This window comes from Perna viridis, chromosome 3 (assembly GCF_037379345.1).
Source record: "Perna viridis isolate PV_CMFRI_1.1 ecotype Kerala chromosome 3, ASM3737934v1, whole genome shotgun sequence".
In the NCBI taxonomy this organism is placed as follows: domain Eukaryota; kingdom Metazoa; phylum Mollusca; class Bivalvia; order Mytilida; family Mytilidae; genus Perna; species Perna viridis.
In genome coordinates this window covers 32,631,027-32,695,148 of record NC_142447.1, presented here as the reverse complement: position 1 = coordinate 32,695,148, position 64,122 = coordinate 32,631,027, and the positions used below count along the sequence as shown (strand labels likewise).

General features: G+C 33.1%; 5 protein-coding genes across 7 annotated transcripts; 1 reads left to right on the top strand and 4 right to left on the bottom strand.

Annotated features, from left to right (window-relative positions):
- Window positions 1-3,274: 3,274 nt before the first annotated feature.
- On the bottom strand, window positions 3,275-18,154 carry LOC148621917 (uncharacterized). Its single transcript, XM_088576772.1, has 5 exons — window positions 17,076-18,154; window positions 16,425-16,504; window positions 13,303-13,383; window positions 5,126-5,238; window positions 3,275-3,884 (listed from the first exon to the last, which is right to left on the bottom strand). Exons 2-5 carry the CDS (start codon window positions 16,489-16,491, stop codon window positions 3,642-3,644), a joined length of 504 nt encoding a protein of 167 aa, XP_088432898.1. The 5' UTR covers window positions 16,492-16,504; window positions 17,076-18,154; the 3' UTR covers window positions 3,275-3,641.
- A 153-nt stretch (window positions 18,155-18,307) lies between these two features.
- On the bottom strand, window positions 18,308-29,529 carry LOC148621916 (uncharacterized). 3 transcript variants are annotated; one of them, XM_088576774.1, is made up of 4 exons: window positions 29,395-29,529; window positions 21,917-21,997; window positions 21,138-21,244; window positions 18,308-19,679 (listed from the first exon to the last, which is right to left on the bottom strand). In XM_088576774.1, the coding sequence occupies exons 1-4, from the start codon at window positions 29,465-29,467 to the stop codon at window positions 19,482-19,484; spliced, it is 459 nt and encodes a 152-aa protein (XP_088432900.1). In that variant the 5' UTR covers window positions 29,468-29,529; the 3' UTR covers window positions 18,308-19,481. The 3 variants fall into 3 exon arrangements, with proteins under 3 accessions (XP_088432900.1, XP_088432899.1, XP_088432901.1); XM_088576773.1 differs by lacking the exon at window positions 29,395-29,529 and adding an exon at window positions 23,561-23,991; XM_088576775.1 differs by lacking the exon at window positions 29,395-29,529 and adding an exon at window positions 23,561-23,934 and having other exon boundaries at window positions 21,917-22,117.
- A 1,734-nt stretch (window positions 29,530-31,263) lies between these two features.
- Window positions 31,264-40,164, top strand: LOC148621915 (peptidylglycine alpha-hydroxylating monooxygenase-like). Its single transcript, XM_088576769.1, has 12 exons — window positions 31,264-31,401; window positions 32,352-32,406; window positions 33,040-33,127; window positions 33,645-33,760; window positions 34,825-34,902; window positions 35,194-35,242; window positions 35,442-35,506; window positions 35,744-35,827; window positions 36,122-36,198; window positions 38,052-38,105; window positions 39,195-39,244; window positions 39,904-40,164. Exons 1-12 carry the CDS (start codon window positions 31,294-31,296, stop codon window positions 40,103-40,105), a joined length of 1,026 nt encoding a protein of 341 aa, XP_088432895.1. The 5' UTR covers window positions 31,264-31,293; the 3' UTR covers window positions 40,106-40,164.
- A 336-nt stretch (window positions 40,165-40,500) lies between these two features.
- Window positions 40,501-52,673, bottom strand: LOC148621914 (dynein axonemal assembly factor 4-like). The gene is made up of 11 exons (XM_088576768.1): window positions 52,422-52,673; window positions 47,770-47,920; window positions 47,311-47,444; window positions 46,034-46,144; window positions 45,517-45,598; window positions 45,163-45,290; window positions 44,893-44,993; window positions 44,280-44,360; window positions 43,916-43,988; window positions 41,822-41,927; window positions 40,501-40,971 (listed from the first exon to the last, which is right to left on the bottom strand). Exons 1-11 carry the CDS (start codon window positions 52,542-52,544, stop codon window positions 40,865-40,867), a joined length of 1,197 nt encoding a protein of 398 aa, XP_088432894.1. The 5' UTR covers window positions 52,545-52,673; the 3' UTR covers window positions 40,501-40,864.
- Window positions 52,674-53,848: 1,175 nt separating this feature from the next.
- LOC148621913 (uncharacterized protein C3orf38-like) lies at window positions 53,849-62,164 on the bottom strand. The gene is made up of 3 exons (XM_088576770.1): window positions 61,958-62,164; window positions 57,697-57,890; window positions 53,849-56,914 (listed from the first exon to the last, which is right to left on the bottom strand). Exons 1-3 carry the CDS (start codon window positions 62,073-62,075, stop codon window positions 56,309-56,311), a joined length of 918 nt encoding a protein of 305 aa, XP_088432896.1. The 5' UTR covers window positions 62,076-62,164; the 3' UTR covers window positions 53,849-56,308.
- Window positions 62,165-64,122: the final 1,958 nt, after the last annotated feature.

The following is a 64,122-nucleotide window of genomic DNA, read 5'->3' as shown; positions in this document are numbered from 1 at the left end:
AATCGGGGCCAAAAAGCACTAACAAAACAATGAGTTTTACTAATTTCTAAACAAAAACATGCGTAGAAGTGTTTGGATCTTTATGATTCCTTACCGCCAACAAAGGAATTTGATTGATTATTAAAGTTTTTAACTCTTATACTGGTTAGAAATAAGGAAAAGAAATAGTCGGAACTAAGTATTTTACTTAACTACACAACTTATATATGGAACACCATGAAATTGTATCACAGAGTTCTACACCACTAAAGTTAGGGTTTGGAGATGCTGATCGTACCCATTATGGAGTTGAGGGTCAAGAACCAACACTTATGGTTTCTAGCAATATCTTGATTAAAAGTGAATGGATCTCTATAAAATTGTACATACTTGCATGTTCCTTTTAAGTTTGACGTTATAGTTTGTTTTCCACAGGACTAAGTTGGTTTAAAAGCGTTGATCAGTCATAATTCTTGGAAGGTAATGTAATTATATCTTCTAAGCATCTTTGTTGTCGAGGGGAAAATGAACTAACCAATGTTAAATGTTTTAAAATATTTTTCTTCAGATTTTGATAATTCCTGTTTCATTGTGTTATTTAATTCTTTAAACAAATGTATAGAGCAGATTTTATACGATTTGGACCGTTTTCGAGTTATAAGGGGTCAAAAAGGCCACACCTTAAAAAATCGACTTTTTAGCTCACCTTGCCCAAAGGGTCATGTGAGCTATTACCATCACATGGCGTCTGCCGTAGTCAGTCGGCGTCGTCCGTCTTTGTCGTTAACAATTTTTCAAAACTTTTCATCTGAAACTACTAGACCAATCAAAACCTAACTTGGTGTGAGTGTTCCTTAGGGTATTCTGCATAGAACCGATGTGGGTATTTTCGATCCGAAAAAAATATGGCCGTCGTTCTTAAAAAAAACAAAGGAGTCAGTCAAAAGTTTTTATCATATAACTCGAAACCGTTAGGTTAAGCCAGATTCTTTCAAATGACCTACAAAAATATGCATTGGATCAGAGTTGTCAGACGACTCCTTGTTAGAGTTATTGCCCTTGAAAGGCGAAAATGATGCTGCTTTTAACAGTTATTTAGCCAATATCTTGAAAACCATAAATGATAGAAAGAAACTTTCTTTGTTGAAATGATCGTGGTGATTAGTCCAAACAAAATCGTTCTGAGTGAAAATTGTCTGACATCTCCTTGTTAGAGTTATTGCCCTTGAAAGGCAAATTTTAACCGGGTGAGCTATTCAGGCTTCAGAGAGATTCTTGTTTACTATTGGTCCGATTTCAAAATAAAGTATTGGATTCCTTATGAAAATCCATGCCTGCATTTTTCAATCAGATCTCAGATATCTCTTATGGATTTCGAGTTAAAATGGGTCAAAGAGGCACACCCAAAAAATATCGACTTCTTTATTTTTGGTCTGATTTTCATTTGAATTTCAAATTTTATGCGATATATAATATCCGAACCAGTTGTTGTGTCCATAACGAACTTTTAAGTCCCTGTGCTTAATATAAGTGTGTCAAAAATTAATATTGTGTCCACACTTGTCCTAACTGTTCAGGGTTCGATCACTTCAGTTGTATCATGCTGCACTCTGCGAAGCTTTTTATTTAAATTGACTGATACTTAGTACTGGGTTTTAAAACCGGATTAAAAGGTCGGGAAGATTACGTTGAAGTATTTTTCTTATGTTAGTGTTAGTTTCTAATGCTTAATTCTCTTTGATTTAATGTACAAGCAGATTAAATTTGTATTCAAAACACTGAAGATATCCAACATATAAGGCAATAGGAGCGAATACGCAAAATAATGTGTGTTGGTCTTTTTAAATCGAAGGCCATGTGAGCTTTTGCCATCGCTTGGCGTCCGTCGTCGTCTGTTAACAATTTTCAAAAAATCTTCTCCGAAACTACCGGGCAGAATTATACGATACTAAATACAGATGTTCCTTAGGATATCTTGCACAAGACTTGTGTGTGTTTAGATTTTTTATCCGATTTTTTTAACATGGCCGCCGTTGCTATTTTTAGATCACAGATTTCTACATATATCTCGAAATAGAGATATTTGAAAGTAAATGTGACCTTCCTTCTCCTGCTTGAAAAGTCTTAAAGAAGTCTCCATTGGATCAAAGTTTTCGGACAACTCTTTGTTAGAGTTATTGCCATTGAAAGGTAAAAAAAAAAAGACGGTCTTTACAGTTTTCAGACAATATGTTTAGAGTTTATATACCTGGTTTCGGCCTTGTTTTGATATAGACTGATTTTGAATACTCAATCAGTCACTACACATGTCAATGGATAATTAAATTTTCCGGTTTATTTTTGACTTCGTCCATTTATGTATTGATATTTAATTTTTCCCTAAAATTTATTATTATGAGTTCGGTATTTTTTTTTATTATATTTAATATGACATCGGGAAGCTTTTCTTGAGATACATTAAAATGATTCATTTTATGAATAGCAAATCACTAGATATTCTTGAAGGCATATATTATTTATACCGCCAAACCAGCGTAATTCGAATTAAACTTCTGTGAAAATTAAATGTATGCTTAACCATGCCCATGCATATGCAATAAAACGATTGGTTGAAAAAAAAGAATAGAATTTTTAAATCACGTAGAATAGAAATCAATTTGTTGTAAACGATGAAACAAATTGAAAGCAAATAAAACTCTAGCAAAAAAACGGAGCGACATATTAAATAACAATGAACAAGCAAATGGACAAGGGACTCTGACCTTTTTTCACTAATTTTTAGGTGTGTTTAATTGTACAATAATCTTTTCCACAGTGGTCAGATTTAAAGGGGAGGAGTGTTAATTTCCGCTGCAAGTTTGCGCCTGTCCCAAGTGAGGAATTTCTGGCCTCTGTTTGTACTGTTTCGTTTTCACTTTCAGTTCACGTCTATGTTGCTTGAGTATATGGAGGCAATTATTTCGCTGAACCTGTGTATAATGTTTTGGGGCCAGCTGCAGCCTTCATTGTGGTGTGAGGGTTTCCTCGATCGTCATTCATTGAAGACCCATAGGTGGTATTGAGCTGACATTTTTCATCCCGATAGGGTTATTGTTTCTTTGACATATTCACCATACCCATTCTCGTTCTAAATTCAAGAATAAACCGGAAAAATGAAGATTGCCGCCATGTTCTTGACTTGAAACATGAACTTCAAAGTGAAATGGTGGGTTCAGACAACGCCTTCCCAAAATAGACCTTTTTTATATAATGTAAAAAGTACATGATCTTACATGGCCTGGATGAACGAAAGATGTATAGTCTTGCTTGTGATAAAATAAGTAACAAAACAGATTATTACAAAGTGACAAACGTGCGAAAGGTTATATCAATAATATATAATGCTTTATACAGTTAGTATTTTCCAATATTGAAAACACTGTTTCAATCAACGTTCCTTAAAAAATGACAATGAAACTGTTGTTGGTGTATTTTTCCTCAGAATTCCACCAGCTTTCACAAAATTTGTGCAACATAATGACCGCAGATAAAAATTATATAAAAAAAAAGTCATAACATTACATCAAGGTCAACAAAATTAAAACGTCAAAACATAAACCATGTAACAATATGTCACTACTTCGGCAGAGTTAGAAAAGAAGTGTTGGGTTCACATATATGCTTCACAATGTTCCTCGGCGGGCCTGCAAGTCATATTCTCCATGATCAGGATGATCCAACTTGCAGACTACAACTGGAATATGAGCATGGTGCACCAGGTAGTCACTGACACTACCCATGAATGTTCTCCTGATCGTTCCCAGACCACGTGATCCAGAAACAATATACTTGGCTTTAAGTTCTTTGGCCTTTTCCAAGACTGCGTGACCAGCCTCACCATTTACTCGAACTACCTCGCCAGGAAGCTGATAAAAACAATTAATTGAAAACATTACTAAACTTCAAAAAGGGTACAAAACTAAGCATAAATATATGTTACAGTAAAAGTGAATAATTGAAAACTGTAGTTATTATATAAATGTACATAATTACTGAAATTTCAGTAAATTTATATATATATAGATGTATATAAACGTCTCAGAATGTGACGACTCTATTCGCTACAATGCTCCATCGGATTAAATTGATACAGGGAAGATAACGTAAGCTTATAGAAGGGTCTGAAAAATTCCCAACGATGTTAGAACTGTCAAATTGATCGATACCTCCGCGGGACTCGAACTCGTACTGCTGTGACATCTATGGCAACACCGCCTGCACTAACCACTCGGCCAGTTAGGTATATATATATCTATATATATGTATGTATATATATATACAATTACTAATTTCGTCCGTATTGTTTAGTTTGTTAGATTTTGTTTAATTTGTTTGGTTTTCATCCCTAATTAACAAACATCAGTTAAACTTGGATACTCAAAATCAAATATCAAATTTCCAACTAAAACTGTACACTGGTCCGGAATAGAGAAAACTGTACACTGGTCCGGAATAGAGAAACAAAATACAGTTCGTTAATTATCTTCGCTGCTGTTGCTGTTCCTGCTGTCGCCACCGCCGTCTTTTTAATTGCCTTTTTCTTTCTTTTTTTTTTAAGTCAGAAGTTTACAGGGGGTCCGATCGCCGTCGTCGGCCTTTTTTGGACAGACTTCATAACCTGCTTAGCAGCTTATTTTCAAGTGTGCACCATGGGTATTGAGGTCATTTCAAACAGACCAAAACAAAATATAGCAGTCAATCTTTATAATTAAATATTTAGTGTCAGAATAAGGAGTAAATTATCAAATTTGATGACGTTATAGTCATCATATAATTTAGTCTATGATGATGGACGATTTTTTTTAACCGTGTTGCTTCTGAAGTTAAATTATTTGTATAAAATGTGTAGTAATGTTGGTGTTTTATGTTCTCTTGTACATGCACGTGTGTGAGGTTAAAGTATTTGTCTAGTTAAAGGAGGTTGAAAATCACTCATTTATAGCACCTCCCTAACTTTATTTTAATTTGTCTGATGTATAACAGTTTGATTAGATGACATTCCTATGTATAGAACAGTTGATGTATTTTTGTTCCTATAACAATTCCGGGCGTCGACAACACACGGCTTGTTTCGATATATTTAACAGCATTATTTATTATACGATACCTTTAAATCAGCTAGTTCTTTCTTTAATTGTATCATCAGCTGTTCACATTTTTCCTCTTCAGCTTCTATAATTCTTTGAACCAGAGAAGGGTCACCAGGAATCATTGTTGCGGCTAAAAAGGCAAACAGACAATACCCGAAATCTCGTTTTGGGGGTTAAACATCAGCATGTTGTCAATGGATAATTTAAGTACAAGTCTTTAACCAGTAGTTGATGAAACCCAGTCACTGAAACCAATACTATGGCAGTTTGGGAGCAACCATTTGATTTTCTAGGGGTTAAGATCAAACTTTGTACTGGAATTTTTTCAGTATAATTTCTCACCATTATGGCAAGTGACTTGATATTTTTTACACGGCCTGTCCTGGATTTTGTTTTCAAGCCAGATCCTGATTTTTTCCCAGCACTTGCATCCTGCCTTTTCCTTTTACCCAATTGCTCAACATGGATTGTTTAACCATACCACACAGACCTGCCTTTTTCTTTCAAATTTGAGAAATTCCCATAAAAATCAAATGGTCGCTCCCTTATTACACTATCGGTTTTATCCCATAATTGGAACCAAGAAGTAATGAGAAGCCTCGTTACACCTTTTTTATGAAATCGAGGATGAGGGAAGTCAAGGGTTTTGAGTCCCCCTCTAATGTAACAAAAAAAACAGCAACTATAATGTCAGGTCAGTGGGATATCAACCGTTTTAACAAGCGTAACTTGTGTATTTTTCTATTGCAGTTGTTTGAGTGCAGAATTTTTAACAGATATTTTTCAAGCCTTGTGTTTTAGGTAATTCATTTGGAGTAATCTTAAAAACTGTTGTCCTTTTTTGTCAAGGAAGTCTATTTATAGACTGAACTTGACTTAAAGATCGTCGGCAACAAAATTATGTAACCAGGGTAGACATTTCAACATGTAACTACCAAAATAACACCCCGCGGGTTATTCTCCCCGCAAAGTTTGCATTAAGATATCGCGCTGCCGTCGATCATACGTCATGTCAAATATGTGATGTTTACTTTACCTACGACATGGGCGTATAACGATATTAAGGCTATTTAATATGTGTAGAACTGCAAGATTTCAATGATTATGTGATGTTAACTATCCAAATTTTGACGCAGAGAGCTGGACTATTTTGTCAAATAAACCCGAACATTCGCACTCGAAGGGAGGAAAGCTCAATCGAGATTTGCCAATTTATTTCTCTCGATCTGACCCTTTTAATGAAGATGTCGGGAGCTTCTAATGACGGATTTTCGGAGCTGCAATGTACACTTTTTGTGTAGTAAGTATAGATTACAGTGGCGGATCCAGGGGAGGGTGCATGGGGTTGACACCTCTCCTTTTTATTGAAAAATTTCATGTGTGATTAATTTGATCCCAGGAATTTAACTTCTGTACATAAAATGCAAGCACTGTGTACATATATGTTAATTATTGCATGTACATGTACTTAAATAAAATAAAATGGTAAACACACATGTACACACATGTAGCAAACATTGAAGTATTTAAAATAGAAAATAAACAGAATTGTTAAATTATTATGATTTCAAAGCAGAGACATAAACAATGTCTCTGTTTCAACGGTAAGGATGAAAGGAGGTCATATGGCATATCCATCACATTCAGTAGGTAATCTTGAACTATCAAAAACAGTGTCGTAGCACCATTAAATAAAGCAGTGTAAGCATGTGCTTACAATTTTTTTTTAGTTTGTCACAACCTTGGCTTTACATTTACATTAATTTTCTAGTAATAATCACATCTGGAATTAATATTAATCTCTATTAAAAATTCGATCATTTAAATGTAACTGTGGTGTTTAAGTTCTATAGGGTCAAGATCAAGTTCTATTCAAGATTAGTTCAATTAAACAAGCGTCCGTGTGTTGATCTTGAACTTCATAAAACCTAAAAGGACGCCGTTTACGTTGACGTTACAAATATGCGTCTGGGATGAACATCGACGACTCGAAATTAAAACATTATCACCCTCAAGTTACTGTTACATGTAAATTAAAATGAAGAGAAGTCATCCCTCTTCACCAGAACATACTTTGAGCAAAGGACAAAGTAAATTATCATAATACTTTTCAAAACAGCAAAAACACTGCTTCCACAGATACAAATAAACAAGGGTTTATAGAACCTACGGTCTATATTGCCTAATGTATATCACACCCCTAGACTTATATCGCACACCCCTAGACCTATATCCCCGTGCAGGTCCGGGTGTTAAAAGAATAGGCCTGCAGCAGCGCTAAGCTTGTCGTAAAAGGCGACTAAATAGTGCTCAGAAACCTAGCCGGGGGCTAGGCGCTCTGCCCACAGAGCAACTGGGATGTGTGCCCCAGGTGGTGGAATGGGGTACCCCTGGCGTGTTACATGCTGGGGTTGTCAGGCTATAATACGGAAAAACTGACCGCAAACCATAGTGGTGCACCGTGTTGGGAAAGATGCCACGTTCCTTGCACGTTAAAGAACCCTGCTGTGGTATTCGATAGGAGTAGGAACCTTTGCGCTCCGCCACAGGAGGCTAAATTGCCCTACCTTACCCATCCCCCCTTTTCCCAGTGGCAATGAAAATTTGTCGACCCTATTATCCTTGTGACCCATCCTTTTTTTTCTTCATTTCATGTTCATTTTATCATCCATTTCATGTTCATTGTCTGAATATAGCTGAAATATTGCTGCTCGGACGTTAAACCCCAACAAACAAACCTAGACCTATATCACATACCGTATATTACACCCCTAAACCCATTTCAAGTACCCTATATATCACACCCTCAGACATATATTGCATAACTTATATCAAACGCCTAGACCTATATCACATACTGTATATCACACCTATGGACCTATATCGCATACTGTATATCACACCCATGGACCTATATCCCATACTGTATATCACACCCATGGACCTATATCACATTCTTAAAATATAAGAAAGAATGAACATGACATGCAAAATTTGTTTGATATACAGTATCAACCCTCGACTTATATCACCCCGCGGGCCAGTGGCCCTTGAGTTGATATAGGAGTCTCCAGTTTATATTGCATGTGATACAGATTTTGGCATGCACTATTCTGTGTGGAATTTAAAGAAATAGTAATACAATGTACATGTGTATTATATCCATGTAAGTCATAACTGATGATCAATATGTTTTTTTAGTACAATGTCAAGATATACCAGATACACTTATATAGAATCATAAAGTAAGAAACAGGATTTTCATGACACAAGAAAGACACAGTTATGTTAGAAGTTCTGTGTCCATGTAAGTGCATTGAAAATGTGTTGGATATCAAGGCTACCAAAGGTAGACCTTTTCTAAGAGCTGATTTTCATGGACATTCTTACATTCATACACTTTGTATGTACACAGTTATTTAAAATTTTCAAAACTGGTGATATATGTAAGTATATTGTTTTTATTGCTTGTGAAGAACAGTGTAGTCATGTTTCTTAGCAAAATTTGCAGTTTACATTTGTATGTCTGGGAACAAGAAATTTACACTGAGAACAACAAAAATACATGTGCATGTATGTAATTATGGTTACTGGCATATGCAGTACAGTATAAATTAAAAATTTCATACATGAAATTATGATATCTGTAATATAGTAATACATGTATCTAATTTGTTTTCTACTTTACAATGTGACATTAATTGCTCATAGATAAATCAGCATTCAGGTTTGATCCAGAGATTTTGAAATAGGGGTCCAAACCATTATAAATCAGCAGGTAGCGAAAATCATACATGAAAGAAGCCCTAAAGCAATATCTTTAGCAAGCTTTCCATTTTCTGTACTTTAGAAGGTTTTCTCTGGTAAATGAAATGACTTTAATTTATTGATTTAAACTCGTCACTTCAAACCACTTTTTATGATCTATCTGGTTATGAGGGGATGTTGTTTTATCAATGTATGACAGGTGAAAAGTAACCTGTTCTACTCTTACATGTATATGTTACCTGTTATTAATAGTTATTGAAACAAAGATGTGCTAATGAAATAAACTGCACATTTTTGTAAAGTTTGTTATGTTATTTCAGATAAATTTGAATTATTTCAGAGAAAGAAATTTTTATTTATTCTTAATTAATACAGCTGATAGAGATATTAAAAGAATAAAACCTAAGAACACTGAAATATAGTAGATACATGTATATACTACATTAAAAATTTTTAATGTAGGACAAAAACTATGAATAATGACAGAAATATTGTTTGCAAAATTTCAATCGACCAGTATTTATTACTGTGGGAATATTGACCAGGTGGTTTAAAAACCAGTTAAAACCTGGTACTGTTATAACCACACAACCTTTATGTTTGCCTGATTTGCAGGAAGTTATATGTACATGTATCAGTATTTCCCAACAATAGGCTCCATATCATATGGTTAAAATACATGTATAGTTTCATGAATTTACATTGTAACATTTTGCATATATCAGACACTGTTATGATTTTTTCCTTGATTTCTTTTCAGTGGTTATCACTTAAAAGATTCACTAGATGAAGAGAGAAGAAAGCAAAACAGACCATTTCTGTGCTGATACACTATTTAAGCTTGAAACAAAGTTCATGATTCTCAAGTCTGGCACATGTATGCGTAGCATGAAGCAGCTGTAAATGTATATGTCAACATCTCTTAATAAAACCAGAGGCACACGTGTGCCTGTATCGCTCACCTGGTTTAATTACTTGCTAAATATTTCATATAATTTTGCGTAAATTTACAAGGAATTTTCCTTAGATGAAGATTTTCTTGCAATTTAAAGCATTGGTAAACAGGAATTATTGCATGGGACAGGTTGGAAAGGGGACATAATGCATAGTTTGCAACCCCAACATACTAAAATCCGGAACCAGGCCTTTAAAAATGCAGAAATTGCCATTGTTTTGCGGAATCCATGAAATTTCTGCAAAACACAGCGTTTCTTAGCCTCCAACATGATTACTTTGCTAAAAAACTAATCTTATTAAACTAGGCATTTCACATCCAGTTTTGTATGGAAATATAGTTTACAAGGCACATAAATGCAAACAATGTCCATCAAATCTTAAGAATTATTTAAATAGACTGATTCATAAAGGATATAAATTCGACATTGTTGTCAGATCATTAAATCTTGTCTTTGTAGAAAAAATATTGATACTCTTATTAGATCATTACATTATAACTTAATCATTCATATTTTAGCATTTTAGTCATTGCACAACTTCTTGCTAGACCAACATAGTCTATGATGTTGCAGTTCTAAATCCTTTGGAAGTTTTGTAACTGATATTTTTTGTGTTGGGAGGCTTGAAGATTTGTCATCCTTATTTGTGTCCTGAGCTTGCTTTCAGTAACTGCGAGCATTCATTGTTTATACCTCATTTGTTTGTCTTCTATGTTATTGTTAATAATTGTTGAGGTACTTTTCTAATGAATTGGATGTATTTCAGGTTGATTTTTACTGTGTGTCTAACTTTGTATTTATTTTAGCCTTTGACCGTATAGAGGGGGAGGGTTTGGATCCAACAAAACTAGTTTAACCCCGCTGCATATTGTTTGCGCCTGTCCCAAGGCAGGAAATATAGTCACTGGCATGTAGTTGTCTTTTTTTAAAACATTTTAGTTTCTTACCATAAATGATAAACTGATATAATATTGAGGAAGGGCCGGAACTTTTTCGGGATGCTGGGATCAGAGGTTTTTAAGCTCAGGATTTCGGGATTTCTGAGAATTAAGCCCGGGATTTCGGGAAATAAATCCACCGGGAATGGGGATTTTAGCAGTTTTTAAGTTCCTTTGTTGTTCGGGATTTCGGGATTTAGTAAAAATAAAGTCGGGATTCCGGGATCAGACCCCCTCCAGCCCCCCCTCAGTATTGTGTTCACTGATTTATCCACTTTGTTTTTATTGGGGCAATTTAGAGCTTGCTACATGGAGGAAATTTCCCACTTGTTGAAGATCATGTGGCGACCTCTAGATGTATATTTTCTCGAGCGGAAACTTTGGTTAAGTTAAGATCCACAGTGGCAGCCATTTTGAAATGGCAAAAGAATCACAAGCTTTCATCTCCTCATGCCAACGATCATTTGTTTCCAGTTTTGTTTCATTTGGTCAAGCGGTTTCCGAGAAAAAGATTTTTACATGTTTTTCTCATAGGGTCCAATGTTAAAGTAAGATCCTCGGTGGCGGCCATTTTGAATTTCCGATTGGCACCAAAATCACAAACTTACATCCCTTCATAAAAGTGAACATTTGTGTCAAGTTTTGTTCAATTTGGTTAAGCGGTTTCCGAGAAGAAGATTTTTACATGTTTTTCCCATAGGGTCCAATGTTAAACTAAGATCCTCGGTGGCGGCCATCTTAAATTTCTGATCGCCACCAAAATCACAAACTTTCATCCCCTCATATCAGTGAACATTTAATAGTGTCAAGTTTTGTTTAATTTGGTCAAGTGGTTTCCGAGAAGAAGATGTTTACATGTTTTTCCCATAGGGTCCAATGTTAAACTAAGATCCTCGGTGGCGGCCATTTTGAATTTCCGATTGGCACCAAAATCACAAACTTTCATTCGCTCATATCAGTGAACATTTGTGTCAAGTTTTGTTTAATTTGGTCAAGTGGTTTCCGAGAAGAAGATTTTTGCATGTTTTCCCATAGGGTCCAATGTTAAACTAAGATCCTCGGTGGCGGCCATCTTAAATTTCTGATCGCCACCAAAATCACAAACTTCCATCCCCTCATACCAGTGAACATTTGTGTCAAGTTTGGTTTTATTTGGCCCTGTGGTTTCAGAGAAGAAGATTGAAATGTAAAAGTTTACGGACGGACGACGGACGCCAAGTGATGGCAAAAGCTCACATGGCCTTTGGCCAGGTGAGCTAAAAACTATAAAAAAAACATTAGCACTCATATATTTGCAAAACATAAGAGTTACTTGAATTGTAATCTTATACATATTTGTAAAACAATCATGCAGAAAAAAAGTGAAAGAAATGCACATACATTATTGAAGACAGACAGGTATAAAACACTCCGCAAATAGCGATTCATCATAAAAAAGTGGTATTCATGAGGTATGGGATCACTAGTAACTTTTTTGTTTTGGAGAGAAAAAAAAGATGGATTTATACTCAATGTGCATGTGTGATTAAGACATCATATTCCCTGTATTCACCACATACCACTGACTTTTCAACTTAATTGGAATCTATAATTGCTCAAATCAATGAGCTACAAAGTTTGTTTTTAGTTTAATGATCTTTAAACTACATAGTAATTTTTACAACAAGAGTTTTTATCCTTGTTTGAACTGAAAAATTCCTAGAGAAAGGTAATCATTTATTATATATACATGTACCATAGCCTAATCTAGACAACAATGACAAGGGCAAATTTTAGTTTTAATTCATTACAAAAAAATCTACATCAAAGTGAGCACAAGCAAGGAAAAGTTTTTGCTCATTTCTCCCTTGAGATTGGGCCTTTGTTTAACTTCCTCCAGTCTGCAGGATTCATTTCTACTTAATGCATCTCCAAACTGAAATTTCAAGGTGTGGGTCCAATCTTACTTTGAAAATTCATCAAATATGATAGTCAGTGATTCTCAGTGGAATTCATATTTTGTAAGAAATGCTGTTTTAGGTATTAGGAAATTTGTGGACATCAACGTACGTGTACAGCCAGGAATACCAAAAGCAATAATACAAAAGAAGACCCAAAAATATATATTGATAAACGGACTGTATAAATATATTCTGTGTTAAAACAAATGGTTATTATTTAAAAGGACTAAGTTTTGCTTGGTTTATTTCGCTTACAATTTGGTTATGAATATTTTTTATTACTTTGAGGTCTCCCTTGACTCAGTACCTCAGCACTTTGATTACAGAATAAAATGGTGTCAAATGTTAGGGTATATCAAAAGACACGACATAATCTTGACCTTTAGATAATAATGTATGCAATTTTGTATATTTTGCACGATTCTATTACATCAAGATGAGTCATAATAATGATAATCTATGTTCAGTAATTAAATGAGTATTAACACAGATAAATAACTACATGTTGACTATAACAAGAAAAGGGAAAGTTATACTTAGCTTTTCTGCGTGTGTTTGCTTGTGACATGAAACCTCTATATAAATGACTTACAACTGTAACAGACTTCGCTAAACGTTGCTACATGGACCACCACTACATGATTGTTTGGTTTATGGAAGTCCTCTGCATAAGCTGTAGATACACAAATGTTTTTTCTTAGTTCTAATGCTAATTCTTCGTAGTAAAACATAATGAGAGTGAACCTGTTGCCTGCGGATTATTCTCATTGTGACTGCATATCATAATCGGTAATTGCTAAAGTGAGGTAAAATGAAAACGTACTTTACTTTTTCATGCCGCAATCCTTACACGTTATCCCATGCGGAACACTAATAGTACGTGGGCTGAGATACTACCCCCCCCCCAAACTCATCAACCAAAGTATGATTTTCAGGTAGCCTTATACCTCCCATTTACGAATCTTCTTGTCGCCAAAAAATAAACTGAAGCATTTTTTTGTACTTTTAGGGTACTTTATATACCTTATTGAGGCAAAAATCCATATTTTACGGGTTTTTTTTATTCTTCGGTCTTTCTACAAAACGAAGAAAACTGACATATATATATGTATTATCATGTAGCCAAATTTCTCAGCTTGACAATGGTACCAAGAAATATGCGGTAACACTTAGGGTTTGGGGTAAAATGAAAAAATGTACTCATACCCACCGAAAAATTGCTTAAATTGACATTTTTCCAAGTCAAAACCCCTAGAGTATGGTTCAGTAAAAAATGGCTTATTTGGTATTTTCTGTTTACTATTATTACAATTAATTCTAGGATGCTTTTAATGAATTTTAGCGATTTTCGTAGTCAGATTTTATCCAAAAAGGCGAAAATAATTTTCGATTTTTCCGTAAGAAGTCACATAAATTCGATTTTACAAGTTATTGCTCAACTAAAACGTCTCAAATTTGGTATCAATCGATAGATAATTTAGTTTTCTACATAAATAAACCACGAAAAACTAATTTTCAAAAAGATTTTTCTAAAAATATGTTAAAAATATTACCTCTTCCCCTAGGTCTCAGTGTCAAACAGTATTCTCATTCACAGCATACCGACACCGTAAAAGTCATATTTTAGGCATTCATAATTAAGATAATGATGTACCCAACATCTCTGATCAACTCAGGCGCTTACATTTCCTTTTTGAGTTACAATTACTGTAAAATCGTAAAAAAGAGAATTTTCAGTATTTCAGAATTTCTTCTATATCACCCGTTACTGTCATTTATTCAGAATACCGTAGTTTAAACAAGATTTTGTGTGATACGATACATTAGTATAGTGTCTTAGCTTTCAAATGAGCCCAAGTAATAAATATTTGATTTTTTCCAAGTCAAGATAAGTGAAAAATTGGCACCCCTACCAATGAAAAAATACCTGATCATGAATTAAAATGTTAATTTTTGGCATATACACGGTGCAAAATAGACATGTTGGGTACTATTGTTTTAATTATTGTTGTATCCATCTTATCTTCTCATTTCAGGTGACAATGAGTTTTTTTTATAAAAAGAGAAATTTTCGGAATTTCATATTTTCTTCCATTTCACCTGTAATGGGCATATTTTCAAGTACCACACTTCAAACAAGGTTTTTCATATTCAAACACATCTACGTAGAATCTAAGCTTTCTGATGAGCCAAGGCAATAATACTTTAACGTATTCCAGGCCATTTAGGCAAAAGAATGGTACCCATTAAAATTTCCGTGAAAATCCACAATTCATATGTGGTAGATTAAATTTTAAATGGTGTTGGATACATGTATGCCAACAAAATCGTGTTAAAACTGTGATATTTTAAACAAAAAATATACAATTTACGTGCTAAAATGTGTGATAATCTTAATTCTTAATTTCCCTTTTTAATATTTTGTCTTTTTCGGGGCAATTAAAGCATATTTAATACACAATATGATTGATACGAGAAGGTCTCCATAATAAATGCCAGATAGACATTGTTTATAGTTTATGTATGTTATAAACGATCATTTCGTAGTTTTGTCTGTAGAAAATTAAATTATCTATCCAATGACACAATTTGAGATGTTTTAGTTGAGCAATAACTTGTAGAGTCGAATTTATGTGACTTTTTACGGAAAAATCGAAAATCATATTTTTTGGCATTTTTGATAAATTCTGATTACAAATTCGCAAAATTTAATCAAAAGAACCCCAGAAATATTAATTGTGATAGAAAATACCAAATAAGTCATTTCTTACTGAAGCATAAATACTCTAGGGGTTTTGACTTTGATTTTTCGGTGGGGTAGTGATACATTTTTTTTTCATTTTACCCTAAACCCCTAAGTGTTACCGCAAATTTCTTGGTACCATTATAAAGCTGAGACATTGGGCTACATGAGGATATCTATATGTGCTTAGTTTGTTCGCACGTGCTATCCCAGCAAGACTTAGACACTCAAACAATTGAGTCATAAAAACCTGGACTTTTTTACCTAGTGGGGTACAAATATAAGCTTATACTGAAAAAGAATCCAAGAATATTCTTTGATGACAAATTGATTCGGTAATGGGAGATATAAAGGTACCTAAAAATCAACATGAATATAATGAGTGGGGTGCATGGAGGACCATCACAGCCCATCGACTATAAGTATATTCTTTGCTTATTGTTATTTTACAAGATTACTTTTGATACAAAGACATTCTTTTTGAAAAGGCGTTTGGAACCAAATCTTTTTTTTTTATTTTTCTGTTTGACTATATGAGTCGCAAGCATGTCCATTCCACAGTTAAGCATGACTTTTCAGCTCCTAAAGAGTGAAAGCTATGTGCATTAATCTCGTTTGATGAAATGATATTTTGATATTTGTATTACTTTCTATGTGTCTGTAAAAGGGGTTTGAGAAAATGTAACTGAAATCAAGTAGAACTATACTTTTAATACAGAATTAGATCTTGAAACCAATACATAAAACTACAAATATTGATACACATTAAAGAGTTGTAAGTTATAACTTTGATTTACCCAACATATTTTTGACCTCGACATTAATAAATTTGAATTCATAGTTAAATACACATACTAAATCTATGAACAACACGTATGTAGTATAGATCGGTATATAAGTATTTTTTGTTTGTGGTGGGGGGATAATACACACAAAACAAGCCATAAAAATAACTGAATGTATATACTTACTTTTTAATGCATGTTTGGAATTTTTACTTCCATCCATGGCAATAACTATTGTATTTTCCTCTTCCATGTTGGACTCCAAACTATAATAGTTGTTAATGTCAAATATGTGCAAGGTCACTGTACGATTATAGTAAGGTCGCAAAGATTGTCACAACTTTTATCAATGCATTGTAAACGTTGTTTTGCAATCCACGTGTAAAACATTAATCAGGCCGATATTCACGTGTCACTCATGACGATATGCAGCTAGATATGATAACAACTGCAACTTTTAGATCAAAAGCGTTGAAACTCAACAAATATCCGTTGAAGTATCTTAGTGGATAACCAAAATGCAATCAAGTTTATTACATTCAAAAGTTAAAAAGTTTCTTTAAAGTTCCAAAATAATGTGAATTGGCACAATTATAACAGTTATATTAACAGGTCTAATGACTCTTTATAAACACAAGTGTAAGAGTTAAATATCAAAACCAATCGTCGATTTACATTTGAAGGTCTCGGTCAATGTCACGCTTTCCTAATCCAAAGGAACAGATATAATATGTCTATTGTTTTATAAATTATACCTGTCGCCTCCCTTTACAAGCATCAGCAAATTTCAAGGTGTACTAGGTCTACTACAAATGTAGTAGTGGACAAAGATCTTACCTAATGTACAAAATGAAAGTCTCGATAGTTTTAACACAATGCACTCTCTGAGTAACGTCAATATCAAGGTTGATTATAATAATAGATCAATATTTGACGGTACCTAAATTTCCGGAAAACTTACGTATAAAGCTGAGTAGCCTGTTATCTACTAAGAGAATATAGGTGCTGACTTGTAATCTAATATTCTAATAAGACATGTTCAAAGTTCTTTATACCACAGCTATGGCTCCCAAAAGCCTGAATTGCTCACCTGGTTAAATTCTTCCTTTCTAGGCAATAAATTTACAAGGAGTTGTCCAACAATTTTGACTCAGGAAGACTTTGGTTGGACTTATCCGAAGGATCATTTCAGAAACTGAAAGTTTCTTTCTGTCCGTCATAGTTTCTAAGATATTGTCTGAAAACTGTAAACTGTCATTTTTACCTTTCAAGGGCGGCATTAACTCTGGCAAGGAATCGTCTGACAACTTTGATCCCTGGAGACTTGTGTAGGCCTTATAAAAAGGATCATTTAAAAATTTGAAAGAATTTGGCTGAACCTTACGGTTTTGGAGATATATGCGAAAAACTACTATCTGACCCCTATGTTCTATTTTAGTAACGGCTGTCATGTTTCCGGCAGATCAAAAATCCCCACATCAGTTCTATGCAGGATACCTCAATGAACATTAAAACCAAATTTGGTTCAAATTGGTCAAGTAGTGCCAGAGGAGAAGATTTTTGAAAGAAATAACATTAAAACATGGTTGAAAAAGATTAAAATGAAAATTTCACCACAGATAGATCTCATCATGCTGAACACTTGTATTTGATGTCAGAATTTGGCTTAACCTCTTAACCTAACGGCTTTGGAGATAAATGCGAAAAAACTACTGTCTGACCCCTATGTTCTATTTTTAGTAATGGTGGCCATGTTTTTTGACGAATCAAAAATCCCCACGTCAGTTCTTTGGAGGATACCCCAAGGAACATGCATACCAAGTTTGGTTCTGATTGGTCAAAGGAGAAGAGTTTTGTATAATTGTTAACGACGACGGACGCCAAGTGGTCGCAATAGTTCACATGGCCTTTGATCAGGTGATCTAAAAAGTGATAAACACATGACCAACATTTCGGGCAGCGTCTGTTCAAAAATATGAAGAAACTAGTCCTATAAGAATCGAGCTATCGCCCGGGGCAAAACAATGCGACATTAATAACCCCCTCGTGGTAAAAACAATGATAAAATAGAGTTTCCGTGATTTATTTCTTAAATATCTTCCAGGTTTAAAAAATCTACAGAAGATGAAACAAGGCGCGAATTCATGTTTAGAGCGGACCAAGCGTATGCTCTCCCCACAATTTTTATTTTTATTTTTTTTATTATTTTTTTTTTTTTTGCATAAATTAAAACCTTGATTTATCACAAATATTCTACCCCCAAAATGTTTTTGCCTCTCTCGACATGATCATCTTATCATGTTTACGCAACCCTAACCTGAAATCCTGGCTCTGACCCCGAGCTCTACGTGATCCTTAACAAATTCCGTCCAATTTGAATTTCACACCAATCTATAATAAAACTGAAATTACATTTTCCATAAAATTATTGTGGATCAGTCGTATTGATAGAGTCTGTTAATCTCAATGGACATCATTATCATTTTAATAGAATATCAACAAAAAACATCAATGGATTTTGACCATAATAAATAACTTTTAAAAAAATAAAAAAAATACATATTAAATAATAAATAAAACCCAAGTTGTAACAAATAAGTAAAGTCCTCCAATAAAAATGTGTACAAAGGTCGCGCAAATAAATCCTTTTTATTAGATGCAAATGTAATGCACTCCTGAAGATATTATGAAACAACCAAATCACAATAAGATGTGCATGTGATCAATAATCTAGTGAACCATGCATACCAACAGAGATAAGAAGCCGGCTATTTATTTGTTCATTTGAAATAAAATAATTACTTAACGAAGAAATAAGATTTTAAACTCGTTTTGAAAAACAGCCTAAATTTATATCTTCTTGATAGGGTTTAATTAAAGATAGTGAATAAATGGGGGGCCAGGGGACAGAGTATCTCTTATTATAATACATACAATACGGGATTTTGTTAAGTTGTCTCAAATTACGAGTGTATCAAATGATAAAATAAATGGAAAAGGTAACAGAAATACATCTATCACAGTAGATAGAACCATTATAAAACTACAGTGCTGGTTGACACATGTATCTATATATAATTAATACTAACGCTCAAAAACATGTATGCATTATTTTCCATTAATAAAACTAGTTCAGCAGATTGTATATAACATGAATACACATGCCGACAAATAGAAGCTATCCAGCTCAGCACATTGATTAGAAGTATAGGAACAAAACTGCACAAAAGAAGTCCACCAACTTTAATCTGGCATCTTGCATACCACTACCGGTATCTTTGAATGATGTATCAAATAACTGCTTACGCTTCCTAACAATGTCTTCCTGATTTTTCCTAGTCCACGTGAACCTGTCACTATAAAATCGGCATTCAGCTCTTTGGCCTTGTCTAGTATGGCAGGACCGGCTTCTCCGAAAGCTTTCACTATCTCGCCATTAATCTGCAAAAAAAAATGACCAGCTAGGAAGCGTTCTGGTCGCGTGCTTGGTGCGTTATTCTTTTTAGTTCATTTATATTAATGCTTGCTCATTCGAGAACTTAGACTCTAATAGAAGAGTAATCAAGGGAACCAATATTCAAGCAGGAATCAAAAGAGAATATAATCAAAGGATAAAGACCCGACAGGGAAAACACACTCGCACAACAAAGGACATAAAAAAACAAAATAGCAGTTACAAAGAAACAGTTTAAAAAATGGGATCATAGACCAAGTGCAGCGGTAGGGTAAGTATCCTCTATTTATCTAGAAATACTATGATACAGTGAACAAATCGATCTCGTTTGGCAATGGATACACAATAACGATCCACGAGTTTATGATGACTACCATAAAACTTCTTTATAGTGATGACTTCAATTTTTAACGACATTGCCCCATGTTTCAGAAGCCAACTTTTAAGAAGTCGAACACGGCACAAAAAGTTCGCGTAGTTACGGCAAGTTCTGGCATTGAGTTGTGGTATGAAAATTCCATACGCAGGTGCTGTAGGATACTGCCACAGAGGAAAGGAAAGTTGACAATAAATACAGAATGAGAAGTCATCGCTGTCACGAGTTTTCCTTTACCGACTCTAAGTGTAGGTCAGGATATGAGGCTGACTCCATAATATCATTTATCTCAAGTTTCAATGTATAAAATCCCCGAACCTAGTATTGTTTAATAAAAGATAATACGTCATCTAGCGGAAAGTAAGATCAAAGGATCTGGCTTAACGAAGTAGTGAAACAGAAATTATGTCTGCAAAAGTTGGTTAAATTGATTGGTTCAGATATATTTTTTTCGCGAAAAAGTTTTTGTGTGATTGTATAAATATAGTCGTGCCAATATATGATCTATTGAAATGTCAATCAAACAGGAGTTATCATGCACAAATGATCAAAACCTCAACAAAATGACATCTGTCCAAATACAAGGTTATGATACAGAGAAATGACATCTCTCCAAATACAAGGTCATCACACAGAGAAATGTAGATACGTAGATTCATAATAAGTAGGTTCTCTTGGAGTTGCAAACCATGTTTGTCGATTTTTTGTAGCTGCAACTAAAAGTTGGGGCATCACGTTGTCTAGTTCTTTCATTTATGGTTTATTTTCAAAAAAATATTGTCATACGAACTGCACAGAAACTAGAAACCATGCAATTTACTGGTATAAGGGTAAATTATGAACAACAAAACCGACATACGTAGTTTCTGCTCAGTTGTGCGAGAAAGTTGTCTTGTTCATACTGTATGTGTGTACATGTGCGTGCAAGCGTGCTGTAAGAATCCACGTCTACACCAATATTATTTACTAATGCAGTGTTTTAAACGTCAAAGGAACTTTTTATCTGAGGAGGATGGTACCAGACTTCACAATGCAAACTCTACTCATCTTGTACAAAGACGCAGTATACCTTACAGTCGGTCATACATTGTCGCACTTTTTCTATCTTCTCATTGGTTTTCTTTTCTTCTGCTTCGATCAGAGCCTTTACTACACTCTTGTCTAAAGGTCCTATAGCTGTAATGAAATTTTAAAAATATAATAATTGTAATATTTGTAATGTAGTTCTCGATATAATTCATTTTAATATTTGCCTTTTTTAGGTATTGTGGCTTGCTGTATACTTAAGGCACATCATACCTAATACTATACTGTATAGTTTTTCTTTTTTTTTCTCAAAGATGACGTTGAATGATCATACTTTAAAAATTGTAATTAAAAACTTGATTTCGAGACAACTCAGTCTATATGTTGGTATTTTTTTCAAACTTCATTATATGGGTTTTAAGGGTATCTTTTACTTAAAAACTAGTATATAAAATTTCTTAAATAGTTTATACAAAGAACACTTACCGGACATTCGTTCAAATTTAAAAAAGAACACTGGGTGTCACCGAACTCGTTTTCTTGTAATATTTATATAAAAAAAAAACTATAGAACATTTTCCAGCCAATTATCACCCTTTAAACGAATTTCCACTACATATTATCTCCCCTGAAAGAGACTACCGGTAAACTTAATGTGTGAGCACTTTGCCACTCGCGTGAAAATAAAGAAATTAGAAACATCAAACTGCAAACATAAGCAAGCCAATGTCCATTCAGTGTTACTTATTATTTCAGCTCACTGAATTGGCGTGATAGCAGACAACGGGAACTGCAGTATTTTTGACAACCGAATAAACATACCTCCATAGGCAATATCTGTCCTTTCTCCAACCAATACACCTATAACACGGTGTGTTGGCTCCATTATCTCGTCTGCATATTCTGAAGAAGAAAACGAACTAGAAGTTTGTTGCGTTTCCAAGAATATTTGAAGCAATTATTAACTGCTCACTGTAAAGCCCAGGTGTTGTATAAACATCCATTGATGTTGCTTTAGGATGTCTATTGAAATAAAAAAAAACTTAATTTAATTAGATAAACATAGCCAAGAGAAAATGACAGCTTTTACGCACAGAATAGCATTCATCCTCAAAGTTTATGTTTGATAACCATTCAAGTAGCCTTGCAATAATGTAAACATATTTTACATGAAAGTTTTGTAATTCATAAGACTCGGGAGTCATCCACGATTTGTGAACAAGTTCAAGGCACTTTCCTTCTAACGAATACTATATTGTTTGTAGAACACATGCAAAATATACTATCATACGTGTTAGCATGATAGCTTTTTTACTTTAACTTATTACTAACGCAACCTGAGAAATACTTGTTCAATCTGGCCTTTTATGAAGATTTGCGTAATCAAAGATCCAGTTTTAAGCAACCTAATTAGATTGCTTGATATATGTAGATCAACTTTAGGAAAAATCCGAAGAACCAATGAATAAATTATTTTGAAACTTTTTATTTCACAGAATATGTGCGACATGTCACCAGTAGTAATAGTTAAGTGTAAGAATCAGGCAGTAGGTGAAACATGGTAATAAAAAAAACATCATTTTGATTGTGTAATTTATCTATTTGCACTATTGGAATCAAGGAAAACAGACAAGATTGTCCATATCATGCTGGAGCATTAAGTTACAATTTCATTGAAATGCACTGAAAATGAACATTTCAAGGGCAGATAACTGTCAAAAATATCATTTTTCGGAGATTCTATTGACAAAAATTCTGTGCAAAGCCAGTGATGCAGAGATCAAGTAGAAAAAGTATCATCGAGTGATATTCCTTTGTCAGATCGGTGGGGTTTTGACATGCATGTTTCTGATTTTTCCCATTTTGCCTGACTCTTACAGATACTTAAACTTAAAACGTTAATTTCTAAGCTTCTTTAAAACCATCAGTTGACCTATGATGGGCTTCGTAGAAGTTGGTCTAATGTGACAGTTAGATATCAATTTCTTTTCTTCAGAGTATTTTTTCCACATATTTCATTTCACAGTTTGATGATAATCAAAACCAAGGTTGAAGTATGCAAGCATAAATAAGAATTAAATCTTACCGGAAAAGGCGATGGTATTGAAGTGTTCAAGATAGTTAACTGATAAATAACAACGGAAGAAACTTTATACTAATTCTAAACAGAAAAAAAAAATATGTCGGCTAACGGTGAGCAAGCTTTTAGATAGTTCATACTTATTTTAAAAGTTATATCCTTAGATGTATCTTCCACTCACGCGCCATATATGAGTAAAGTTAAAATTTTGGAAGAAAATGACAAAATTTCATGCTTCGAACAGTCTGTTTTGGGAGAATCGCAAACTAACCGTAAAACCGTAAGAGCATAATATTTCGTATGCGGTCATTTACACATCCAGGTAAAATGTATAGAAATGAACAGTGTTGTGGGGAATATAATCATTTCTTCTTAAAAACACTTACGTTTTATTGCGAATAGAGAAACTTCGCTACCATCAACTGCTATCAACACTACTAAAGTATGTTTAGAGTCCATTTTATTAATAAAAAATGTCGTCTAGCATCGTCGCATTGAAATGTAGTCCTGTTTCATAAGTCATTATATTTTAATAGAATAATTTAGTACTATATCCATGACTTTAAATCCGTACAAATTAAGAGAATATGCTTTTGTTATGATTATTTACGAGACACTCCGTAGTGTATATATTTCCCTGCTATTACGTCACGTTTACTACTGGATATCTTGATTGCTCTAATCACAGTTCGAGGCCTGTTCGTGCAGAGAAGAAATAAACTATCAATTCTCTGAACTCTCGTGTTACAGACGGCAGGAATTAACTGGAATATATCACGTATTTAATTATACTGATTATCAAGAAAACTAACATTCTAGATTGTTTATGATGAATCACAAAGGAAAAAAGAAAAAAGTTTCGCGACACCCCGAAGACTAAGGGTTACAGTTCTTAAGTAGCACTCTAGCTAAGGATCATGCAAAATGTGATTCATGGGCAAAAAGCCTACATATTTTTATTTTTGATATTTTGTTTGAAATGTCATAGTGAACAGAAATTAACATGTGGTTTTTCATTTAGCCCGTGCTCTTAGGAGATAAAAATTGTATAGAATGCACTGTAGATTTCAAAATTAAGGGAGATAACTCTGTAAATGACGCTCAAATACAATAGAATCTACTGGATTTTCAGTGTTGATTATCTCTTAAGAGCAGGCAGATTTGAACGAATAATTACACAGTTCATAGTATAGACCCATAAAACAACATTACAAAAATAAAAATATGTAGCCTTTTTTAGGGTGTATCACATTTTTCAGATTTTGCATGATTCTCACAAAGACTACTTAATTAACAAAGTAAACATTTCTGTTAAAGTGGAACGGAAAGGACCTAGCTGTATCTTCATAGCAATTTGTCAGAGAGTTGCAATTATAAGAAACAAGTATCGGGACCACAGTTGTAGCTACAAACATGAGCATAGCAACAAACAACATGCAACAATGCTGTTTTAAAACAGGTCAAACAAGTGTATAAAATGTCGCTGTTGTCCATTAAAGAATTATCCAGGGATAATCCGAGCAAGTACATACCACCATTGCAAGAAATAGGCTTTAAACTATAACATTGAAAATCGTGTTTATATTTGCTGTCTAAAGGAGCTCTGGAGTATTCTAGACTATTTTTGGAACCCCATCAATTTTGTATTGAATATCGTTTAAATAATCATGACACATTGACAGTTAGCATGCTGCTAAAGTTTTAATAGGAACACATAATAGTAATTGATTATATTCTTTGCAGACATAACGTCACTAGTAACTTGACTTGGTAGAGGAGTTGCACCATTGTTGAACGCATTTAATATATAGAAAATAAATTAACAAACTAATACAATTAATTTAATACCCTATTTCAGGATCACACCGCACCGTGTTTGGTCTGGAATTCTAAAGTTATAAGGTTATGAATGGAGTTTGAAATTCATGGAAAACATTTCCGAAATAAAAAAAAAGTTTAGATTCGTGTGCACTATTGCTGTCAATGCACTAAAAAATTGCCGAATATTGGAATTTCTTTTAAATATTGACGTTAATAAGTAATGTTTTGCGTCATTCTGTTATTTTCCTTCCTAGAGTTAATCATACTAAGACGTAAATACTGTAATGGTTATACCGGAGTTCAAACTGCAGCCATGATATAATCAAAGTGTTGAGGCACTGAGTCAAGGAAGACCTCAGAGTAATCAACAATATTCATGTAACCATTTGTTTTAATGCAGTGTATATTTATACAGTCCGTTTATCAATATGTATTTTTGGATCTTCTTTTGTATTATTGCTTTTTGTCTGTACACGTACGTTGATGTCCTCAAATTTCCTAACACTTAAATCAGCATTTCTTACAAAATATGAATCCCACTGAGAATCACTGACTATCAATATTCGATGAATTTTCAAAGTAAGAATGGATCCACGCCTTGAAATTTCGGTTTGGAGGTGCATGAAGTAGAAATGAATCCTGCAGCCTGAAGGAAGTTGAACAAATGCCTAATCTCAAGGGAGAAATGAACAAAACACTTGTCCTTGTTTGTGCTCACTTTGATGTAGATTTTTTTTTGTAATGAATTAAAACTAAAATGTGTTCTTGTCATTGTTGTCTAGATTAGGCTATGGGTTTAACTCGTCGAAACTGTGCACATATTTACAATAAATGATTACCGTCCTCTAGGAATTTTTCAGTTCAAACAAAGATAAAAAAATCTTGTTGTAAAAATTACTATGCAGTTTAAAGATCATTAAAATAAAACTAAAAACAACTTTGTAGCTCATAGAATTGAGCAATTTAAGATTCCAATTAAGTTGGAAAGTCAATGATATAGAGATGTGGTGAATACAGGGAATATGATGTCTTTATCCCCAATGCACTTTGCGTATGAAAAAAACAAAAACATTACTAGTGAACCCATACCCCATGAGTACCACTTTTTTATGATGAATCAGTATTGCTGAGTGTTTTATACCTGTCTGCCTTCAATGATGTATGTGTATTTCTTTCCCTTTTTTCTGCATGATTGTTTCACAAATATGTATAAGATTACAAAACAAGTAACGCTTATGTTTTGCAAATTTATAAGTGCTAAGAAATCAAGCTTGATGTTTTTATAATTTTTTATTAAGAGATTTTGACATACACATTGACAGCTGCTTCATGCTACACATACATGTACCAGCACTTGAGAATCATGAACTTTGTTTCATGCTTAAATAGTGTACCAGCACAGAAATGGTCTGTTTTACTTTTACTCTCTTCTCACTTAGTGAAACTTCTAAGTGATAACCACTGAAAAGAAATCAAGGGAAAAAATCATAATAGTGTCTGATATATGCAATGTAAATTCATGAAAATATACATGTATTTCAACCATATGATATGGAGAAACCTCCTCTTGTTGGTAAATATTGTTACATGTACATATAATTTCATACAAATCAGGCAAAAATAAAGGTTGGGTGGTTATAACAGTAACAGTTTTTTACTGGTTTTTAAACCACCTGGTCAATATTCCCACAGTGATCAATACTGGTCGATTGAAATTTTGCAAACAATATTTCTGTCATTATTCATAGTTTTTGTCCTACAATTACAATTTTAATGTAGTATATACATGTATCTACTATATTTCAGTGTTCTTAGGTTTTATTCTTTTAATATCTCTATCAGCTGTATTAATTAAGAAAAAATTACATTTTTTTTTTCTCTAAAATAATTCAAATTTAACTGAAATAACATAACAAACTTTACAAAAATGTACAGTGTATTTCATGAGCACATCTTTGTTTCAATAACTATTAATAACAGGTAACATAAGTAAGAGTAGAACAGGTTACTTTTCACCTATCATTGTTAAAACAACATTCGCTCATAACCACAAAGATGATAAGAAGTGGTTTGAAATGATGAGTTTAAAACAATAAATTAAAGTAATTTCATTTACCAGAAAAAAACCTTCTAAATACAGAAAATGGAAATCTTGCTAAGGATATTGCTTTATGATTTTAGCTACCTACTGATTTATAATGATGTTTGGATCCCCATTTCAAAATCTCTGGATCAATCCGTGAATGTTGAGCGATTAATGTCACATTGTTAAGTAGAAAATAAATTAGATACATGTATTACTACATGTATATTACAAATATCATAATTTCATGTATGAAATCCTTAATTGATACTGTACTGCATATGCCAGTAACCATAGTTACAGAACATGCACATGTACTTTTGTAGTTTTCAGTGTAAGTTTTTTGTTCACAGACGTACAAATGTAAACTGCAAATTTTGCTAAGAAATAAGACTACACTGTTCTACACTAGCAATAAAAACAATATACCTTTTACCAGTTTTGAAAATGTTAAATAACTGTGTACATACAAAGTTTATGAATGAATAATATAATACCTTCAATACTTACCTGTACATTGTACATGTAAGAATGTCCATGAAAAAGGTCTACTTTGGTAGCCTTGATATCCAACACATTTTCAATGCGCTTTCATGGACATAGAATTTCTAACATAACTGTGTCTTTCTTGTCATGAAAATCCTGTTTCTTACTTTATGATCTGCATTCTAAATAAACGTATCTGGTATATCTTGACAATGTACCGGTACTAAAAAAAGAACCATATTGATAAGCAATTATGACTTACATGGATATAATACACATGTACATTGTATTACTATTTCTTTAAATTCCACGCTGAATAGTACATGCCAAAATCTGTATCATATGCAGTATCAACAGAAGACTCCTATATCAACTCTAAGGCCACTGACCCGCGGGGTGATATAGGTCGAGGGTTAATACTGCATATCAAACAGATTATTGCATGTCATGTTCATTCTTTCTAATATTTTATCTATACAAAATGTACTTCAGTTGTGTTCTGTGCAAGGTGTGATATATGATATGCAATATATGTCTAGGGGTTTGATATAGGGTATGACATATAGGTCTATGGGTGTGATTTAGAGAATGCGATATAGGTCCATGGGTGTGATATACAGTATGTGATATAGGTCTAGGGGTGTGATATACGGTATGTGATACAGGTCTAGGGATGTGATATAGGGTAAGCGATAAAGGTCTATCGTTGATGTGGAAGTTTCGATTTTAGGAACTTTTTACAAGTGTATGTGTAATGTCATGGCACATGTGTCCATTCGCGCCCCAAGGACATTACTTTATCTCACTGGATACTCCTCCTTTTTTATAGTTCAAGATTACCTACTGAATGTAATGGATATGCCACATGACCTCCTTTCATCCTTACCGTACGCGTTGAAACATAGACATTGTTTATGTCTCTGCTTTGAAATCATAATAATTTAACAATTCTGTTTATTTTCTATTTTCAATACTTCATTGTTTGCTACATGTAAGTGCATGTGTGTTCACCATTTTATTTTATTTATGTACATGTACATGTAGTAATTAACATATGTGTACACAGTGCATTTTATGTACAGAAGTTAAATTCCTGGGATCAAATTAATCGCACATAAAATTTTCCAATAAAAAGGAGGGGTGCCAACCCCATGCACCCTCCCCTGGATCCGCCACTGTAATCTATACTTACTACACAAATAGTGTACATTGCAGCTCCGAAAATCCGTCATTAGAAGCTCCCGACATCTTCATTAAAAGGGTCAGATCGAGAGAAATAAATTGGCAAATCTCATTTGAGCTTTCCTCCCTTCGAGTGCGAATGTTCGGGTCAATTTGACAAAATAGTCCAGCTCTCTGCGTCAAAATTTAAATAGTTAATATCATATAATCATTGAAATCTTGCAGTTCTACACATATTAAATAGCCTTAATATCGTTATACGCCCATGTCGTACGTAAAGTAAAATTCACATATTTGACATGGAGTATTATCGGCGGCGGGGCGATATCTTAATGCAAACTTTGCAAGGAGAATAACTCGGGGAGTGTTATTTTGATAGTTATATGTTGAAATGTCTACCCTGGTTACGTAATTTGGTTGCCGATGATCTTTAAGTCAAGTTCAGTCTCTGAATATAGTTCCTTGACAAAAAGTGATAAACACATGACCGACATTTCGTGCAACGCGTAGGCTGCGTCTATTCAAAAGTATGAAGATTGGCATTCGGATTTCTGTTTTGCATGTCACACAGTACTTTCACCAGCTAAAATCTTCGTTGATCAATCTGTGTAAAACCCTTTAAAGCCAGTTATAAAGACGGGTACTCACGTTTAAGTGCATTGAAACAATGATTACTGCCATCAACAGCTATAACTACTGTAAGCACCACTTGTTCTGCCATTCTGTGATATATGGCCTGTTGGAAACTTAAGCATTTACTTGGTGCATTAAGTAGGAAATGGTACCTTTAATATTGTTTAAAGACTTGAACATGATCAATACTGTTTTGAATAATTAAACAAGTATCAATGATATTGATCTCGTCAAACAATTGAAAAGTTATCTGAAACTCAACGAAATACTCATATCATTTGAATGTGATTAGTTAAATAGTTAAAAACCACAACAATAATATGCAAGATGACTGAATTTACAATTAAATCCCTCCTTCTGTCACACTTGATCCTATCTGAAAACATAAACTGTATTTCAATTCTACACGTAAACGATATTTTAGCTTTTTGGACCTGCTTAGTGGAAACAAAGGCCTGTTTTGTTTTTTTTTATATATATATATATTATGTTTCACTGCATTATTAACAAATAACTCTATTCGTGTTTTTTTCCAACCCGGGTAAATACCATTACATTGATTTTAGTGGATTAGTTGTCTGTTACACCAATTATACCAATTAGTCTTTCATTCAAGTACGTTCTAAAGAAATCATAATTTCATCAACTGCATATCTATAAGTTATGGAAATTTGCCAGGTAATCAAAGGAAAAGATTACCCTTTGGAACCGAGGATCGATTTGCAGAACTAAAAAATAATAAGATATTATGCACACAAGTTCTTAAAAGCATGCGTGCAGCTCGAGCAATATTGATTGATTGATTGATTGTGGTTTAACGTCCTATGGCAGATGTGTCATGCATTTCAGGACGAAAACGATTGATCATGAGGGAACCGACCCTGTTTTTGTACTAGACCGACACGTTGAGCCGGATTTTTATTGTGTTAGCTCACAGAAGCTACAACCTACAGATAAGCAAGTCACCCACATGGACACATTGTTCTGACTCCGAGCTAACCAGTCATCACTTTACCCTCTAATAAATAGAGTGCTTGGCTGCGAATTTTAAAGTCTTTGGTGTGTCTCGACTGGGGATCTAACCCACGGCCTCCCGCACTCAAGTCGAGCACGATACTCTGGTACCACCGAGTATATATTGAAACTGTTCTGCTTTGACAATGTTTTAAAATGTTTAATCTAGTACTACACTAGAATCTACTTTTTGTCTCATAGAGTTGGAGAACCGCAATAAAAAAAAAGCGCCGAAGTATACTTGAATACTACAGAATAACAGAACACAGTACACTACACGCATCAAATTGAATTTATACAACCTTTGTGTTATACCTACCCTGTTGTATGGTTCAGAGTGTTGGAGAATGACTGAGGCTGATCAACAAAAACTCTCCACCTTTCATACAAAGTGCCTAAGGAAGACCCTTTGAATATTTTGGTAAAATAATACCACTAATAAAGACTTCCTCCATAGATGCAATCAAGAAGACATGAGCAAGACCATTAGAAGAAGGTGACGATGGACTGGGCACGTCTTGAGAAAAGATCAACAAGACTTCACGAAAACAGTACTTCTCTGGACATCTGAGGGGAAAAGACGCAGAGGTAGACCCAAGATTACGTATCGACGTACCATTGAGTCGGAAATGTGCGAACTGAACCACTTATGGGGAAGTTTACACAAGATGGCCAAAGACAGGCAAATATGGCATACCTTTGTTGCTGCACCACATGCCAGTAATGGGCAGTAAGTAAGTATAATTGAAAGACATTTTCAATGCTATAAAAATACCATTCAGTATTCAGGTGTATGTTACGGTTTCTTTTGTGCGTGGGGGAAGTTTGGACGTGTGTTCTTAAGTGTTATCGAACTAAAGGTATTGTAATCTCTTATCTCGTCACAAGGTGTACTAAACAATGTCCGTCAAACACATTATTGCATTGCTCTCCGTTTATGTATTAGATGTAGTAATATGTGACAAATTCAATGTCACTATTCGGATGCCTAATGTTGTCTCGGATAAGGTCAGTATTGCTGCTTCTTACAATCTTAAGGCACTGTATATCACATTCGTGATCTGGGGTGTGGCTTTACATAAAACTGGTTGTTTATGAGAAGAATGAACTAATGAACAAAATAATATATATATATATAGGTCTGAAAAATTCCCAACGATGTTAGAACTGTCAAATTTGCGATGCAAATTTTTTGTCGTTCCCTCCGCGGGACTCGAACTCGTAGACATTCTATAATATTGATTTGTTGTGACATGCACCATTAATTTGATCCTCTATCCTACATATTAACATCTAAATGAACTGTCCCGTACTACCATACATCGTGTACTAAGTTACAGCCCTAGATTAATCCTACGAGGAGGAATGACCCGGCCAGCGAAAGCTATATTTTATATAGCCTAGCTGGCCGAGTGGTCTAGGGCACTGGACTTTGTTCAGGCGGTGTTGCCATAGATGTCACAGCAGTACGAGTTCGAGTCCCGCGGAGGGAACGACAAAAATTTGCATCGCAAATTTGACAGTTCTAACATCGTTGGGAATTTTTCAGACCTTTCTTACGTTTATATATCTTCCCTGTATCAATTTGATCCGATGGAGCAGTGTAGCAAATAGAGTCGTCACATTCTGAGACGTTCTATATATATATATACTTTATTATAGTGTATTAACATCTTTATCGGTATATACACGAAATGGTAATATTCGTTGTAAAATTGTTTTTAGAAGAATGTTTTAGATCAATGTCCGGAAGTTTCAGATTATCTTCGAAAATGTAGTTTTGAAAAAAAACTATAAACTGATGATTTAAGAGGAAACAACAGAAGAAAATAAAAGTTGAAAAGTCCGCTATATTGCTGGTATGTAGGACGAAATGAACGAAGATTAAGACAATAAAAAAAAATGGAATTATTGATACGAATATCAGTGTACATGTTTTTGGTCACGTATTTCTGTAGGCTGATGCACTTCTGTGCCATGCAATAAAGTTGGACCCAGAAGAAGCCTATATCAGTAAGTTTATGGTATGTTTATTCCATATTCGACTAGTAAAAGTTAAAACGGGCGTGCGTAGAAAGAGCTGCAATGAAGCATATAAGACCGTCTACCAAACCCATTTCCCCAATGTATTTGTAAATCTTAGAAACAGATGTCAGTATAATTGCGAACATTCTCTTCTTTTAGTAATTGTACGACAGCGTTTTATATGCGGGCCTGGGTTTCATAAAAATAACCTCAAATTCTTTAATTTGTCATTGAATCTTCAATTTCAAGTGATTAGTTGATGAAGGATTTGAGTAAATCTCAATTTGAGTTTCTTTATGAAACCGGGACCAGGCCACTCCACGAAGTTATGATTAAAAATCTAAATCAAAATGGTTTTAGGTGATTCTTCGGTCAAACTTGAAGGATTTTGATTCTAGATTTTTCACCAGGATGTTACATGCAGACCGGCGGTACCTATCTACCTCGTTTCTATATTACCCCTGAAACTTCTTTTCACGAGGGAGAATATCAACTTTTCAAAATTGTTTCCTTCCATTAATATTGATTGAGTTCAATGTCATAACACAAATGTATCCATTCCCTCAAATGTTCTGCTAACGAAAGTTCATTTGTAATTACTAGTTTCTGTGCGTTTTGTAGCAAAATTTGAGCCTCTAGCATCAAAGTCAGTTGCTCATCACATGATGTTGTACGGTTGTGAAGATCCTGCGACAACAGAGCCATTTTGGTGAGATAACTTGCGACAAATATACTACCGTTAAACTGTCGTGTTAGTTTTTTGTTGTAGCTTTCCCTGATGTTCGGTAATTTTGAAAAGTTTGCAATTTTAGCTCAAAGCGCAGTATGAATACTTTTAAGCTAAATAAAATGCTGTTTTGGATCCCTCGATACAGATATATTATTAAATGATCCTATAACACAAGGTGCCTAAGCAAACGATTTTTTTCCTACGATTTGTCAAGGGTGTGCGCTCGAAAAAACAAGACATGGAAGTTGGGTGCTAAAAAAACGGAATATAATATTTCAAATATCCACACAATTTTACAAATAAGTAAAACGCCAAGTAAAAGCTCCTAGCCTATTTGTCAACTGAAAAAAAAAAAACGTTAAGTAGTAGAAGCCTGTCATGGTATGACTGTGTTGTTTGTTGCTTGACTTTTTAATTTCTTAAGTCGCTTTAAATCTTTTCGTTTGACGTTTATATACACATATATGTAACGTTAATCAAACGTTCGTATTTTAAGGCCATGTGGAGAAAAGGAGGAAGATGGCGATATATATCACAGAACGTGTAAACATGGTTCAGCTAGAATTTTATATGCATGGGCATTAGATGCTGAGCTCAGAACTTTACCATCAGGTACGTCTGGCGTAACTGTTTTAACGTCTTTAAATACCTTTTCGGGCCTAGCATGGACGGTGTAATACATATAGACCCCCTTCAGTAATGAATGGTTTTCATTTCTCCAATCGAGATGGTATAATTAAGATTTTCACATGCGAGCTTTAGCGAGCTTGTTGAAATCTATATTTTACCAAAGAGAGTGGAGAAAATTTAATAATTTAAACCAAGATTAGGCTGAGGTAGAATCGGTTTCTCCCATGAAATCTGTAAAAAATGTTGCAAATGTAAAATGCAGAAAATTAACTACCGGTGGTTGAAGTCACGTGCAGTTTATTGTCACCGGATTAGAATAGGAGAAAAATATTCGTACAATTAGGATGTGTGGCGTATGGTAACATTTCTCTTTTGTCACCAGTATTGTAAGACTGAATATAAAGTTATTAAGATTTTCAGTTGCTAACATTTATCAAAAGTTGCCTAGTGTTTTCTGTGAAGAGAATTACGATTGTTATACATTGATTTCAACGTCTCGAAGAAAAACGATACCAAAGAAAATTATTTAACATGGTAAAATTTCTATAGATAACATTGGATATAACCTACAAAAAACATTTGTCATTTTACATTGATAATGGAATAAATGATAGCGAACAATATAAATCGGTCTCATGCCATACTAATACAGAGTTCAGGTTCTAGCTACACAAGTTTTGTTTTAATATAAATTATAAGCTCCCATGTGACCGTCTATTGTTCCCAGTGTCTTGTATAATTTGTATATAGCTGGTGATGTGTATCGGTGGATGATGTATCTATTCAATGTATTTTTCATTACAAATGTTACATTGGCTGCTTGAGAAAAAAAAAATCGATTTAATCTTTTAAACCAACTAACAAACTAACAGCTAACTTCATAATCAAATGAACGAAATAGCATTGTCACCACTTAGAACACAAATGAAAACATTGTGTCCGTTGTCCAACAGAAATGTCCAGTGACATACAAACTTTCAAATCACCTAACGTTTCGTGTGTTGGAGGATTTATTTCTATGAATGTAAATGATTTATTTCGAGTAGGTACAGGATTCAGAGTGGGCGGTACAACTGGAATCAACTATCTAATTGTTGGCATGCATTACAAAGAAAAGTTTAAAGGTAAATATAGTTATAAATCTGTGTAAACGCCTACACAGTAGTGTTTTGTTAATGTAAATGTAAAGAAAAATGGAAAACAGTAATTCGCAGAAATATATGTATGATTAAAAAAATAATGTGGCAAAATGAAGGGATATCTTTTTGCTATAGTATATGTGCATTGAACATGCTCACGGCAATTAAATGCGTAGCTTTTTTACAGCTTTTTTCGTTAATTTTTATAACAGAAATGTTAGGTAAATGCATGCCAGAATAGTGCTTCTACATGAACTGTCGATATTTGTTTTACAGAAGGACAAACTGATAATTCGGGATACCACTTACAGATGACTCATGAAAGGTGGGATATTATCTGTGATCTACTGACCTCTCATCTGCTTTTTTGCTGCTTAAATTCGCGAACTAAAAACAAAAACTTCACTACATGTAGGCAACAATGGCACTTAAGATATAACGCACAAACTGAATAAAAAACATGTAATATTGTTATAAATCATCCTTTGAAATTTATACGTTTTCAACCGATTAACATATTCCAGACTACCTTACCAAATTGGTTACTATATACTTGGTACTTATGGGACCATTCCACCAATGACCAGAGGTAAGCAAATTCATATTGAGTCTTTTACCATTCAAAATACGTATATCGACTTGTTTTATAATTTGTTTTGTTTTGTTTTCAAACGGCTTGAAACCTCCTTTGACTGCCTAGATAAATGCCACTGTCCTTATCGCGATTTATGTAAAAGATTCTATAAAACTTAGTTATTTCTGGGTACAGTAATAGTTTTATGTACTCTTATAATGGCCAAAAATAGCACTTAATTTCCTTCAACAGAATTTCACGCTGACACAGGATGTAACTACATGGATGATGAAACCATTTATCCACTTGCTTACAGAACTCACTCTCATAATCTCGGTAAGATAAAACCAGAGTCTGAAAAAGTCAGCATATGGCTAGAAGACTTAGTCCAGTTATATGTTGACAGATTGGTGTTCGATCACAAGATGTTACTAAGGATCGATGAAATAGCCAAAACGATCCCTTTTCTCCGAAAATAACGAGAATTTTTCATGGCTTATTTCCCTCAAAATTTACGGTATGTGCAACCGATATATTGTCTTTTTACGTTTTTTTTTTATTTAGTCGTTACATGGCATTAAGATTATGTATTGAACTTTCCCAATACGTGTTTAAGGTTTCTTTTTGCAGGAGTTGTGACATCAGCTTACAGACTACGAGACGAAAGGTTTACTGAAATTGGTCGCATGTCACCGCAAAGACCTGAGGTAAAGTATTGACCACAGGAGCACCTGTAAAAAATGTATTTACCCATTTCATTAAATGAAGATTTTTTTCTCAAAATTTCATACCGGTATTTGATTTAGTATATAAGACTTACGGAAGCCTATATCGGCCACTAATTTCTTTATTTTTTAGAAAACACAAATTTGAAATTTCAATATAAATTGAAAATTCAAGATAATAAGTTAAAAATTCAAGATAACAAGTTGAAAATTCAAAGTAATAATTTGTATATTCAAGATAACAAGTTGCAAATTCCACATAATAATTCTAGATAATAACTTGAGTATTCACGATAACTCGAAAACTGAAAATTCAAGAGTAAGTTAAGATCAGAGCTACACCGAGCACAGCATGATACGACAACAAGTTTATCCTTGTACGTCAGGGACAAATGTGAATAACTTCAATTGCCTTTGGCATATGCAGAAATGGTGGACTAACAAAGCATCTTTGTCACATGTAGAGATTTGATTTAGGTCTTTCGTTATCATTTACCACTGTCTTTTTGTTTTGTTTCGTTGTGTGTGATTTTGTGGTTTTCTAGTCCTTTTATTTCACCTCTCGTTGCTCGGACGTTAAACCCCAACAAACAAACAAACAAACGTTTACTCTTGTCAGATGGTGTTTGTGATATGTGGTTACTGGATATTATCTTGTTCCATTAAATTTCCTTCCTCTATTGTGGATAGATTTGGGATCTTTCAAATTGTATAGTTTTTCCATGTTGAAAGAGGAAAATTTGCATAAATGAAAATTAATGCTTTCATGATATCTTTTTACTTGTATCTTCAAGCTTGAGGCCCTCAATAGTCTGAGTGAAACACCTTGGGAAATGATGAAAAAAAAATCCAGCTTTATCCTATTCAGATCCAAAAAAGGGAACGACCACTTTAGTTGAAGTGCAGGGTCTTGTTTTTTTTCTTTCGTACAAAAATACTTTGATCCTGTATTTGTAGAAAAAATGCAAAGGGACAGGCTAGTTCGAGACAGAAACCAGATGTTCGCAAAGTCTATGAAGCTCGTCTGGTTTAGAATATCACAAAGGTCAGATGATGGTGAAACCATGCACTTCAGGGGCCATAACTTCATTGTCAGTGATTTGATTTTAATGAAATGTTACAGGTATATAAGCATTGATCATGCTAACCGTTGATTTTTAATGTCTTATAGTTTGCAAGATATAAAACTTCAAAATACTGAAAATGATAAAATCATGTAAAAGCAGACATTACATGGCAATTTTCTTCGATATCAGAGATCTGATTTTAATTTAAATAAAGTTATTCAATTGAATTTTCAACTTAATAACTTGAACTTGCAATTTATTATCGTGAATATTCAAGTTATTATCTTGAATTTTTATCTGACTTTCTTGAATTTGCAGGTTACCATCTTGAATTTTCAACTTATTATCTTGAGTTTTCAACTTTTCTACATGGCCTATATAGGATTCAGTAAAGACTAGCCCACTAGCTCATCTGTTGTTTTTTTTTGTTTGTTTTTTTTTTAATAATGGTCTTATCGCGGACTTGAAGGATTTGTCATCATTGCTTCTAAGCAAACATTATCATGGGAAAACTTCTACAAAACCTGCACTCAATATAATGATTTTGGACTTAAATGGGAAAAACTCATGGTAATTGAAATAGAGGTAGAATTGAACAATCCAACCACTAAAGAAACGGAAGAATAACTCATAAAATTACTATTCTGTGTTTCTAAATGACAGTAAAACCCAGCAAATGCAATTCCAGTTTTGTTTGTTTGTTTTTGTTTCTATTTTTGTTTGTTTTGGTTTTTTTTGTAATTTTCTTCTTTTTCTGTTTTAATTTAGACATTCTATGATATAACTACACCAGGGATGAATATAACTAAAGGTGATGTTTTGGTAAGTTATGACTATTGTGTACAATTGACAAAATTATATGCACCTGAAAGTATGTTATGTTGTGTCTAATAATTAATTTGTCCATTAGATGATTTTCGTTTAATAACCCCATTTGCAAAGTGATGGTATATATTGATAGGGGTGGCTGTCCTTCCGTTCCAAAGGGTGACCCATCTCTTATTCCACTCTTCCCACACCACTGAATGAAATTGAATGAAATTTTACAGAATCTTTATTAGATGTTCCAATTGTGTACCTCCTATTTTAGATATTGATTGAGATCAAAATTTAGGAAGGGGGGTGGGGGGTCACATAAAAAACATTGACTTAAGTCATTTGTTTATATGGGGACACGGGGGACCTATCTCTTACCCGTTACATCTATGATACCAATGAAACAGAACTGCAAGAAACTTTCACAGAATCTTTTTACCTGTTCTTATTGTGCATCTCCTCTTTTACAATTTGATCCGAACAAATTTTGAGGTTTCACATAGCAAAACATGTACATTTCCCTTTGTTAATATGGGGAGGGGGCATCTCTTACCCATTACTCCTCCTATACCATTGAATTAAATGAAATATTTAAAGGTTATATATATTACATGTTCCCTTTGTGCACCTCCTATTTTAGATTATGATCCTAATATATTTGGAGGTTTCACGTAGCGTAACATGGACTTTGTCATTTGTAAATATGGAGACATGGGGAACCCATCTCTTATCAATTATTCCTCCTAAACCACTAAACGGAATTGAATGGAACTTTCACACTATCTATATTACATGTTCCCATTGTGTACCTCCTATTTCAGATCTTGATCCAAATCATAATGAAGGTTAAAAGAATGGGGGAGTGGGGGTATCAAGTTAGTAAGCATTGTTTACGGTTTTCTAGTTTAACACTATCTCCATTTTAATATTCTGTAATCAATTTTAATTGTGAGAGGTACTTGTAGTTCAACTAATTTCTCAAAATAATGTCCTTCATTAATTCACAAATTATTTGACATGAAAAATATCCTTCCAAATTTTCAATTGAGTGTAGAGGTCTGTATTTTGAAAAGCTTGTTGTTATCCCCATTACAGATTGGTCGATGCACTTATAGTAGTCAGAGGAATTTTACTACAAAAATAGGGTAAGAATGTCTTCATCATATACCATGAAATTCATGTAAATGTACAAGATTTCTAATCATTATCTAACAAGAAGTCAGTGAGTGATGGCTCACTGATGATACCCTTGCTTATAATCACAATATACAGCAAGCAAGAAGTTGTAGAATTTTTCCAAAAATGAATCCCACCATAGAACATATGCAGGAAGAATGTGTTAAAATTTCAAGCTGCTGTGAAAAGTGCAACAAAAATTCCAACTTTCAAAAATATAAAGTCAAAAAATAAACTAAGTCCTTGGTAAACATGAAATTGTCAATTTTTTTCTCGAAAATAAATCCCACCATGTGGAAAAATTTCAAGCCACTGTGATGAGTAGTTGCTGAGAAAACTATGACAGAAAAAAAATGTAATGGACAGAAACAGGGACAAGGGTAAAACAGTATACCAACCTCTTCTTCAGACTGAGGGTATAATATTAATGCCATAAAACTACAGGTCTATCTACAAATAGTCATACAATCAAATGTAAACAAGTTATTATAAAAGATTTCAAGAGAAATGAACTGCATGATGGCTTTCACAAGATCTCAAAGATTAATTACATTCTTGAGACCACTTCTGGACATCTAATTACATATCAGAATTTAATTTTCCTTAAATAACCCTCTCTTTTTAACAGTTCAACCAACAAAGATGAGATGTGTAATTTTTACATCATGTACTACACTAGTAGACAAAAAGATATTAGAGATGATCAAATGTGTTTCCGTGACCATAATAGCTTCAGTCTTGAGAAGTACTTACCAACTTTACCAGAGAAAATAAGTTCAATTGAAGGCATCCCTCCATTTGAAAGGATAGATCCATATGCCAACCAATAATGATTTTGATCTTTTATGAAATAACCATCAATATATTAATAAACTAATCTTAAGACAAAGACTTTTTCATACAAGTTACTACAACTGCTTGATCAAATATCACTTTTTTCTGTTACTATAATGGCATCTCGTTTGGATAACAATTGGTTAGTGAATCATTTATACTGGTGAGACCAATCAGATGACACCAGTACAGGAATTTTCTAATTTTTTTCAGAAAACTGTTAGTGATATTCAAACTTGATAACATTCTTTTTTTATTGATTATAAAACTGATTTCTAATTACGTTCCAAAAACAATAACAAATGCAGTAAAAAAGACTCATTCTTTACAAAGAAAGACCAACAATAAACAAATATCAATCGATCATTGCAAGAATAAACAAAACAGGAAAAAATTCTTTAAATTGTTTTATCTGTCCAAAATATCAATTCCATGATAGTATATATTAAATGTTTCATTCCTATGCATTATGAATATGTATGATTATCATATCTCAATACCTTAAATAATTCCAAAGCAAATCATACAAATAAATAAATACAACAAATAAACATAAACAAAAATGTCAGTAACAATAAATGTATGTACCATATACATGAACTGAATAATATGGTTTACATATGGCTTAAATTCCATAACATCCGAACACATGTGGTATATTTTCTATCCCATGTCAAATACTATATCAAACTTGTGTCCTGATATTTTTGTAATTTCCATTTTTTATTTCTTATTTACTAATTAAAATTCTCTCATCAACTTCCACTACTGCTTTGGATAATTTTTCTAATTTTATCAGCATCCTCCATTAATTGTTCATTGTTTGGATCAATCTTTAATGCACATTCATAATCTTGAAGACCTAGAAGAAAAGTAAACATTGCAAAAAACTGATGGATGAAAAATGTTTCTTAGGGTAGATCATACATATTACACACTGCATTCTATTCTGTCATCTTCATAAATCATACAGCCATATATACCCAGTAATATTTTCAATAAACTAATGGTGTGTGAAACAATGTAAAATAATAAGTTGAAATTAATTTAAAACAATTTTTGATATAACAAGAGGCTCCCAGGAACCTGAATCGCTCACCTGGTTGAATTTTGCCTTTTAAGGACAAAGACTTTTGTAGTCGTAAAAATAAGGATCATTTCAGCTAATGCAAGAATTTGGCTAAACCTAACTGTTTTCGAGATATATGCGAAAAATCATTGTCTGACCCCTATGTTCTATTTTTAGTAACAGCGGCCATGTTTTTTAACGGATCAAAAATCCCCACAATAGGTCTATACAGGATACGCCAAGGAACATTCATATTAAGTTTGGTTCCAATTGGTCTACTAGTGTCAGAGCAGAAGATTTTTGAAAGAAATAACATAAAAAATAGCAAAAAATGTTGAAAAAGGGCAATAACTCCAACGTGGCTAAACAGATTAAAATGAAAATTTAACTGCAGATAGATTTCATTATACTGAACACTTTTACCTGGTCAAAATTTGGCCAAACCTAACCGTTTTGGAGATATATGCGAAAAACTACTGTCTGACCCCTTTGTTCTATTTTTAGTAATGGTGGCCATGTTTTTCTACAGATAAAAAATGTATTCAGAATGGTCAAGAACTGATAAAAAATATCATTAATTACTTGGTGTATAATGAACAATTTTCTAACAAATGACAAAGAAGGGAGATTACCCAACACTTACCTTCTACATACATCTCTAGCTGACAGAAAGCTGTACCCTTACGTACTAAGGCCTTGACACGACTTGCTGCATTTTGTGGAACTGGTGGGTGTAATAAATCTATAGCCTAAAATATTTAACAAAAAAATTAATCATTAAAATAATCTCCCTTATTTAAACAGAATAGCATATTTAGTCCATGGAAAACTTTACCGTATGGTCCTGTCTAAGTATACAACATAAAGAATAAAATGCAACTAAAAGTAACACAATAAAATGACTAAAATATTACCTACACGTAATAATACCTTAAATATTAGCAGTAATACTTCTTACATAATTTTATAGATTTATTTTTTTGAAACTTATTGTTGCACAATTTCTAATATTTGTTTGCATATTAACTCTTCAAATAAAATCAAATACTGAAGTCTTCAAAGTCGCTTATCGTCAAACATTCTCTGTTACTGATTTTGGCTTACTTTCAACATACAAAATGGCACAAACGCGATATGCTCTAAAATCAGGTGACTTCCACTAAAATCTTGGTTCCCTTGATATGATTGCATACTTTTTTGTACCCATGATGAACCGAATATTTTCAATGGCTATATATAAATATCGGGGTCTGATAATATATATATGACCTATAAATAGTCCCTGTATTTGAATCAAAAACTGGACAATATTACATAAATTCAATGCTAACCGATTATTTCATCTTTTAATGTAAACTTCCCATTCTAATACAAGCAAAAAACACACTTAGACATGTGTATGATATTTTTAAAAGAGGTAAGTAGGTCGCTTATGATATTGACAAGTGAACTAGATTAAGAACCAGATTAAACAACTGGCATTAAATATTCATAGGTATTGGGGCCGTGCTAATGTATATGACCTATATAGTCTTATACCAAACCCCTGTGCCAGAATCAGAAATTAGGTAATGTTCAATGCTAACTGATCATTTCACATAAACTTCCCGTTCTCATACAAGCAAGAAACACGTGTATGATATTTAAGAGGTACATTTTTATCTCGTATTAAGCTAGAACTATGACGCTATGGTGGTAAACACAGCAAAGATGTACAGCATTACATGGAGTATAATATATAATTGTGCAAATCATATACGAATATAAAGTACTGAAATTACGAGTGCAAGAAGTCATATCCTGTCACATTGTGTTGTAATTACATGAAATATCCATGGACACATGCTAAATTTCGAATCAACACATACATGAAAACTTTGATCTGCATTCCAAGAAAGATAACTCCACTTAAATAATTGAGAGGAAAAAAATTCACCTATTTATACATCCAGTAAAAAACTGGCATTAAAAAAATAACTGAAGATGAAATTTAAAACACACAAATGAACAAAGGTCAAAAAGTCTTTGATTTTCCAAGAGAGATAATTCCAATTTGTTAATACACCACAACTTTTGTGTAAGTAACTCATTCAAACTGAAATTTGAACTAGATCTGTATTATATGATATTCAATATTATTGTACAAAGTTTGAGACAGATCCTTCTATATCTTCTAAAGTTATCACCAGGAAACCACCAATGGACAGATGGATGCTTACTCAACTACAATGTTTTCTGAGGGTGTCATAATACCACTTCGTAGGACAGTGTATTACAATGAAACAATTTTCATTAGTCAATACATGAATTCAATGTTCAAAGTTAGCTTTAAAAAAAGCAGCATTATTTCAATATCAAATCTCCAGAATCAACAAACAATGAATAATTGTTTGTAATGGGAGAGCATAATTTGACTCACAAAATTATACTCCCCCACCGAGGATCCAACCTTAGACCGCTTGGTGACAAGCCAGCGACAAACCGATTCAGTTAAAGGATTGATTCTTTACCCGAATTGATTTGTTGCTGGCTTGTCACTGAGTGGTCTAGTGTTTGATCCTCGGTGACAGAGTATAATTTTGTGTCAAATCATGCTCTCCCGTTACATGTTTAAGATTCAAAATAAAATCTCTTGAAATTGGACTAACTCCACTTTGGCACTGTCTTCTTGAGAAAGAAAATTATTTTATAGAAGCCTCTCTGCACTGTAATCATGAAATTTATATTAATAACATACCTTAGAACAATCTTCTATTGCTTTAAAAAAGTTCCTTAGTTTTAAATGACATGCTGCTCTATTAGAATATAATCTGTGGTAAAGTCAAGGAAGAACATTGCTGAAAGTTTGGAAATTATGTGAATACTGCAACTTTATTATATCATTTAAGTTTGCATTATCAAAAATGAAACATTCTCCAAACAAGAATTTTCATAAAGTTACAAAAAATTCAATCAGATATAAAATGACAAACATAATTTCAAAAATAAATACATGTACTAAAATTACTTCATGATTTGAAAGGATATTTTTCAGCCAGTGAAAAATAAGTTGTTTGTCTTATGCAGCACAATAACAATTAAAGTAGAGGTATAAAGGATACGAATGCATCTTTGGACTGTATCTTAGTGCTGTGTTATAAGCATTGATTGCTGCCTGAAAGTTTCCTTCCTTGAAAAACTCACTGCAAAAGAACAAATCACATGATAATTTAGATAACATCAAAATATGTTGTTATTTTTATACCACATAATGACCAGAAAATGAATATTTATGTTTGAAAACATGTTTTAATGTTTAACTTGAATGTTTCCTGTGTAAAGCTACTGTAGTCCCATTTCAAGTTACTGCTTCTCTGTTTCTGAGACATTACATACAAAGTGAATAAACTCTCAAACTGGACACACTGGTTGGCTTCCATATTTAGACAGAAAAGTAAAAGATTTTCTTAGAAAATAAAACTACCTAATCCTTTGTATACACGAATGGATAAAAAAAAACTATACACCAAGTAATTATCAAAATTCTGATTCTGAATAGATATTAAATGAAATATATTTTTTGTTTTCCTCTCCTTCACAAAACAGTGAACCAGTCTGTCTGGTGTGCAAGTTATTTCCCCTGGTATAAAATTTGTACCTTTTTACAAACATGACAAAAAAGACTGCATTTATGTCATATGATATGATATTTTATAAAAGTTAGAACTGACTTACTTCCCCTTGTCCCTCATAAACAATGGATTTTTTTCCTCCTCTGTTAAATCAGCATCCTCTATCTCTAAAGATTTCTTGGCTTCAGCTTGCTTCTTTAACCACTGAAAAATTGTTATGTTCAGTGAATACATTGAATGATTTTATTGTTCATTTGATTCATTGGCCATTTTACAATTGAAAAGAAAAAAACATTTTGTGAAAAGCATTTTTCTTATTTGTTTTGTTAACTATTTAGTTGAAGAATTAAAGCACTACAATAATTGGAGGTACCTCTTCTTCCTGATGAGTCTGTGATTCTCTAGCAGCTGTTGGAAACACCCTAGGTGTAAACTTAATTTCTATTTTACCAACTTCTCTCTTTGGAACTCCTTCTGCTGATTCCTCAAATATGTTCTTGCCTACAAATCAAACTAAGACTTTCACATCTCCTAACAGACTATGGTCACATTTAAGTCATCACTTTATTTGAAGGTGAAGTACAACGTAGTAATTTAGTGATTTACATTAATTCATACTGGATGGATAAAACTGACTTATATGTAAGTTACGATAGTCACTAAAATATAAACAACCACTTCCACATTTATATTCTTTTAATTCACTGGTATGATTTAAAATGCAAACCTTTCTTTTTCTTTAATTTTCTTTCTTCCTCTCTTTTTCTGGCCTCTTCTGCCATCTGCTCCTCCAAAATTCTTCGCTTTTCCTGTCAAGATATGGCATGCCAAAAATTAATACATGTGCATTTAAATAAACCAAACTGATGACCTTTTACAGGATAAGTATGATATACAGTCAGTGAAAATTGTGAAATTCAACGATGGACTAAAACGGATCAGTACAATCTAATATGTTTTAGTAAGAATATACTATGTTTGTTTGATACTTAGTAAAATTTTAATCTTTCATAAAACTTGTTACAGATGTACAAGTACTACTGTGATTGATCAAAAATGACCACGGTTTCTTTATGTATAGGTACAGACTAATACAAATCGCCAAGTATACTGCCTGACTGTATCTATAGCTAATCAGTCGAGGTGATCCATGAATGTGGATTGTGTGTGTTTATCATGTGTAATCATAACTAGACATATTAGGAGGTTTACATAGAAATAACTATGAGAAATCAATATCCAACCTGTTCAGCCATAGATCGTTGTTCTTCCTTCCATCTTTCAAGGTCATCTGTAGCTTTTTGTCTCTCATCTTCTTTTATTTTATTGATTCTGTCTCTTTCTTCATCTTCTATCTATCATAAAGTTTGTAGAAAGGTCAATATTTAGTTTATAATTGTTTTTCTCTTATTTTGATCTGTGTATATTAATACTTTTTTTATGCATTAACTCCTTTTCATATTTAATATTGTTGAAAAGAATAATTTTAGGTATCTAAACAGCATTTAAAGTGCAGTTTTGAGGTCTTTACCTTATTTTAAAATTTAAAAGTGCTGCACACACAAATGACAATGCAATTTGGTTTGACAACATAATTTTTACTAATATGGTGATTCTATTATAAATCTGAAGACCATTTGTGAACTTTGACCTTTAATTTTTGTGATCTAATGTAAAAAAAGCACCGAAAATTAAGCAAAACAGAACATGTTTACGTTAATACAATGATATGACAATTCTTTAGACAGCTACTGCATTTTATTAGTTCTGTATAGAATGAAAGACCCTTAATAAGCAAAGCTCACATAACCCAAGCCCCTTCATTTTGGACACTTAGTCCTAAAAAAATGGTTACCCTCAGTAGAAATTCATTTCAAGTGTTTATATGGTTACTAAGACTTGGTCCAGCTTTGTATAATATTGGACAAAAATGAAGGCTCTTTCTAGAGAACAAGAATACATCTTGGAATTTAAAAAGACACCCTTTGGAAAAACTAGTCTGCTTCAATGGATTTCTGAAAAAAAGTTATCCCAATCAAGTTCTCATGCCTGGCAGGTTATACCACTTTTCACTGAAAATTGAATGAAAATGTGTTAATTGCTGAAAGCTTTGTGTCCCTGCTTATTAAACTTGGTACCTTGCTTAAAGCTAGATAAAATTATCATTGAGAATGTTCATTTTATAAAAGTATTTTCTTAAATGCATGTGTTTTCTGAAATTGTGTTACTGTGAAAGTACTATTATTTGTGAGGTATCAATTTTCATGGTTTTCATGGAATGGGCCAATCCATGAAATTTGGTTCTAATCAAAAAGGAGATTTCCATTGATGTGTATACTGAAAACCTCAAAACCGTGAATTCCAGAATCCACGGACTTGTGTTTTTTCCCTAATCCACAAAAAATGATATCCATGAATTAAAGTACTTTCACAGTAATTGTTAATGTATGCAATGTAACACCTACATCTGTGTTTCATGCAAATTGAATATTCATTCACAATCATTTCAAATTTAAATTACCTTCATCATCTCATTGATTGTGTATTTCTCAGACAACCTTTTCTTTTCAGCAGCATCCTTTTTCTCTTGCTGTGCCCTCTCTTGACTTTTTACAATGGCTTCTTCTTTCTTTTGCTTGATAAGCTGCTTATCATCTGAAACAGATTTGAATTGCAACTACACAAATTGAAGAATTATGCAAACTATCTTGTTGAATGTAATGTCATTTCCAAATGAATGACATTGAGTTTATAAAGATACAAGTTTTCCTTCCATTTTCTTTGACATAAAAATTAATCAAATAACTTTGTGCAAGAAAAGTTTTTAAACAAGTAATCCATCTTTTTATTTATTTAAATTTCATATAAACTTAGTAAAATATAATCCAGTGTATTAGTATATTAGAACTGTTTTATACTGCTAGAAGGGAATGTTAATGAAAAAATAAACACATAACATTAGAAAAGACTTCAAATTTACCACAATCAGTTTTAGTTAACTGATTCCAGAATCCTGGTTCCTGTTTCTTTAACTTGAATACTACAGCTCCATTGCCTACTTGTGCTGTACTATTTTGATCATCAACAGAGTCATACAGTAAGCATTCAAATAGATATGGTGGGAAGCTGACCTGGAAATAGAATGTTTCTTACATATGACCTCCATGTTGTGATTTGATATACTAGAAAGAAACTGTATCCCTACATGAATGTCTCCTACATAAATATTTTCTTCAATTGTTAAGTGGTCCTTTAGTTTTAATATAAACTGAATGTTTTAGAGCAGATATTTACGTAGCATCACTAATAAAAAATGTGTACCTCATTAGTGTTAAGTTAACAATTTGACAATATAATTTCATTCAAGGACGCTTTCCCTTTTTTAAAAAGACTGTTATTTGATCTCTGCATCACTGGATTTGCTCAAACTTTTTTCAAAAGAATAATAGAAAATTGAAGTTATTGATCTACACTTGAAATGTTCATTTTCAAGAGCATATCAAAGAAATTATACCAAACTGATTTGGAAAATCTTGTTTTTTCTCCCTGATTCTGATGATGCAAATAGTCAAATAAAACTTTTAGAATGGTGGGTTTTCTCCCACTGCCTGATTCTAACGGAGACTGACACTTAATGTCTAATTCCAAGCAAGACTGAACTAAAACAGGAAACCTAAATTCATTTCAATCAAAATTCTAAACAGCACGTGTACTGTAGCATAACTTAAAAATCATTCCGAAAAAATTACACATTAAATCAGTGGTTTGAGTTGTAAACGTGTCATAAATTGTTGATTGGAATTTCTGTACACAATAGGTTATGTATAAAATATTTATGCCTTCCATGGAGTCCAAAATTGTTCGGGAAATTTACAAATTATGAAATATGAAAAAACAAAAGGCTCCTAGGAGCCTGAGTCACTCACCTGGTTAATTTTTTTGCCTTTCAAGGGCATTAACTCTAACAAGGAGTTGTTCAAAAATTTAGACTCAAAGAAGACTTTGGAGGGACTTATCATAAAGATCATTTCTTCAATTGAAAGTTTCTCCATTATAGTTTTTAAGATATTGGCTGAAAACTGCTTAAAAACATCATTTTTCGCCTTTCAAGGGGAGTAATTCTAACAAGAAGTCATTTGACAACTTTGATCCCCTGCAGACTTTTCTAGGCCTTATAATCAGGATCATTTCAGCAATTGAAAATTTCTTTCAATCCATCATAGGTTTCAAGACATATACTTAAAACTGTAAAAAAAAACTGTTATTTTTCACTTTTTAAGGGTAATAACTCTTTATCAAGGAGTCATCCAACAACTCTAACCCAATGCAGACTTTTGTATGCCTAATACTGCTAATAAGGATCATTTTGGATATTGAAAGGATGGTCTTGGAGATTTATGTGATAAAACTTCTGGCTGACCTCAGGCTCTTGGTCCTATTTTAGTAACAGTATTCATGTTTTTCAACAGATACAAAATCTCCACTTCAGACCAATGCAGAATATTCTAGGAAAAATTCATACCAAGTGTGGTTCTACTTGCCAAGTTGGTCAGGTAGTTTCAGAGGAGAAAACATTTGAAAGAAATAACATTAAAAAAAAGGAAAAAAATCAAATCAAAGTGCTGTTAGCACTGTTTTTTTTATTCTTGTGAAAATTGTAGCATGAACAAAATTTTAAAAAATTACCCGGAACATGATGTAAAATGAAATATACATTTGCATTTCCCATATCATTAAGAACTGTTTTCATAATATGTATAAACTGAGTGTCAATAAAAACTACTGATTTCTGAAGTAAAAACTGTAATCTATAGTTAAACAGTTTCCAAGATCACACACATTCACAAATTTTGTTCTGTTTCACATTTTTCCCAATTTTTAAACCTGTCCATATTCAAAAGTATTTTCTACAACTGTAATTATACTGGAACTAAGCTTAAGAATTTTTTTTTTATCAACATATTAGGATTTTCAAAACTGGACACTTTTTATCCATTTGAATTTTCCTGCCAATTTCACTTTTGGTCAAAATCACTGGTCTTCACTGCCTGTTTATTTATCATAAAATATTGATGATAGGATGTAGATTTTGACTGAGCATTGTATAAAATGGAACATGCTTAGCACATTTAATGCTTCTTGGCACATTACTGCAAGAACTTCATTCCTACAATACTGCATGCTAATTTACATGTAGTGCTAAACATCCAAAAAGAAGTCCCTCAAATCCTCAGTTCATTTGAAGACTAGATATTAATTTTATTTGCAGAAAATAATAGAATATTATTGAGATGAATAATTGCCAAAAACATATTTACAGGTTATAAAAGATGTATTGAATGATATAAAAGGAATTACATGTGGACTATATTTTTGTGTAGTGTACAGAAACAGTACAGAAGTTCCAGGCATCAACTGGCAACAAAAGGTATTTTTATGAATCAAAAACCCTAAAAGGGCAATAACTACAACACAGCTTTGACCACAGATAGATCTCATCATGCTGGACACTTTTACCTGGTCAGAATTTGGCTAAACTTAATGGTTTTGGAGATACATGCTAAAAACTTCTGTATGACCCCTATGTTCTAATTTTAGTAACAGCAGCCAAGTTTTTCAACAGATAAAAAATCCCTACATTAGTTCTATGCAGAATTCCCTAGGGAACATTCATACCAAGTGTGGTTCTGATTGGTCTAGTACTTTCAGAGAAGAGTTTTGAATAATTGTTAATGATGACAGATGGATGAAACTGTCAGATGCTAAGTGATGAAAATAGCTCACGTGGCCTATGGCCAGGTGAACTTAAAAGGGATATTGCTGGAGCTGCTCATGACAGTAAAATAAAATTTCAAGTAAGGTGTAACTCATGGTCTTCCTCTTTTAAAGGCCATGCCTCATCCATATTAGATGTAATGTAGATATACAAGACGGAAGAAATTAATGGTTTATAAAATGAAGATGCTGCAAGAGCAATAATCCACTTAAAAGAGCATTTCATCTTTTGAGTCAAAATCAAAGTGTGGAATATTGAGAATACATTTTTTCTATATTTATGCATCTTTTACTAACCAATTTTCTTCTTTCTGTTTATGTATTTACTCCTGTAGCCCCCTATGGGCCATAATTTGACAATAAAATACATGTACAAATGTATGTTCCCTGTTAAATTACATGGTACATGTTCATGCGTACATTCCTATGTGCAGAACCTGTGTCAAGTTGAATGTTAAATGCAACAGCTCCCTATGACATATTTTAGTGAAATAAAAGGTCACTAATGACAGATAAGAAAATCATTAAATTGTTTTGAGATAAAACAAATATTTTCTCTTTTCAATAACCTTGAGTTGTAAACAACAAAGAACTTTCCAGAATCTTTTGTTTTATATTTTGTATCTATAGCATATGCATTCTGTGTGGGTTTTAAAATGAATCTAGAATAAGTTCAAGATAAATTTCCCATTTTAATATTTGATATATTAGCGAGCGCCGCGGAACAGTGTGAGCTCTACCGTTATTGCATGTACTTTCTAAATTTCCCTTCAGGTTCCCAAATACACTAATGCAAAAAAGGTCATGTCCTGGAAATAACAAAAAGTGACTGTCCTTACAGAGAAAATTCATCATTTCCTTCAGTCAAGCACATAAAAAATATAGGTTAAGATTGTGTTTCTGTAAAAATAAATTTGATCTTTTCTGATAGTTTTCAAGTCTTTTTCTAATTCGTTCTACTTATTTAAAGAAGTGAATGTTATGTTTATAAAAACTTCGGGAAATACGTGGATGTACGTACGTGTATCTCCGCTGTTCCTGTTGTCAAGAACCTAACCTGCCTCGGAAAAAAATGTAACTCCGATTATGTTATCAAAATCGAAGCATAGCTTTTCTAAGATAGGAAAGGCAATCATTTTCTTGTTTGAAATTTGCAGCTGTTGTCTGAATTTTGTTTACGTCACATGATATGTGTAAAATATTCCCATCATCCGTGGAGAACTGTAATATTTCCGGTATCTGTACAGATTGATCTGACAGGTCAAAACTGAAATTGATGTTGCTAGAGATGCCCTTAAGGGATAAAAAATGTAAAGCATTTCGAAGTGCTATAAAGTTATTGACAATTTTGAGAGCGAGGGGAAAGGGGGTATGCTCGTGGGGTTTGAAATTTGGGGACAAAAATTGTTAAATTTATTCGTTTATTGAGAAAAAACTCCCCCATTAATTAACAAAAAAACAGATTTTCAAATAGAGATATTGATTTTCCTTGCTGCTTAAATATACATGTAGATAAAAATATTGCACTTGCAAAGAAAAGTTTTCTTTATAATGTCCATTATTTTTACGAGTCTCACACAGACGGTACATGTAAAGCTCATGGTGCTTGCTGATTTAGGCAATGCCTACCCCATATTACTATATTATTAGTTTGAACTTTTAATCACTCAGATAACACAACTTGAAATAACCTTTAACACTAACATTACTTTATTTATCAGGTGTCTTCTACACGTGCCTTGTCAGTCATTTAAGCTGCTTTACTGGTACAATTTATAAAAAAACAAAAACGCCTTTATTTAGGTCAGTCTAATTATATTACACACTTTCACCAGAAATAAACCCGTCAATTAGTACCTTTATAAACTCTTCAGATGACAGCAAATCAACTTTGTTTGCACGAACACCTTTCAAGGGAACCGTGATGAAAACCATATTCTCTGTTTCTTCCCACGTATAATCTCGTACTAATAGAGGCATTTTCTTTTGTGTATACAATCTTAAGAAGAAATGTAACAATTAATTGTAGAATGAAAATATATCCTTAATACGTGCAAGTATCAACAGCATCTAACAGGTGTCCTCCATGACAGATACTATTAACCAATTGGATTACCCTTTACAAAATTGAAGTCGCATTTGGCCAATCAACAGCGTCCATTCTTCACCAATAGGTTTGTGGTGTAAACAAATCCACGTTGCGAGGTAAGATGACATCTCGGTACAATGACAAGTCGCCCCTCTTATATTTAGCCTTACCAAAATTTAAATACTCTAATGCTTTCTAGCATTAAATACAGGTCTTTGTTTCTAGACAATGGGCAGATATTGACAAACGATGGAAATTAGAGATATCTTGGCATTTATTTAAAATATTTGAGAATCTATAAAATTTATAGATCAACATAGGCAGAATCGGGGTGACAAAAACTGTCTGAGCTTTTGTTTGTTTTTTGTTCTTTTTCATTTTTTACCTAGTTGTATTACTTTGAAATCGTAAAACTTCAAAGAAAGGTTTTAATTAAGAAAAAAGTACATTTTCTGTTCCATTTAACTTGTACTTGCTTTATAATATAAACAGAAGTTACAAAAAAGCTGGTTTTTTTTCATCAGCAACCTATAAATAATAATGATCAGTGAAAATATTGTGTTTGATTCCACCATATGGTAAACTATTTCCTGTCCTAATTAAAAATGTGTGTCAACACTTAGAAAATTATTTACAACCCAAAAGAACTATAAATAATGATAACTTAAACCAAAATGTCAAGTAGAAACATTATGTTTAAAACTAGCATGAACATAGTCTGTTTATAAAAAAAAAAACATAGTACAATTCAATGTAGATTATTTCATATCAAAGTGAGCTATTATTATTTGTAAAAACAAAGTCATGTGGTATTCATTAATGTACAATAAATATCAAGAGGGCATTACCAAATGATTGAGCAGAAGGGCATTAAAAATCCATGGTTGACTGCCTTTGACAGGTGATTTTGCCTTAAACATTGATCAAGCCTTCGTCTACAGCTTTATGTATTATCAAAGTTTCAGGCAAAGTCAATGCCCTCTACAACTATTATTTAAATATGGTATGCTTACTTAGTAACAGTTATGCACATCAATGTTTTTTTGGTACAAACATACCTTTCCATGTAAAGAATTTTGGGAAGTAGATTTTTCCCTTTTATTGTTCTTTTTCCTGATCAAATCAACTGATTAACACTGTATGATAATGTTTAAAACTAAAGGGTGGCCATGCCAAAAAAATGCCAGACTCTTACTTTCCTGTATTCTATCATATTTTCACTATTTTATTTTACCATTATTTTACATTTTTGCAAACACATTCTTTTCATTCTGTGATCAAAAAGAAATAACTATAACATCAACATTTAACATCACAATTTGCATATATTACATATACAATGTACATACAAAAACAAACAATAATTCTCCATTAACATGTAATTCATATCTACAAAATAACCCAGCAATTCTAACAATCATTCTGCAGAGAACATATTGTAATAAATAAACGAAAACAGCTTGCATGCCATAAAAGATAATTTCTTGTATTTCTTGCATAATTCTTACACAATTCTTTCATTTTTAATGTTCATTATAAAGACATTTCCAAATAAGCAACCTTTACTGTACTTTATATATTTGTGGAAAATCACTAAAGATATCATATTGCTTACTTTTTTTCAACAGAGTTTCACATGCATTTAGGTCAAAAGAATTTAGATTGGGTTTATTCAAATTTAAATACAAAATTGTCACTGACTATTCCTAACCTGGCAGAATGGTTTGACTTGAAAATGAATTTATCACCCATCTGATATATTATTTTGATTAGTTTAAGTGTGTATATAGTGTGTACATCATACTTGCTAAATAAACAAAACAATGGCTTAGCAAAATAAGCATTGTTCTTTTTAAGCATTACAATAAAAACACCTTTGCTTCAAATGTGTCATGAAAAGGTTTTAACTCTGAATTACAAAAACAATTTTACCATAGGATTGTTTAACACCATTCAAATTCCAAATAATAAAGTTGATCTAGATTTCATAAATTCTAAATGCTAAAATCAGAAACTTCCAAAGAGTGCATGGAAAAAAAAGGAAGGTTAACAAAATAACTGCCTGGATCCCTTTTCAAAATAAAAATAAACAAAAACATTTTAGTTACTGGTATTATTATCAGTAAATGATAAATAATTAGAAAAAGTGAGCAATAAAAATAATCATAAGTGTTAAATTTGTGCATGTAACAATTTTAATAAAGAAACTTAACCAAACAGCTTTCTCACCACAAGTGATAATGTCAACTGATAACAGATTGTCCTTTTATCATATATTTCCTCAACATTTTAAGAATATCCTATGCTTTGGTACTAGAGCATGGACATTCCAAACCATCAGTGACATTCACAGGTCCCCATTCCAACAGAGCCTCAGGTCCTAAGTGGGGTAGTACTTAGAGGGCAAGGGCAATCCAATTTAAATCAGCTGTTATGATATGCTACATAAAAACATATCATGGAGCATAAGGCATTGTAGCATGTCTTAATCAGATTGGGAGCAAGGGGGCCTGTGGTGACTTTAGATAACTATAGCAAAAAACTAAGTCTGAATGTGAAAAAACACAAAAATTCAATACATGTATACACAAGAACACCTAGAAATCATTGAAATGGAATCCATCTCTGTGAGCCCCACTGTGGCAATTAAGCCATATTAATACAAAATGGATTTGGGAAAAGCTTTCCAGTTCAAAATTTTCAATTTAAATGCAGCACTCATACTCAATAGAAATATTTACCAGTTGAGAAAGAAGTAAGGAATCAAATATATTCCTGAAAGAGTTTGTCACTGAAAAAAACAGGAATTTGATATTGAGGTCAAAGTTCAAGGTCATAAGTCACAATCCATGCTATGCAACACATTGTCTTTAGGTGATCTGCCCACATGCCAAATATCAAAAGATCACAGAAAAAAGTTATACAGCCTAGACACAAGATTGCAGCTAACAGAGATGGACAGAGTGAACACTATAGGGTGACCACCATTTTTCATGGTGGGGTCTTAATAAAAATGTTGTTGTTATCTTTATATACATTGTAAATGGTTTACACATCACTGTTGTCAAGAGATTTTTGTCACAATGAAGCTTGTACAAATCATCAAATGTGAATAATAAGAGAAATAATCCAACATATATCCATCTTATAGGAAAAGTATTTGTACTTATATCACCTTTACAAGTATATCATAATAATCGTACTTTTAAGAGGGAGTCCATGCAAAAACCAGGCAGTGGGTGGCACAACACAAATTTTGTTTTCAAAATTTTTCACCCATTTCATATCACAAATGCATCCTTTTAATTAAAGTTGAAAGTTGGTTTTTGATTAACTTCAAAGAGAAATAAATTACATAGAAAGCATTGGAATTTGTTGAAAAAAGGGAGATAACTCTTTAATTTGAGCAAAATTAGGTTGCTACATTAGAGAACTTAAAAGTCAATTTTTGAGCTGAGCTATCCATTGTCAATTTAAAACAAACTTTATACTTTTGACATACAAATGATATATACACTACATTGAAACAAAAAAATTATGTGGGATAAAATTTACCATGTGCCACCCATATCATAGGATCTGCCTGATTTTTACATGGATGGCCTCTTAAGTATTAAATCTTCATACTATTTCATTTTTAGTTGTAATTAAAATTTCATACTGCAACTAAATCTTTAATTTCACTCTCTGGTCTGCCTTTCAATGAGGGAACACAAGTCACATCAATATTTTGAAGTTTTAATTTGGTTACTTTTATTTTATAATTGTCATTGAATCTAGGATCTTTCACTAATCCAAACATTTGATCAAATACTCCTAAATGTTGGTTTTGTCTGTGAATAGTTCCACAGACTAAAACAATAATTAAACCATGTTTTTCACTAATAGTCACTATCCCATCTCTACTTATATTAGGATTGAACAATAAACACTCATTTTTGGTAAATGATACAAGTCTTTCACTAACAAACTGAGATCCATGAAGCTCATCCATAGTGTTCTGGTCAGGGGAGATAACCATTAACTGTAATCTTGCCTCATCCCAAAAATGACAAGGACCAAATTCATCTGGACTTTCACCCATACATGGATTGTGTGAATTCAACACTTTATAGAACCATCTGGCAAATGTTTCTCCCAAAAGTTGTGTCTCTGGTATTGTTTCATTCACAGTTTGGTTAGTGTTACAGGCTGCTTGTGACACTTTATTACAGCTACTGTCTGATTGTGATGAACTCGAGGGACATCCAGAATCAAAGTCCTACAGTCATACAAAAGAATCACTCTTTACATGTAAATGTCATTCTACAATAGCCACGACATATTTTTTGGTTGATGAAAGATGAACTGTGACACTAAACAACATGAATGAACAAGGGGCATGTATGATCTCATAGGTTTTGCAAATTGTTTGTCATTTTATCATTTTAGAACAAAACTGTATAATCTTTAAAACAGCAAAGTCTGTGTAAAAAGTTCCAGTCTTGTAGCTTTGACTTTTGCAATTACAACCAAGCCAGTTTTCACAATGCTTTTTAGAACCTGAATTGCTCCCTTGGATGTAATCTAAGGAGATGTCTAAACAACATTAAATGAGAAACACTTACAGAGGTCATTGCAATCAAAAAACTTATTAAACTTCTGAAACATTGGCACATGTAGTTTTAGAGAACTTGTACATTTTAAACTTGGCAAACAGAAGTTAGGAAGGCCTCTTGTGGCTTTCTTGTACAAATAAAAAAAAAAAAACAGAAGTTAAGTTTTTATCCTTTAACACAACGATATATTGCTAGATAAGTTCTATAAATACTGATACAGCCAAACCTGTCTAAACCAGACATCCGCTGAAGCCCTTTTACATCAGTTTCACTACAATTTGAATTTGTACAAGACAATATTCACAAAAATCAAACAAATCTTTCAACCAAAGGGGTTCCTCATTCAGACTGGTTTTACTGTACCAGTACATGTACATGTATTCATGAATTCAATATTCTTTAGTAAATGCTGTTAATTATTAATGATTTATCAATATTAATTTACCTTCATTAGATCCTGAACATTTTTTGTCCCCAATATCTCAAGAATTTTTTCTATTACAGTTCTTTTGTCTGCATTTACTGAAATAGCTATTCCCTTGCCAGCCAAATACTTAAACAAATGATCTCTTCTTAGCTTTTTTCTCTTTAGTAACTCATATGCTGAATCTGAATAAGTTAATATTGCTGATATGGCCTCTGAAAATAAAGAAAAATAGCAATTTACATTTAGATATGAATATGTATAGTGAATACTGGTACTGCATAAGCCTTGATAATGAACTGACCTGCATTTTGCTAGTTGAAATACAAACTATAAGTATTGTACAAACAATAACATATTACTGATAATTAACCAACTTCAATTTTGTTGTTTTGGATTTTTTGCAGTGTATTCAAGACACTGTAAAATGCAAAGTAAAAATGTGGCAGTACAATGTATATCTAATCACTTCTGGATTTCTGCACTGGAAAAATTTTTGTTTTCATCACCATCAAATCCCTAAAGGTATTACCACCTATAGTGCCTCATCAATCACAAAAGCGTTCTTTGAATACATACAGTTCTATCCTTCTTTCAATACTGTGCAGGCTCCTCTGATAATGCCTACAAAACTTGCTAAAATCTAGTTCGTGTGAGGCAAGGAAGAGGTTTTTTTGTTCATTTTGGAAAAAAAGTCTAAGGTTGGCAGTAAAAACTAGGGTTTCTTGAGTGACTGGAACCACACATATTTTTTTTATTTGGCCTACTTAATATTAAATCTATTATTAAGCAAGCAAAACTCACTCTTCAATGTATAGTAAATGTTCCATTTATTTTTTTCATATTGACCACTTGAGAAACTTTTGTAAAAGAAAAACCCTAAATCTCTATCTATTGAAGCTATGAAATGTAGTCTAAACAAATGCTAAACAAAACATTTCAAAGACAGAGATGTTATTTGATTGGAACTCCTCTTGATATTTTCAAGATATACTTCAGGTTGTGGTAAACTAGGCATTCTTTGCAGAACCTTAAACTGTTTTACCAATTAAATTATAAATATCTGAAATATCTTTTTAGGCAGTGGCTGCTCGTCCACACATTCGTGGACGGGAAGCCTCTTCAAGCTAATAGTCCACACATCTGGTTTGATTCAAACACATACAGAATCATGACGAAAACGTTCATTTACATTAGTAATGTGGAAATTGTGAGAAATTTATTTTTATACAAATAAATACAAATACAATATTAAAAAGTTATTAAATCATATCTGATGTGACAAATATTGATTAAAAATCATTCAGAATTAAGACAAAATACACACTTAACAAACTTAAAAGACTATATTAAAGTTTGCACATCCAGAAAGATTGTTTGGCACATGACGCAGTCAGGCACATTGTAAATCATAATGCTGCCATTCCAGACAGTAATCACAAGCTAGTGAGTCTTGGTCAGACAATTTATCCTTTTCAGTGAAACATATCCATTTACACATGTCCACCCTTCTTTGTAGAAAATAAAATCTGAAGAAAATCCCATGCATTAGCACTGAAGTACTTTATGAAACATAGGATATTAACGTTTTCATCCAAGATTTTATTACAAATTTTTAAAACATCTAGTAAAGACGATGCATTGACCCTGGCACCAGTCATTATAACTTCTGTGACTTGTTCTGTGACTGACCATCATAAAATCTGTCAATTTTCAAGCACCAGAGCTTGCTCCCACTATCAAATATGCAGTCTGACTATAGCGTATACCATATAATGTAGAAAATGTTTATTAAATGTGAACACAGTTCACAAAGCCATTAATAGTTGTACATTTGCGGATAAGTTTACAATATTTCTGTAACGAATCCTCAGGTGTTTCCGTCAGAATTCCCAATGGTTTTGACAGAAACTGGATATGTGGACAACTAGCCTGAAGAGGCTCCTAAACCAGGAATCCCTAGACGAGGAGCCACTCCCATCTTTTTAATCCATTATATTTAAATATAAGGGAACCTGTCAAATGTTTTAATTGGACATAAGTTAAGTAGAAATTTCCTCTGACCCTCGGATGGATGGATTGGGATGGGATGAGATGGAAGGGGAGGGAGGGTGGGAGGGATGGATGGATGGATGTTTCGATTAAATATCAACATACAATACAATACAATTGTACATATACAATACAATAAAAAACAATACATCACTAGTGAATGCATGACACTTAAAAGTACAATGACTAAGATTGTGTTAAAAGTCAAATTTTGACCCATAGTTGATATTTAACCGAGGATATTCTGTGACAGCCCTTAGGCTTATTTCCAACGGGGTCCCCAATTGAAAAAAAAAAAACTTATATGTTAAAAAATAATAATGAACAACCGGCTCAAGACTTAGGCAGTGCCAATAAATAATCTGGGATTACCAGATATATAAAATCTAAAATTGTATTATAATTTACTATATAGTGAAAATATCAAGAAAAGTCTGCTTCATTTTACCAAAAAGAAAAAGTTTTACCTTAAATTTAAATGCATGTGAGCTTTTAGTTTATTTTAATATCAGATAGGAAACCATTCCAATCTTTAATGGCATTATAATAAAAAGTATTTGCTGATTGTCCATAAAAATTAAATTCATTGTGCCTAGTGTTAAGAGGTAACATCTCTTTTTTTTTACAAAATCATTTCTCATATAGTGAGGGCATTTGTTATAAAATATTTTATGAGCTTGGTTCAGTCTCATTTGTCGAACTCTATTGCTGATATTTAAAAATCCAACATTGTCAAATACATTATAATCAACTCTATGTCTATAATCCAAGCCTTTTATAAATCTCATAATTTTATTTTGCATAATTTGTAGCTTGTTTTGTAAAGTTTTGTTGACATTATTAAACCATGCTGAACAAGCGTAGTCAAAATGCCATTGTATTAGTGCCATACAAAGTGTTTTTCTTGAATGTTCAGACAGGCACTTTGCATTTCTTTATAAAAATTTCAATCTTGCATTTGCTTTTTGCAAAATACAATTTACCATAATGTCACCAGACAAGAACTGGTCAATTTGTAGGCCTAAATATTTAACACTATTTTGAGATAAAATAGTGTGATTATTACATGTAACACTGAACTCTTTAATTTTTTTCAGTGTTCTTTTAGTGCCGAAAAGTATGCACTCCGTTTTGCCCAGATGGAGGCATAATTTATTATCCACAAGCCATTTACTACAAGATTGGAGTTCCTGACTAAGATTTGAAGATATAATATCTGGGTTATTATCAGAAAATAAAATTGCACTATCATCCGCATAGAGCAACAGTCTGCAGTCGGGCCCTACACTGGCAGACATGTCATTTACATAACATAAAAATAACAACAGACCCAGTATACTTCCCGGCGGGACCCCACATCTGACACAGAGAAAATCAGATTCAGTGCAGTTTGCACTAACCTTCTGTTGACAGTTAATAAAATAGGATTTAAACCATTTAATTGAAAGTACACCCATGGTTTGAAGTTTTTTATATAATATTTGATGATCTACTGTGTCAAATGCTTTTTGTAGGTCGAGCATGATTATGCCAGTACAGAGCCTTCGTGCAGTCTGCGACTTAATGTGGTCAAGTAGATGTATCAAACAAGTATCAGTTGAGTACTTTGATCTAAATCCAGATTGTAGTTCATACAATAAATTATTCTTATTCAGATAATATTCTAACTGGTTGTATACAGTTCTTTCTAAGATCTTAGATACAGTAATATGTATACTAACAGGTCTGTAGTTTCCTACATTAAGACGGTTACAAATCCAAGCTTGTTTTATTTCATTTGGCACAATACCACTAGTTAAGGATAGATTCAATCTGGGATAGATTTATCAAAAAAAGTAATAGGTTTTGCAAGGACTTGTACCCCATCTTTAAGAAATCTTGATGGTATACCGTCTAAACCTGTACTTTTACTGACATTGAGTTTTTCTAACTCTCTGAGAACAAAATCCTCATTTACACATGACAGCTCCATAAACAGATTCTGACAAAACACTTTCCTATAAAATCTTTTGAAAATATTTGAACAAGTGTCATAAATGTACTCAGCTTACGGTACTTTAGCAACCAACGACTCAGCAATGCTAGTGAAAATACATTAAAATGATTGACAATCTTTTCAGCATCATGAGTTATTTCTTTTTCATTATCAATTTCTAAAACTATATTTTAAATTGGTTAATAATTGTCATTGTGACACTTCACGGTTAGGTCAGAGGAAACTATATCGTACCATGTTTGGAAGAGACTGTTATCAGTTTCTTGGTAACAGTGTCTGCAAGAGGAAGAAGTTCTTCGAGTTGCAAACTTTGTAAAATTTCTGAACAACCGTGTTTCTCTTTCGCATTCATTTCTTCTGCCAGGGGATATCATAGGGAAAGGGGAGGGAAACAGAGAAATATACCGCAAGAAAATGGCGATTATTTCATCTCGGAAAAGCTTTGGGTTCTTTAAAAATGCCCGATAAATATATAAAGTAACGCTGTGTTCTCGCTAACGAGATGTTCATTTCATAGGCTGTAAACTTAGCCGAAACATAACGAATATTGTAATTAGCCACGTGCATAACAGCTTTGTTTTTTTGGGTTAAACCTCTAGATTCGGCATCCTTTATATAATAATTTACAGATAATATTCGAACCGTAGACATTTATTTGAAAATTTAAACAAAGCAAGTACATATATCCAGGGGGGCATTTTTTTTTCTGTAAGTGGAAAAGGGGGTTCAGTTTTTTTTTAACTTCAAAGAGGGGGGGGGGTCATTTTTGTGCACATGGATTTCAAGGGGGATCCAAATTTTTAGTTGAGCAGAGCATTACACCAGTCAAATTAAAACATATATTACCACCATTAAACATTTTATTTCATTGTCACATGCATGATCTCTGGTAAAATCAAGTTCATACATCAACATAACCATCAGGACCTAAAACATTAACAGTTATTAAATCAAATTGGTCCGACTTATCTGCTGACGATTCAATTTCCTTACCAATATTTTGAATCTCAAGAGCTGTGTCTGATTCTGCTTGATTTTGATCAGACTTTTCCAAAGTATCAAGTTTTGGAATTGAAGACTTGAATTTTTTATAGTAAGAATTCTTTAACCTTTCAACTGCTTTTGCTTCAAAGAGTAATCAAGGGAACTACGATTATAACGGTAATAAGAAGAATGTTATCCAGGGACAAAGACCAGACATACGAAGAACATGAAATTTTGTTAAAATCAAAAATACAAATTAACAAAAGCAAATGAGCAACTATGACTCCACTAAAAACTTGGAGCATGGACCAGGTGCGCCAGTAGGGTAAGTGTTCTCTGCTTTTCTAGAAACCCGCCGAGTTACTCATAAAAAGTCAAGTCCGGGGTAGACGAAAGAGGAAAGGAAAACCATGACACGTTGAACATGGCGCAGGTGGATGCACCGTAGCGATCCACGATTTCATGACGACGACCACAGCATAAAACTTCTATAGGGATGACTTCAATCTTGTAGCAACACAACCCTGTTCTAGAAGTTTATTTGTTAGAATTCTATCGGGATACAAAAACTGCGTAGTTTCGGCAAGCTCTGGCATAATGTAGGAGTTGTTATATGAACTCCATTCGCATATTTAATAGAGGGGGTATCACATTTAAAAAAAAATGTTTTTAAGGGGGACAAAAAATATCATGGGGGGGGGGGTCGAGAAAATTTTATATGATTTCAAAATTACCAGTCCCCCCTCCAAGGTAAATAATGATAAATTTCTATATCCATTTGAATCGTAAGGGGAAAAAGGGGGCTATTATAGTCAAATTTTTTGTCCTGGATCTTTTTATGTAATATTCAAACCATAACCCTTTTTTCGCCTATTGCATCTTTGTACTTATATAAAATCATATATCATTGTCCTGCCTTCCTATTTCAAATGTAATCCTAGCCCCGACCCCACTCATAAAAATCAACATGGTTACGGAGGCGTATTCAGGTGGGGGAGTGGCGGGCGTGCAAGGCAATTTGCAAAGTATGGGTTGTCAGGGGTAGATTTAGGCGGTTTCAAGTTGAAACTTTAAATTTCTCGCTAATTTTACCACAAAAGATATCTACATTGCACCCACTCTATAATATTTCAAAACTTTAACTCAAAATGTGAGTCACCTCGCTCGGCTCGGCAGAATTTTTACTGTGCGCCCCTATCTAAAATCCTAGATCCGTTTCTGTTACTCCTACAACGTAAGCGGTTGGAATTCCGTTCCTCTATACTCCAGGATGGTATCAAGTCAGAAAATAGCTTGCCAGACAACTTCTAGCATTGCTGGAGTACAACATAGTTTGCTACATAAGCATTGTATTGCTTTTTTTATATATATGTTTCTTTATTGCTTTTATGGAGAATATTAAAATAGTTTCAAAA

Bases quoted from the DNA above. Each gene is read 5' to 3' on its own strand.
- LOC148621913 (XM_088576770.1), bottom strand. From the start codon at position 62,075: ATGAATGCGAAAGAGAAACACGGTTGTTCAGAAATTTTACAAAGTTTG. The intron at 57,891-61,957 runs GTACGATATAGT...CTTTATTTTCAG, and splicing joins AACAGTCTCTTCCAAACATG to AGGCCATATCAGCAATATTA. The intron at 56,915-57,696 runs GTAAATTAATAT...GTATGACTGTAG, and splicing joins ATGTTCAGGATCTAATGAAG to GACTTTGATTCTGGATGTCC.
- LOC148621915 (XM_088576769.1), top strand. From the start codon at position 31,294: ATGTCCGTCAAACACATTATTGCATTGCTCTCCGTTTATGTATTAGAT. The intron at 34,903-35,193 runs GTAAATATAGTT...TTTGTTTTACAG, and splicing joins TTACAAAGAAAAGTTTAAAG to AAGGACAAACTGATAATTCG. The intron at 35,507-35,743 runs GTAAGCAAATTC...TTCCTTCAACAG, and splicing joins CATTCCACCAATGACCAGAG to AATTTCACGCTGACACAGGA.
- LOC148621916 (XM_088576774.1), bottom strand. From the start codon at position 29,467: ATGGCAGAACAAGTGGTGCTTACAGTAGTTATAGCTGTTGATGGCAGT. The intron at 21,245-21,916 runs GTATGTTTATTC...ATTTCATTACAG, and splicing joins GACAGATATTGCCTATGGAG to CTATAGGACCTTTAGACAAG. The intron at 19,680-21,137 runs GTATACTGCGTC...TTTTTTTTGCAG, and splicing joins AATGTATGACCGACTGTAAG to ATTAATGGCGAGATAGTGAA.
- LOC148621914 (XM_088576768.1), bottom strand. From the start codon at position 52,544: ATGCCTCTATTAGTACGAGATTATACGTGGGAAGAAACAGAGAATATG. The intron at 47,445-47,769 runs GTAAATTTGAAG...AATCTGTTTCAG, and splicing joins GTTAACTAAAACTGATTGTG to ATGATAAGCAGCTTATCAAG. The intron at 45,291-45,516 runs GTTTGCATTTTA...TTTGATTTGTAG, and splicing joins AAAATTAAAGAAAAAGAAAG to GCAAGAACATATTTGAGGAA.
- LOC148621917 (XM_088576772.1), bottom strand. From the start codon at position 16,491: ATGGAAGAGGAAAATACAATAGTTATTGCCATGGATGGAAGTAAAAAT. The intron at 13,384-16,424 runs GTAAGTATATAC...GTGTATCTACAG, and splicing joins TTCCAAACATGCATTAAAAA to CTTATGCAGAGGACTTCCAT. The intron at 3,885-5,125 runs GTATCGTATAAT...TGTTTTTATCAG, and splicing joins AAGAACTAGCTGATTTAAAG to CTTCCTGGCGAGGTAGTTCG.